The following is a 60,948-nucleotide window of genomic DNA, read 5'->3' on the forward strand; positions in this document are numbered from 1 at the left end:
TTATTTTGAGAGAGAGAGAGAGAAAGAGTGAAGGCAAGTGGGGGAGGGCCAGACAGAGAAGGAGAGAGAGAGAATCCCAAGTAGGCTCCACACTGTCAATGCAGAGCTCGAGGCGGGGCTCAATCTCACAAACCGTGAGATCATGACCTGAGCTGAAATCAAGAGTCGGACGCTTAACCGACTGAGCCACCCAGGCACCCCCTCCATGATTTTCTTAATAACATTTTCTCTAGCTTATTTTATTGTAAGAATACAATATGTAATACATATAACATACAAAATATGTGTTAATCTACTATTTATGTTATTGGTAAGGCTTCCAGTCAACAGTACACTGTTAGCAGTTAAGATTTTGGGGAGTCAAAAGTTGCATGTAGATTTTTGAGTGCAGGGTGCGGGGGTGGGGTCAGTGTCCCTAACCCTGTGTCGTCTAAGGGGCAACTGTAGTCAGAACTCCTTCCAAACAAGGGCAACATTGTTCAATTAGATTTTCAGTGCAGTGTAATTCTCTGGGTTATAGCTCAAGACATAAATAATTTGCATTTCAGATCTGTAGCAATGTCAGATGTGGGTACTAAAACAACACAGTATACTGAAATATCAAAAACGAGTGTTTAAACCACTAGGTAGGATAAGGATTAGATACCTGGTCAAGGTCAGGGAGATGGTTCGCCTCAGAAAGGGCTTAGTGTCCAGGGTGAGGCTGGGATCAGAGATGGGGTGCATCTTAGGAAGGGACTGGGGTGTCAGAGATGCTAGAGAGCCAGGGATGGGGCTAGGTTAGGGTTGAGGGGAACATCAGGATAGAGTGGGGGACAGGGATTGGGATGTGAATGTATGTTCTGCTCGATGCTTGCTAATTTTAAGTTTTGAAAATTTGTCTTGGGGGCACCTGGCTGGCTCAGTGGGAAGAGCATGTGACTCTTGATCTCAGGGTCATGAGTTCAAGTCCCACATTGGGTGTAGAGATTACTAAAAATGAATGAATGAATGAATGAATGAATGAATGAACTTAAATAAATAAAGAATATCAAGTTAAAAAAAAATAAAGAGAATTTGTTTTGTAGGCTTGGTTAAAATTTTCCAGCCTCCATGTAATTATGTTGAAATACGCTATTTTTCCCTACCCTAGTTACACTTCTGACCAACCATGGCCCCATCACCATCCCTTGCCCTCAGTTCAGTGGCCCGTTCTTACCAGTTCCAGCAAAAACATTAATTGGTAGTCTGGGTTTTATTCGAAAGGGGTTTAAGATGACCCCTTTCTGTGCAGCTTTCATTCGAACTAGCGTCTTTCAGAGGCTGAAAATTCTCGTAGATGCAGTCAAAATAAAAGGGCTGCCTCCTCTTTGGTCTAAGAGTCTTTGTGAGATGTGTCTTTTCTTTTTTTTTTTTTTAATTAAAAAAATTTTTTTTAAAGTTTATTTATTTTTGAGAGAGAGAGAGAGAGAGAGAGAGAGAGAGAAAGCATGAGCGGGGGAGGGGCAGAGAATCCGAAACAGGCTCCAGGATCTGAGCTGTCAGCACAGAGCCCGACTCAGGGCTTGAAACCCAAAGCTGTGAGATCATGACCTGAGCTGAAGTTGGACGCTCAACCAACTGAGCTACTCAGGTGCCCCCTGAGATGTGTCTTTTCTGAGGTGACCACTAACCAAGAAATCATGATGGACTACAGCCTTTTGCTGCAGAGGTTGGAGAGGCCAAAGATCTGTGGGTTTGTCCTTTCTAGAAAATCCTAAGTGGCTAACACCTATGTTCTTAACACTGTTGTTTGTATCCATCCTGGTATTCTGAGTTTAAACTCAAGATCCTTCTTCCAACCTTGAGGGTAAACATGAATTAAAGAATTAGAAATATATAAAATAAACAGAACATGTTTCAGACCTTCTAAAATTAGTTTTTTAAGAAATAAAAGTATTTCATGTACATTGTTTCAAAAAAGTGAAATAGCTTTAGAAAGCTTATAATGAACATTAACAGCAACCCTCCTACCCTACTCCTTGCAGGGAAAGGCAACAACTTTCAACTTTCATAGCTGTTTCATTTAATGGTGCTGCACATATTTCTTTTTTAAAAATTTTTATTCATTTATTTTGAGGCAGGGAGGGGCAGAGAGAGAGGGAGAGAGAGGATCCCAAGCAGGCTCTGCTCTGCCAGCACAGAGCCCAACTTGGGGCTCGAACTCACAAACCGTGAGATCATGACCTGAGCCAAAGTCAAGAGTTGGTCACTTAACTGAATGAGCCACTCAGGCACCCCAATAGTGATATCCATGTATCTGAATATCATGCTTATTCAGCTGGTTCTTGATTCCTGTCCCCTGCACCCTCCCCCAGTTTTAGATATCATTTATTGACCTTCTCCTTTGGCTTCTGAGGATTCAACACTTTTTAAAACTCTGTCCAGAATTGACCACTGTCCAAGCAAACATAAATACTGTCTCTCCCATTCTCCCAGGAAAGATAATCACACTTTCCAGTTAAACCAACATTCAGTGTTTTTGCTATAATGACTATGTAAAAAATTATTCATACTTGGGTACAATGTTTACATTTTCTTTCTTTGTACAAGTTCTATTTTCTCTGGAATTAACAATAGGATTTTCCATTACTTTTTATTACATCATTCTCAAATGTCTCCCTCAATACATCAATATTCATCAGATAATCTATATGTATATTTTTCCTTCTTGGAGACTTCATTCATGGGGCCCTTCATAGTCCTGTTTTCGATCTGGACAGGTTAACTCTCCAGGCCTGCCTTTTTTTTTTTTTTTTGCCCCCTAAATGGTTTTAACTACATTTCCAGATAGATTTTAGAGTCTGATAGCCAATTTCTACAAAATTATCCTACTGGGATTTTGATATGGATTATTTTGAATCTGCAGATCAATTTGGAGAAAGTTGATATTTTAACAATATTGAGTTTTCCAATCCATAGCATGGTATCTTTCTCCAGTTTTTTTATGTCTTTTCTTTAAAAAAAATTTTTTTAAATGTTTATTTATTTTTCAGAGAGAGAGAGAGAGAGAGAGAGAGTGTGTGTGTGTGTGTGTGTGAGCAGGGGAGGGGCAGAAAGATATGGAGACACAGAATCCAAAGCACAGAGCTGTCAGCACAGAGCCCAATGCGGGGTTTGAACTCACAAGTGGTGAGATCATGACCTAAGCAGAAGTCAGACGCTTAACTGACTGAGCCACTCAGGTGCCCCCGTTTCTTTCTTTCTTTCTTTCTTTTTTTTTTTTTTAATATTTGTTTGTTTCTTTATTTGAGAGAGACAGAGAGAGTGTGAGCAGGGGAGGGGCAGAGAGAGAGGGAGAGAGAATCCCAAGCAGGCTCCGCTCTTAGTATGGAGCTGGAATCAGGGCTTGATCCCGTGACCCTAGAATCGTGACCTGAGCTGAAATCAAGAGTCAGATGCTTAACTGATCCACCCAGGTGCCCCAACCAGTTTTTTTTTTTTTATGTATTTCCTAATTTATCTATGCAATGCTCTGTAGTTTTCAGTACATAGATCTTGTACCTATTTTGTTAAATTTGTCCCTAGGTATTTTGTGGTTATTTTGATGCTTTTATAAATGGTATTCAAATTTTTTTCCAGTTTCTTTTTCTTACCAGTATATAGAAATATAACTGCATTATGTAACTTGACCTTGTATCCTGGGACTTCAGTAAATTCTCTTATTAGTTTTAGTGGCTTTATTTTTTTAAAGATTCTTTTGGATTTTATAGGCACATAATCATGTCATCTGAGAATAAAGACAGTTTTATTTCTTCGTTTTATTATTTATTTATTTATTTATTTTTAAATTTAAAAAAAAAATTTTTTTTTTCAACGTTTATTTATTTTTGGGACAGAGAGAGACAGAGCATGAACGGGGGAGGGGCAGAGAGAGAGGGAGACACAGAATCGGAAACAGGCTCCAGGCTCTGAGCCATCAGCCCAGAGCCCGACGCGGGGCTCGAACTCACAGACCGCGAGATCGTGACCTGGCTGAAGTCGCACGCTTAACCGACTGCGCCACCCAGGCGCCCCTATTTTTAAATTTTTTTTTTAATGTTTATTTATTTTTGAGATGGAGAGAGACAGAGCATGAACAGGGGAGGGGCAGAGAGAGAGGGAGACACAGAATCTGAAACAGGCTCCAGGCTCTGAGCTGTCAGCACAGAGCCCGATGCGGGGCTCGAACTCACGGACTGCGAGATCATGACCTGAGCCGAAGTCGCACGCTTAACCAACCGAGCCACCCAGGCGCCCCTATTTCTTCGTTTTAAAAATTTCTTTTAGTGGGGCACCTGGGTGGCTCAGTTGGTTGAGCAACCAACATCAGCTCAGGCCATGATCTCATGGTTTGTGAGTTCGAGCCCCTCATCGGGCTTGCTTCTGTCAGTGCAGAGTCCACTTCAGATCTTCTGTTCTTCTCTCTCTCTGTCCCTCCCCCTCTCCTGCTCTCACTCTCAAAAGTAAATAAAGTGTTAAAAAGTTTTAAAATAAACAAATAAAATAAAATGTCTTTTATTCATTTTTCTTGCCTTAATTCATTGTCTAGGACCTCCAATATGTGCCGAAGAGAAGTTGTGAGAGTGGACATTCTTGCCCTGTTCCCAGTCTTAGGGATAAAGCATTCAACCTTTCTCTATTAAATGTGATGTTAAGTGACGATTTTTCACAGAGGATCTTTATCAGGTTGAGGAAGTTCCTTTCATGAATGGGTGTTAAATCTTCCTCTTTCTTTGAGCGCATGGCTCTGGTGCTTTAATGCTTACTATAACTACTGCTTTGTGACCAAGGGCAGATTTCTCAGCTTTCTTCTACTACCTTGTAAAATGTGTATAATAACAATGCTCAGCTAAAATCTATGAGGATTAAATTAAATGAGCACACAGACACCAATATAGCATTTAGAAGAATGCCTAGCATACAATAGGTACTATATAAATGTCATCTATCGTCATTATTTTGGTTTATCCTTTATTTTGCTAGATTAGTGGGTCTTGATAAGGAAGGATATAAGGGAAATGACTTTTTGAAGATCTTGAATTTCCAAAAAAGCTTTTATTCAGCTCCTGCACTCGACTGGTATTTGGGCTGAGTATTGAATTCTAGGTTGCAATTCATTTTCCTTCAGAATTTTTCAGGCTCTTAGTTTCATCTAGCTTCTAGGGTTGCTGTTGACACTGCTCGTGCTATTCTGATTCTTGACCTGTTGTATGAGACTGACTTTTCTCTTAGAAAGTTTTAGAATATTCTCTTTATCTTCTTAGTGTTATTTTAAATTTATTTTTAATTTTTATTTGAGAGAGAGAGCGAGGGAGAGAGAGCATGATGAAGGGAGAGACGTAGAGAGGGGGAGAGAGAGAGAGAGAAAGAGAGAGAGAGAGGGAATCTCAAGCAGGCTTCATGCCCAATGTGGAGCCCAATGTGGGGCTCAATCCCACAATGCTGGGATCATGACCTGAGCTAAATCAAGAGTCAAGCTCAACTGACTGAGCCACCCAGGCACCCCAATCTTAGTTATAGAATGCACAATGATGTGTCTTGGCGGGAGCTCTTTTCTCATTCATTTTGCTGGTGAATCCGTTTAATCTAGAAACTCAGATTCTGTGAAATTTTCTTGTAGTATTTATTTGGTACTTTTCTACCCTTCATTTTCTCTATTCTCTTCTTTCTGGGATTCCTTTTACTTGTGTGTCGAATTCCCCAAGGTTGATTCTCTAATATATATTTTTAAATCACTCTTTGTTTTTCAATGTCTTCATCTTTCCACGTCTCATGAAGTTACCCTTAACTTTATCTTCCAGCCTGTTAATTGGCATTTAAAATTTCTGATCATATTTTAAATTTCTAATAGGCTTTTTTCCTGTTCCTTGAGGTTCCCTTTTAGAGCACCTCTTTCTTGCCTCACTAATGCAATATTTCCTCTTATCTTTCTGAGGTTACTATGGTTTTTGTGAAGATTTCTTTAGCTCCCTTCATTGTCTTTGTGTCTTTTCTTCTGGTCCAATAACATCTACTTTTTGATTTCTATTAAAAAAAATCTCATATATTCTTTCACATTTTCTTTGTTCTTTACCTTGTGGGATTATACCTTTAGTGTCATTTTTAGTGGATTTTTAAAAATATAATTTATTGTCAAATTGGTTTCCATTCAACATCCAGTGCTCATCCCAACAGGTGCCCTCCTCAATGGCCATCACCCACTTTCCCCTCCCCCCCCCATAAACCCTCTGTTTGTTCTCAATATTTAAGAGTCTCTTATGGTTTGGCTCTCTCTCTCTCTGTAACTTTTTTTCCCCCTTCCCCTCCCTCATGGTCTTCTGTTAAGTTTCTCAAGATCCACATATGAGTGAAATTTAGTGGATTTTTGAGAGGGAGAAGAGATAAAAACATTCCTTCAATCTTGCACTTTTTTAGATAAAACTCTCCTGGATTTAAAAAATATACTTATTGTTTTTATTTTATTTTATTAAAAATTTTTTTAATGTTTATTTATTTTTGAGAGAGACAGAGCGTGAGTGGGGGAGGGGCAGAGAGAGAGGGAGACACAGAATCAGAAGCAGGCTCCGGGCTCCGAGCTGTCAACACACAGCTTGACATGGAGCTTGAACCTACGAACTGTGAGATCGTGACCTGAACTGAAGTCGGACGCTTTGCCGACCGACCCACCCAAGCGCCCCCCAAAATATGCTTATTATAAAGGCACATTCAGATGCTCTGTTATCTTCAGTCCCTCAGGTGTAAATTCTCCCAATTGTTATGTTGGCTGAGTGTTGATGGTAGAGGTATTAATTCTATGGAATATTGATTGTGAGCTCATATGTTGAAGAGCATTTTGTTTCATGGGCATCTTGCATATGTTTTGGATTATGAAGAAGTCTACCCAGGGGAAGTGTCATGGCTATCTTTACTGGAGCTCTACTGGGTCACATGGTTCAGAGCATTTGTTGTTGTTGCTGTTGTTTTTCTTAGTCCTGGGTTTCCACACCATTTCAAAGGGCAGATTTGTGTCCTCACCATTTGTCACTCAGGGTTGGGATTTGGGACTGTCCCCCAGGTGGCTCTCTTTTCCCTATGGCCTAGGGAAGGTAGTTCACTTACAGGACACGTCTCAGAGCTAACTGGTATTTTTCTATCTCCAGACAAGCGTGGGCCAACTCTTTCCTGGTTCTTAGCCTTTTTCTGGGAAACCAGTTCCAGTTCCCTGCTGCGGGGTCTGTAAACCTACTGTAGACCTTCTGTTGTCGCTGTTCCCATCATTAAGATACATGACCAGTTCTAGCATCCTTCTGGGTTCCTGTGGTTTTAGGTCCTTCCTAATAAGTCCGAACCTCTTTATGTTCCTCTTCTCTCTCTCTTTCTCTCCTTTTGCTTTTGATCTCAGATATTTACTTAAAAACTTAAAAATACATGTTATCTAACACTTCTCTGTAGATTGTGTGTGTGTGTGTGTGTGTGTGTGTGTGTGTGTGGTTGTTGTTGTTTCCCATGCCTCCTCAGCCCAACATCATGATGATGGGATATCAGTAAAAATTGAAATATCTCATGAAATAAAAACAAAGTTTCCCTTCCTGTACTCTACTTCTTCTTTTCAATGAAGATAAGCATTGTTAAAACCTTCTTCCAATACATTTTAAATGTCAATCTGGAAGACACATTGACCAGATTTCTAGTTAACTCACAGTGTGATGTGTATGTGTGTGTTGGAGGTACATGGCACTGGGTTATCCCAGAATTATCACCCTCTTCTTTCAGCCAGGTTCAGATTGGGGGTGTGGGAGAAGTAAGATATAAAGGTAAGTAGGAAGGTGCTTGTGAAAAAATCCAGTCATTTCCGACATTGTATTGCCCAACAGAAATGTGAGGCCACATCCGTACCTCTTTTGGTTCCCATGTTGTAAACAAGGCTATCTTCCTGAAAGGGTTGGCTTTGCTCCAACTTTGAAAGTGTTGAGGGTGGAGGGAGATTAAGGACGCAGTGCAGGGCTCCCCACTTTGACAGTGTACTGTGCACTCCTCTTAGCTGGGATCCTGATGATACTTAGCATGTACTATGCCCTGTGCACATTGATTGAGGTGTTCTAGAAAACATACGTTCGTAAGTTAGGATCAAATAACCAGTTATTGGATTATGTATCAAATGCCTACTATGCACCCAACTTCGTGTTAGTTCCTTAAGACAAGGGCACATACTATAGAAATGAAACTTAGGGGACAAAGGAAACTTGTGAATGGAGGATATGTGAAGAGTTATGAAATTTCCTGTCGCATCATGGTGGCCAGAACAAAGAGATCTAGCTGGGGGTCCTATTGTACTACAAGCGGACTATGAAGATTTGGGAAAATGCTTCTAATTAAATAAAAGAGAGAGAAAAGAAAGACTTAGCAGCTGTGTGACCTTGAATATTCACTTAAACTTTCTGAACCTCAGTTTCCTCTTCATTGAATAGAAGTTTGATTAGGGAAGCTCCCTTCCAGTTCTAAGAGGTGATCTAAATCTAAGAGTCTACTGAGAAGTACACATGCATCTATATTTGTGCATATGTATAGCTCCATGTAAACTTGATAAGAAACTTTTATCTTTGCTCAGATCATGATCATTAGTGATTAGGTACGTCGCAGAAGGCCACTTTGTGCTTTCCAGGCAGATGCTGACTAGGCCTAACATGAAGGGTTCCAGAGAGGCCTCCCTTCTCTCCCTTGCTCTCCCCTCTTTCCTCCTTTCTCCCTCCTTCCCTTCCAATATCTCCTTTTCTCATCTATCAGCAATTAATTCCTTTGGATTAGGCAGGTCATCTGGAAAAAGGGAAAATGCTCCTGGGTGAGGGAAATATTGTCTTTCAGTCATTAAGCCTAGAACAAAAATGGTTGGAATCGTTCCCTTGCACAGAAGACTCTCTCCTTCTGAGCCTTCGAAGTCATGAGAGACTTGCATGCTGCGATCTGACATGTCAGCTTAGCCTGTCACTAACAGATGTGTCTGCTAATTGAAAACCTACTCAGTGCCAGGCACTGCGAAAAGCACTTCTTACATTCATTATTTCATTTAATGCTCGCCGAGACCTTATGTTAGGAATTATTACTATCCCCACTTTACAGATGAGAGAAATAAGGACCAAGGAGATTAAGTACCTCGCTCAAGGTAACACAGCAACAGAGAAGTGGCAAAACTGGAGGTTAAATCAAGGACTAAGTGCTTTCAGAGTCTGAGCTCTCAACTGCTCATGATAGGTGGAGAAGCACTATGGTAGAGCAAGAGCCATGTGGGGCTTTGAGTCAGGATCGGTCTCGGTCTATCCTGACTTCTTTAATCCTGAGCAAGTAACTTAACTTGTCTGAACTCCTGTCTCCTTGAAGGGATGATAGCATGAGATGCTTGGCAATATATGGCAGACTCTTGGAATAGACCAGGGCCTTGACAAATGGCAGGCATTATTATCATAGCAGAGCCTTGGAAGGGTGACTCAGTTGAAGAACTGGCAAGTATCCTGAAACCTTCTAACTTTAATGGCAGTGTTTCCTGCATGATGTTACAGGGGTTGGGGGCTAATAGGAGAGTTGGTATACATTACTTTCAAAGGCATCAGGCCACTCTGAGATGAAAGGACAGAGCTTGGAAAGGGGATCAATTGTCTTGCTTCATGTTCCTACAACCATTTTTTTTCTCTTCTCCTGAATCATTCCCATTAGCATCTAAGCTCCCTTCTTATAATAACCATCCCTTCACCCCACATCCCTGTCAGCTACGGTCCTATTTCTCTGCTCCACTTTGCATCTAAGATCTGAGTCTTATGGCTCGAGGGATGCTTCAAACCCATGAAGGGAGATGAGGTACATTGAGCAGAGTCTCAGCTGGAACCTGACCTGGGCCATTCTGGGGGTTCATGTAAGCCTGAGCACACCTGAAAGGAACAAGAGGTCAGGGGCTTTTTAGGAAGTGAGCTCATTTCTATAGGACTAAAGTCCATGGGCCTACAGAGGGTAATGAGTCAGAACTGGGGGCAATGGGAGTGGGCGTTGTGGTTAAGACCATGGACTCTGGCCCATGGATTCTCACCTGTCAGGGAGATGGGGCTGGGAGAGAAAATGAAAAACACTGGGAGGTTTTGCCAGTGCAAACAACATGCTCAGGGAGACTGGGCCTGTTCTTTCTAGGTGGCCAGGCTGGAATTGGCAGAGGAATGAGGGCCAGCTTGACGAAAAGGCCAAGGGGCTTCAAAGGGGTGGGTGGGAGGCAGTCCCAGAGAGGTTCCCTGAGGTGACAAATCACAGCTTGCTCACTGGGTGTCTACATACAGGTTGTAAGCAAAGAAAGAGCTCAAGAAGGAAATGGCGGGCAGATTTCCGGGACCACCAGTAGCAGAGGAGGGCATTACTTCTCCACATACCTCACTTCCTCCTTCTTAAAGATCTATTCTCCCTGGTCTCCTGCTTTCCTTCTGCATGTTCGTCTTTTCAGTCTCTTTGGAAGGCTCCTCTTCCTCTCCCAGACTCTTAAATGCTGACATTCTTCCAGATCCAGCTCCCCCTTTCCTGCTCTTTATCTATTATCATCTTTCCCTGGGTGATGAGATCTACCCCTGTGGCTTTAATGATCTGCCACCTCTGTGAAAATGATCTTCAAAAATGTGTTTCTAGGGTAGCCATTTTTCCTGGGCTTCCCGAACTAAATTTTCCAAAGCACACCGACATGCCTACTTGGACCCTCACCATAAATCCAAAATGAAAGCTGGCGTCTTCGCTCCAAAACCTGCTTCCTTCAGGCTGTTTGTCCAAGCTACGGGTGGAAGAAAACTTTTTGACCCATTCCCTCTTTTTCACTTCCTCACTCCTATCCTTGATGGCCGAGTCCTGTTGTCTTGCCCTTAAAGGTCTCTTAAACTCCACCCACATTGTCCTTACTTTGCCCAGACTTTCATCATTTCTGCTATAGCCTACTGACTGGACTCCTGCCTGAGCCTCTAGATCTCTGGGTCCATTCACACACTACTCATGGAACAGTCTGATTTCATTATTTATCAGCCGAAAGCTTTCCCAGAGCTTCTATTTCTTGTGGGATAAAGCTCCAACATTTTGGCACAGCACTCAAGGCCTCCTGAGGTTTGGACTTGCCCAGTCTTATCTCTCTTATCCTCACATCTGTTATGACCTTTGCTTTGGCCAGACTGTTTTCCTTAAATTTCCCCTAATACATAATGCTGTCTGCTTTGGTCTAGATTTCTTTGCTTGTAAGTAACAGAAACTTGCTTTAAAGAGACCGAAGCCTGAAAGGAATTTAGTGGAAGGGTCATCTGATGGAACCCAAGGGTGAGGTGCTTCTAGGAGGGACAAGAACAAGGAGTAGGAAGGTAACTCTTTTCTTGGGCTCTCTTTCTTTGGGGGCTACTGATTTTTCACCTCTACTTCATTTCGCAAGTCTGTTTCACTCCTCTTTCTAGGCATACCAACTTTCTCTGCTTCTTCCTGCTCACAGCTACTCCATAAGTGAATTTATATCACCCTAAATCAATTGAAAATTCCAGGAAACATCCCAGGCTTCCATTTCCAGGCAAGCAACTCTTGTTGGCCCAGCTTTGGTCATGGAGGCAGCTTCTGGGCAGAACATACATAGCTTCATAAGGGAGGCTTGGATGATACCTTCAAAGAAGTCTCTAAACTCTCATTGCTGAGCTTTTGCATATACTATTCCCTTTCACTGGATGCCCTTCCTTGCATCTCCAGCTGTTAAATTCTACTCATATCTCAAAAGTTAGCTCAAAATTTAGACTGTTTTGAAAACCTCCCTACACAGAGTTATGAGTCCCTCCATGTGTTCCCATAAAACTATTGTATATCTTGACTCGAATGCTTATTGCGTTTGGGTTATGTCAATTAATTTTCTCCGTCTTTCCTTTAGACCTTAAGATCTCGGGAGTAGACACTGAATCTTTTCACCTCTTTTTCTTTAGAGTCGGGGGAAGAGTGAGGCCTAAAATGGGGGTAGATCACCTTTTAGACGAATGAAGAGAAAGGTGATTAATCTCCATCTACTGCATGTAGGTATTTTTCAGGGCAGGACTCAGGCATACGGTGGGAAAAGAGAAAATACCACACTGACTTATTCTTTTAAAAAAAATTTTTTTTTTAACGTTTATTTATTTTTGGGACAGAGAGAGACAGAGCACGAACGGGGGAGGGGCAGAGAGAGAGGGAGACACAGAATCGGAAACAGGCTCCAGGCTCTGAGCCATCAGCCCAGAGCCTGACGCGGGGCTCGAACTCCCGGACCGCGAGATCGTGACCTGGCTGAAGTCGGACGCTTAACCGACTGCGCCACCCAGGTGCCCCACACACTGACTTATTCTTTTTTTTTTTTTTTTTTTTTTTTTAATTTTTTTTTCAACGTTTATTTATTTTTGGGACAGAGAGAGACAGAGCACGAACGGGGGAAGGGCAGAGAGAGAGGGAGACACAGAATCGGAAACAGGCTCCAGGCTCTGAGCCATCAGCCCAGAGCCTGACGCGGGGCTCGAACTCCCGGACCGCGAGATCGTGACCTGGCTGAAGTCGGACGCTTAACCGACTGCGCCACCCAGGTGCCCCACACACTGACTTATTCTTTTTTTTTTTTTTTTTTTTTTAATTTTTTTTTCAACGTTTATTTATTTTTGGGACAGAGAGAGACAGAGCATGAACGGGGGAAGGGCAGAGAGAGAGGGAGACACAGAATCGGAAACAGGCTCCAGGCTCTGAGCCATCAGCCCAGAGCCCGACGCGGGGCTCGAACACACGGACCGTGAGATGGTGACCTGGCTGAAGTCGGACGCCTAACCGACTGCGCCACCCAGGCGCCCCCACACTGACTTATTCTAATGGCAGCATGTTCTTTCACTGTTCGTCAGAGTCCTACGAGTGTCAGCCCTGAGGAAGCTGCGTAATTTAGGATTAGTGTTCTGCAGGTTTACAGGGTTCTGACTTCCTGGATAAAAAGGGCCTAATCTGACTTATAAGCTGATACAAGAAAATGAATGGCTAAACGAAGAACAGACTGGGTTGCAAAACACGTTTTAAAAATGTCACCACCTTCCTAGGACAGGCAAGTTGATAGTGGCTGTGTTCAGTTTTTATATTAAAACTATAGCTGGGAACTCATTTGAACTTTATTATCAATGTTGCTGTGCATAAAGTTTAGCCCAAATTATGACTGACCTCTGTAAAGTTGGAACAAAATTAAATATTTGAATAAAGATTAACAGCTAACTTTTATCAGAGTTTACAATGCTCTATTACTGGGCTAAGTGCTTTTTTTAAATATGTTTTTTAAAAAGTTTATTTAGTTTGAGAGAGAGAGAGAGGGAGAGAGAGACAGAGAGAGAGAACACGCGTGCACACATGCACAAGCAGAGGCGAGGCAGAGAGAAGCAGAGAGAGAATCCCAAGTAGGCTCCACGCCTTCAGCACAGAGCCCGATGCAGGGTTCAAACTTAGGAACTGTGAGATCATGACCTCAGCCGAGATCAAGAGTCGGACGCTTAACTGACTGCACCACTCAGGTGCTCCTGAGCTAAGAACTTTAAAAAAAAATTTTTAAATTTTAATTCTAATTAGGTAACATACAGTGTTGTATTAGTTTTGGATGTACAATATAGTGATTTCATACATCATCTGGTGCTTATCATGACACGTGCATTCCTTAACCCCCATCACTAGTTCCCCCATCCCCTCTTGCTCCTCCCTCAGGTAACCATCAGTTTGTTCTCTATAATTAAGAATCTGTTCCCCGAGTGCCTGGGTGGCTTAGTCGGTTACAGCTCAGATCATGATTCCGAGGTTTGTGAGCTCGAGCCCCGCATCGGGCTCTGTGCTGACAGCTTGGAGCCTGGAGCCTGTTTCAGAGTCTGTGGATCCCTGTCTCTCCGCTCCTCCCCCACTCATGCGCTGTCTCTCAAAAATAAACTTAAAAAAAAAAATCTGTTTCCTGGGTTGGTTCTCTCTCTTGTTTTTTTTCCCTTTGCTTGTTTGCTAAGTGCTTTAGATGTGTTCACTAACTACTCTGATCCTTAAAACTACCCTATGAGGCTGGTTTTATAATTAGTCCGTTTTGCAGAAGAGGAAGGCGAGGCACAAGAGTTTAACTAGAGTTGGGATGTGCCTGTAGGGATCTGGCTCTGAAGCTAAACCTACTTACAGGTGGTAGACCCTGGGGCCAGACCCTTAAGTAGCTAAATCTACCACATAAACCAGCTCCAAATGTTTACCTGCTTCTCACAATGGGTGGGAATACATGAAGAAGTGTTTAGAACAGCCCTCTAAGTCTCTAATTTTGGGTTTTCTTATCCCTTGAATCTTTATCTATAGGTGCTGGAAGAAAAAGGTCATGGGCACAATCTCATGAGTCTTGCTGTCAGTCCTATGCGGATTAGTTTCCCCGCCGACTTGACTGGAGGCTTCCTGGTCTAGTGAAGAGGGTAATGGATGGGGAATCTGGAGACCAGGGTCCAGCTCTGCCTCTGTCACTTGTAGTTCAAGACCTTCGGCAAGGGTCCATCTGCTCTCGGTCTTGAGTCACTCACCTGTCAAAAGGGGAGTTCAGACTGGAAGGGGATATTTTTAAGCTCCCTTCCAACCAGTCTAGATTTAGGTAAAGCAGTTCAGGGCCACCACTCGTAGATGGGCAGGTTTGACACTGCACAGCCTACGGGGGGTGCCATTTGCAGAGTATGAGGTGAATAACACACACACACACACACACACACACACACACACACACATACACATATACATGTATGCCCTAAGCTGAATTAGCAGGGCCTCCCCATAACGGAGGGTTTTTGTGCAACCCTGACCCTGGTCCCCGGGAGCTACTATGACGTTGAGAGTCCTGAGCCTTTCAGAAGCTCCCTGGGAGTCACGCTCCTGCATTTTGACAACTGAGTGAGACCTTCGGGCAAGCGTAGACTTATGGGACAGCAGAATTGCCCAAAGTGCCAGCTATGCAGTCTCGTGTAGTAAATCCCGTAGCATAATGCTGGACATCCGACAAAGTCCCCTAGAAATGCTAGTTGGTATTATTACTGTAGTGGAATAGAGAAGAAACATGGGTCAGATCACCTCGTGGGATTCAAGACTTTGACCCAATCTCTGAGGTGGCTTGGCACAGAGCCAGCTTTGATAGGAAGCTGACCCTGCCATTTATGGCCGGGGGAACATGTCTGACATCAGACCTTGCAAGGCTCTGTTGAGAAATCAGTTGTGTGTCTGTCTTCTCCGGGAAGGTGACTTGTGAATGTCTCTGAAGGGCTGGGGGAGGGGCCTTGAGTTGGGAATGTGATCTCTGTTTTCCCCGCTCTCCCTCCCCATCCCCACATCTGTTCTATTTTGAGCGGATGGAATGGTCAGGAGGAGGCTGAAATGCAAGGCCACCTTCCTTTGGGCTAGGGGTCAGCAGGAGTTGGAGGGTCTTAGAAACTGGAAGCATACAGAGAGAGAGAGAGAGAGAGAGAGAGAAAGTAGAATATATACCTTGTGCAAGGGAAAGACTCACCTTCACACACAATTCTAATTGCAACGGGGCATTTCTCATCTCTGGTTTGGGCAGCTCGGCCATCACTGCTTCTGGGTCAGTGGGCTTTACGCTTGAGTCTTGATGATACTCCTCTGGGACTCCAGATTTCCAGGACCCCACCCTCAGCTATTCAGATTCGGTAGGACTGGGACCCTCCCCTTACATCAACCTCGGGTTGGAGCAGTGAGTTGGGTACCTTCCATGTATCCACTCTCTGCCTTTCTTACCCTGCTCTATGCCGTGGGATGCTGACCGATAGGGACTACCTAAATGGATTCCCCTGTCCTCTGGATTCTGAGCTCAGCCAGCGGGAACCCTAGTAGGAGATGGGTGGGCTGAAACTTCAAGTCAGGGCATTTATTCCCCCCCAGCTCTGTCCCTGCTAGTTGCTGGGATTGGCTCCTGCGGGGCGGCCATCATCATACAGCTTCCTCCCTGGGCTCCCGTAATGTCTCCCTTGCTTCACTCCTTAGACCTAGAGGCAGTGACAGCTCCCAACTGTTACTGGCTTTGGGGTGCTGCACCATCACTCATTTTCTTTTCCCCCGAGCCGTTTCCACATGTTATTACGCTCTCACCAGTCTGATAAAACTCTCTCTCCTTGCCCAGCTTCAGTATGCCACCTGGTGCTGCCAGGGCTCTGAGCCATTCAGGGATTGTCCATAAAGATGCCTTTTAAGCAAGGGGCCCATCTTAAACATGGAGAACTTTTAGAAATACTGCTTTATGGCCTTTTATGCTCTCTAGTTCTTTTTCAGTCCCTTGGCGCTTAACTCATTTGAGACCAAGGTGATGTTTTGCAAAGGCAACTTTACCAGAAAATGAAGTTAAAAAAAAAAAAAGACTGTTCAATGGGAAAATATAAAAGCATAGGGGCATATCCATAAAGCCTAGCCTCCTTGTCTGTAAGGAGACTGATATGCGTGCAGCCTGGCATGCCCCCTCCCCAGACAATAGGCCTCCATTCCCCCCCATTTTTGAGAAAATCCCACCCCAATCAAATACGTGAAACAATGCAAAACTGTATGAATTAATCCTAAATATAATTCCACTGTCCAATTCTCTTGAACTCTAACGCCTTTCGATAACTTTGTGTATATCCTCCCAGATATTTTTCTGAACATTTATAGACCCATATATATTATGGTTTTTTTTTTTTTTACAAAAATAAGCCATTTACTGTTCTACTTTCCTTTTTCATTCAGCATGCTTTCTTAAAGATCTTTCTGTGTCCATGCATATAACCACCTCATTATTCTTTAAGGATTTTTAAAACAGCTTTATTGACTATAATTTACTTACAGTAAAATTCACCTGCTTTAAGTATATACCATCCAATGACTTTTGGCAATTTTCCAGAGTCGTATGACTATTACCACAATCCAGATGTACAATATTTCCATTGCCCCTAAAAGTAGTCTTGTGCCTGTCTTCAATCATTCCCTGCTCCCATCCCGAGCCCTACGGCTCACCTGATCTCTGTCTCTGTAGATACGCCTTTTTCAGACATTTTATGTTGATGGAATCATACAATATGTGATTTTCTGTTCTGACTTTTTCCACTGAACAACATGTTTTTACCTTGTGTTTAAACCACTGCATTCAATGTATTCCATGGTGTGGATGTTCCTTCGAACCTTATTGCATCTTTCCCTCCTGTTGAACATTTAGGTTGTCTCGAAGCTTTGAGTTTTAACAGCAATGCAGTGACAAATATCCTTTGTCTACCTATGTGGGTATTTGTATTAGGGTAGATTTCTAGAAGAGTAATTCCTGGGTCAGAAGGTATATACACTAAAATAATACGACCAAATTACCTTCTCTAAAGGGTGTCCCTATTTACCCTGCTACCAAGTATGGGTGATGATATTGACTTCTAATCTGGTGGATTCTGACCCCCAAAACTATAGGATGTGGCAGCCTCCCCTTGACTCCCTGCAGTGGCCGCTCCAAATGACCAGAGTTGTCCTTTGTTCTTCTGGTAACTTTCTTCATATTCTTTCCCTTAATTTTAGTGATTAAAAGCACTTTTATGGTGAATAGAACACATACTACAGGTTGTAGAAAACTAATGTTTTTAGCTTTAAGAATAATGATACATTGGGGGCGCCTGGGTGGCTCAGTTAGTTAAGCGTCCGACTTTGGCTCAGGTTATGCTCTCACAGTTTGTGAGTTCGAGCCCCCGGTGGAACTCAGCACAGAGCTGGCTTCGGATCCTCGGTCTCCCTGGCTTTATGTGCCCCTCCCCCACTCGCACGCACTCTCGTTCTCTCAAATATAAATAAACGTTTTAAAAAAAGAATAGTGAGGGGCGCCTGGGTGGCGCAGTCGGTTAAGCGTCCGACTTCAGCCAGGTCACCATCTCACGGTCCGTGAGTTCGAGCCCCGCGTCAGGCTCTGGGCTGATGGCTCAGAGCCTGGAGCCTGTTTCCGATTCTGTGTCTCCCTCTCTCTCTGCCCCTCCCCCGTTCATGCTCTGTCTCTCTCTGTCCCAAAAATAAATAAACGTTGGAAAAAAAAAAAAAAAGAATAGTGATGCAACAAATCCCAGGTATCCATCACCTAGGTAAAGAAAGGGAATATTACCAGGAATATTACCAGGAAGCCCCTAAGTAAACATTATCCAGATTTCGGTGGTAACCATCCTTCTTCTTTCGAGTCTGCACCTATGTTTGTGTGGAAGATATGTAATGAGTTGATGTAGTTACACTGGAATCACGTTTCCTCAAGCTCCCTTTCTTGCCTAGTTCCGCCTCAGCCGTCGGCCAGGAGAGACTTCTGTGTGAGCTTTACCAGCAGAAGCTGCATTCTTTTTATGCTCTGGAAGGTCAGCGCGAGGCAGCAGATGCTGATCTATGTTGTGCCTCATTTGCTGGCTCCTCTTGTTAGTGTGGGGCGGCTGCTGAATCTGCAGCACTTCCTGCTCCAGAGCCAGGTGTGCTCTGACCTTCATGACGCAGGCATTGGCGTGTCCCGCAGGCCATCACACGTTGAACTTGAAGGCCATGAGAGGCCAGTGCAGGTCTCAGTCTGTCGTTGCACGGTCCAGCTTGTCCTATTCTCTGCTTCACGTGATCTCTCCTTCTCAGCCACCTGTCCTGCCACTTCCGGGTCCCAGCGCCAGAAGCAAAGACCGCAGCCTGACCTAGACTGTCTAGCCAGCTCCCACAACTGCATACAGTCAGATCCCTATAACCTATCTCTCCTCCAAGGGGTCCCGCTTTCCTAATTGAACCCTGCGTGACAGCGCGTGTGTCCTCGATAGAGGGTTTAGGGCTGCCTGTCTTTGCACTTTGTACTGGGTTCCAATTGTCTCTTTAACTGGCTTGCGTACCAGCTCAGAATACGGTAACCCTGTTCTGAGCCTGCTCCCAACCCTGGGCCCCAAGCCTCAGTTGGCCCTTACCTCTATCATATGAGTGTAGGCACTGAAGTAGAGACTGGCCCTACCTGTATGAGCGGAATGCTCTGAGACGTTCATGTATATATTTCCCCCATCTGTTTGTAAGGGGCCTGAAGTCTCACCACTAGAAAAGCAAAATATCTGAAAAAACGAACCACACTAGGAATTTTCATTGCAGCTCTACTCTGACCCAGCCATGAGATTTTGATGAAGTTGCTTTGTTCGGGCCTCAGTTTCCTCATTTATGTACTGCAAGGGTTGGCGGGGAGGGAGGGGGGCTCCGGGTTGCCTCCGGCTCCACTATGGCAGTGGTGGCATGGTTTTCCACGTGGGTCTGCATGCGATGAATTTCAATGTGATATGCAAACTGGAGGTACTTCTTTATGTCACCCAAGAGAGACTGGAGGCTGTCCTGATCTCATGAACAGAGGGAGCCCATCCCACAGAGAGTGGGGAAGGGTTGCTGTGGAGGAAGGCGGTATAAACTTGGGTCACAGAGAAAAAAGGGTGTTCGTGCAAGTAGGGGAATATATCTCCAGAAGCAAGAGCCCCCCTCGTCCCCCTCGCCCCCCTGCTTAGATGGAGCAGGCAGATCTAGACAGAAAGGAGCTGGGCCCTAGGGACGCCTGGGTGGCTCAGTCAGTTAAGCGTCTGACTTCGGCTCAGGTCATGATCTCACGGTTCTGTTTGTTCTGTTTGTGAGTTTGAGCCCCGCGTTGGGCTCTGTGCTGACAGCTCCGAGCCTGGAGCCTGTTTCGGATTCTGTGTCTCCCTCTCTCTCTGCGCCCCGCCCTGCCCCCCCTGCTCGCGCTCTGTCTCTCTCTCTTTCTCTCAAAAATAAATAAACCTTAAAAAAAAAAAAAAAAAAAGGAGCTGGGCCCTGCCAGTGGGACTCGGGCCTGGAAACTTGGGAGGGAAGGAAGAAATCAACAGCTCAAAGGCAGGCCCGGGATTCGCCTCCTCCTAGTGATGGCTTGGTCGGTCAGTCCCTTGTGCCAAGGGAGGAGGGAGGGAGAGAGTGAGAAAGAGAAACATTAACAGACACCTAATTGCAACTGAGTCTCTGCCTGATTGCTCCTGGGCTTGTTTTATCCTCTTATTTTCCTTGGAGAAACATGCTTCCTCGAGCCCTTGTTATAGGAGGAAAGAGCAGAGCCCCGGAACCAGAGTGAAACTTCCCACTGACAATGATCTCAGGGAGCCATCTGGCCCATCCACTGTGCCAGGTCAGAACACCACCGGCCCCTCTGGCAACTCGGGTGTTCCCTCTAGTAAATACATGCTCACCTGCCTTTCCCACCTGCTGAATCAGAAGCTGCTCTGGAGGCTTGGCCAGCGCGGTGGGTCATGCCTGAACCTGAGCTTAGCACAGTGCCTGGCACAGAATGAGCTCAGAACAAGGGATAAATCGTTGCCTGGATTAATCCTGTTTGCACTTTCCTGAGTTGGGAGTGCTAGTGACATGCCCTTCGAACACTCCAGCTCAAGAGATTTGCTCCTGCCTCCCTGGAGAGGCCTGTTTTCAGGCCTCCGATTTAGTGGTCAGAGAGCTGGTAACAGGAAGGGGATCAGAACCTGGTAAAGTTTGGGGACTGCGCACTTCAACTCCCCTTGACGTCTTATTTCCTTAGCAAGCTGCTCAGAGCTCTCTTGTCCCCTGCAGAGACAAGGCCTGTGAACAGGAGGGCTGCCGGGGAAGGCTCTGCCATATTCCAGAGCCCTGGGCTGGCAGGCCCTTAATAAATACTGCTAAAGCAGTGAGTTGAAGCCTTTGTTTTGTGCGGAAATCAGTTCCCCATGCTGCAAGAGTGTGCTTTTGCCAGTCTGAATGATGGGCGTATGTGTGCATGTGTGTGTGTGAGGGTACGTTTTGTGTGAGACTCGAAGTAGGGGTTGCTGACTGGCCTCAGGAGAGCTCTCTGACTTCCTGCTCCCCTGTCTAGCTGATCTGGTCAACACACTTGGCTTTTCTAATCCCATCCTTGACACTCTTGACTATGGTTTCACCCAAAGTCACGAGAAGCACTAGATGACCCCGGGACACATTTCCTTCCATAACACATGACCAGCAACAACAGACTTGGGCTCAGGATGAAGGAGATAGAAAGGCTGGCCTCGATCTCTATTTCAATCCTTCTCTCTGTGTGTCCAATAAACAGCAAAGGGGTTTATTTATTGTAAATAAATTTACACTCAGGACCTCTGCTCACCCTTATCTGACTTTCCAGTTTGGATGCTTTTTGTTGCAAGTAATTAAATACTCGACTAAAAGTGGTTTATATGTAAAAAAAGACATTTAATTATCTCCCTTAACAAGAAATTATTGGTAGATGGTTCCATGGCTGGTTCAGTGGCTACAATTTGTCTTTTGGGACCTAGTTTTTTTTTTTTTTTTCATTGTAGTAAAATACACATGACATAGAATTTATCATTTTTACCATTTTTAAGTGTACAGTTTAGGGGCATTAAGCACATCCACACTGTTGTACAACTATCACCACAAGCCATCTTCAGAACCTTTCATCTTCCTCAGATGAATTCTGTACTCATTAAACAATAACTTCCCATTTTCTCCTCTCCCCATTTCCTGGTAACTGTTATTTTACTTTTCGTCTATGAACTTGACTCTTCTCGGTACTTCCAATAAGTAGAATCATACGCTATTTCTGTCTGGCTTATTTCGCTTAGTGTAATGTTTTCAAGGTTCATCCACGTTGCAGCCTGTATCAGAACTTCATTCCTTTTTAAGACTGAAGACAAAATTCCATTGTACGTATATCCAACATTTTGTTTGTCCATCATCCACTGAAGGACACTTGGGTTGTTTTCCCCTCTTGGCTATCGTGAATAATGCTGCTATGAACACTGGTGTACCAATATCGGAGTCTCTGCTTTCAGTTCTTTTGGGTATACACTTAGACATGGAATTGCCAGATCGTATAGTAATTCTAGGTGTCATCTTTTGAGGCACTGTTTCTCACGGCAACTGCACCATTTCACATTCCCACCAACAGTGCACGAGGGTTCCACCAGTTTTTCCATATCCTTGCCAACACTTGTTATTGTCTGTTGTTGTTGAATTGTAGGAATTCTTTATATATTGTGGAAAGTAACCTGTATAAGATATATGATTTGCAAATATTTTCCTCCATTCCGTGGTTTCCCTTTCCACTCTGCTGATGGTACCCTTTGACGTACATAAGGTTTTACCTTTGATGAAATCTAATTTATCTATTTATTCTTTTGTTGCCTGTGCTTTTGGTGTCATATCCAAGGAATCATTGTCGAATCCAATGTTATAAAATTTTTCCTCTATGTTTCTACTAAGAGTTTTATCATTGAAACTCTCATGTTGAGGTCTTTGATCCATTTTCAGTTAACTTTTGTGTATAGTGTAAGAGAAGAGACCAAGTTCATTCTTGTGCACGTGAATAGTTTTCCCAGCACCATTTGTTGAAAGACTATCCTTTCCCCACTGAAGAGTCTTGACGCCCTTGTTGAAAACAATTTGACCATTTATGCTTAGGTTTCTTTCTGGGCTCTTCATTCTCGGGTCCTTTTTATACTTTGACTCCATCTGCCTAAGTATGTTGGGCATACTTAGTTTTTGCCACTTTGTCACATTATATCCTACAACCATATTTAAAGGCAAGAACCAAGGGGGTGTGTGTGTATGTGTGTGTGTGTGTTTAATCAGGAGTACTTCCCAGGAGTCCTCCGGTCCCAGCAGACTTCCTCTTAAGCAATGGTGCACTGAAGCCAGTTTGTACCTGCTTGTGAAAGCAGATCATTACATTTCCTAGATCTTTGTGAGCTGGTTGCTAAACACCACCACCCGTGACATCGCCACGGTGGAGCATTTACACCAGGCAACTTGGCAAATGCTACAAATCAGGACTTTTTTTTTTCCCCAGGACAGTGGTTGACCAACACACTAATGCCCTTAAATCTTATTAGTCAGAAGTGAATGATAAGGCCACTCCTAGCAAAAAGGAGTCTTAGAAAGGAGTACCTGTCCTTTTTGGCCTCTCTCAAGGGAAGTGGACTTTGCTGACAGGCAAGAAAGAGAGAGTTGGGGCAGCAACCAGTGCTGTTTGCCACTAATGGCTCCCAATGGTGGGAACTTTCTGTAGTCACTTAAAAGAATGTCTGTTAAATGTCTTTAAGTGTCTCAGGGGACAGGGTGCTATGGGCTCAGTGGTAGGATGGACTGAGCTCTAGCAGCTGACATAGCAACTACAGTAAGGGGAGGGGCAGCAGGGCAGGCTTTCTCAACCATACAAGGAGGGCCTGATAAGGACGTGACCCCAGTAACTTCCTGTAACCACAACGGGGGCTGCCTTGACATAGAGACTGTGGACAGCCAGTGGGCGTGAGGCTTAGAATGGGGTGCTGATGGCAAGGGAGGAGCCCCGAGGGGCTGCAACAGGGGCGGGGGCCTAGAAGGTAGTAGAAGTGTTCCCTGAAGAAGAGCCAACAAAGGAAGGCCTGCTGTCCTTGGACAAGTGCTCTTTGCTGATGAGGCCATGGATGGCCATGATCTTGATGAGTCCATGGCGAAACTTCTGGCCAATGAAGGCGTAGATGATGGGATTGAGGCAGCTGTGGAAGAAGCCCAGAATCTCGGTGGCATCCAGGGCCCGGCCAATGTCATTGCGGCGCTCACAGGTCTCTTTGATCGCCCGGAGCCTCATGAGGGTGTCTGCGATCAGGACCAGGTTGTAGGGCAGCCAGCAGAGCAGGAAGATGAGCACGACAGCAAAGATGACCCTCATGGCCCGGTGTTTCTGCCCCATGTGGGCCTCAAAGAGCGTGCGCAGGGTGAGTCCATAGCAAAATAGCATGACCATCAAAGGCAGGAGGAAGCCAAAGGTCTGGGGCAGGACCCGCATCACCATCCGCCATTTTGTAGTATTGGCACCCATGTCCTCATAGCAGACTGGGCTGGAATAGGGGGGATAGATGGCCCTGCGGAAGATGAAGATGGGCAGGGACAGGATCAGGGACAGGGCCCAGATGCCTAAGCATATGAACTTGACCCAGTGCCGCTTCTGAGTCAGTGTGCGTGTGGCATGGACAATGGCCAAGTAGCGGTCCACGCTGATGCAGGCCAGCAGCAGGATGCTGCTGTAGAAGTTGATTTCTTTCAGGAGCGAGACCACCTTGCAAAGGGCTGTGCCAAAGATCCAGCCCTTTGCCTTGGAGGCAGCCCAGATAGGCAAGGTCAGGGCAAAGAGCAAGTCGGCTATGGCCAGATTCAGCAGGTAGACATCAGTGACAGAACGACTCACCCGACTATATAAGACAACCAGTATCACTAAGGAGTTTCCCAGCAGGCTGAGCACGAAGACCAGGGCATAGATGACCACCATGGCATACTGATTGATTTCCAGAGATTCTGGCCTGCATGGGGCAGAGTCTGACAGAATAGTGGGCAGGTCAGTGTTGTAAGTATAATTTTCCATGTCGAAGAGATCTTCCAAGCTGTAATTATCCCAGTCTACTTCCATATTTGAGGCAAACTTAAATACTGGCCTAGAGAAGAGAGGTGAGAGTTACTGCACAGGAACATCTCCCCAGACTCTAGCCTGTTTGCCCATAAACCTCTGACTCTTCGCTTTGGCTTGTATATTACATGCAAGCAAGTTTCATGTTAGGAAATAGTGGCTCTAGGGTTTTGAGACTCATTTACTTAGTGATAAGTGGTACATTGCATGAAGAGTGTAGTTCCCTTCAAAGCCAGAGAGGTTCTGAGCACTTTCCACGACACCACCATCACCCAAAACATTGTTGAAACTTCCCTTCAAATAATCCCTATAGAGCATGTCTTGGATTCTTCAGTGGTGAGCATGTCTGGCTGTTGAGGCTGAATTTAATGTCAGAAACATGAGGTACCATTTAGTTCTTGATCTGGGGGATGAAGCAGGCAATCCAGTTGGGTTTGACCACTAGAAAAAGATCAAAGTTTGACTATAAAGCTGAGGGAGGAAGCCCTTTGTCCAACTTTTTGAAAGTTATTTAAAAGAAGTGTGTGGGGAAACAGATTTAGCGGTAACAGCATACAGTTGCAAGATACTTGAGCTAGAAGAAGGAGAGTTTACTCAGTACAGCCCAGTATTTTCCTTTCAGAATGCAGGAGACCTGCAGTGGGAGTATTTGTGTAGTTTCGAAAAAAATATATTAAAAATCCTAAGCGGTGGCCGATTGATTCTCCAAGTGGGTGGCAATGAAACAGAGTGTCTTGGGAGCTCTAAGGAGCCATATTGTGTCATGCAGAGGTGAGCAGAGAAAGCCAGTGTGCTCCCAGCATGAGGAGCAGAGGCAGCAGGAAGCAGAGAAGACAGGTGGAGACACACTATCCTTGTTTTGGTGGCTTTCCAGTTCTGGTGGGGATACTCTCTGTCCTGCTAGGGAGTGCCTTCATCCATCATTGACTCCCCAGCACCCCCAGACTCTCCCCAGGTAAACCCACTTCTCTTGGCTCTGCCCGTGTTACGGGGATAGCCCAAAGCCTGCCTCTGGAGGAAGCTGCAGTCACTCTGAAATATGAACCCAGTTTTCAAACAGGAAGTAAATTAAAATAGACTAGCTACCAAATTAGTTGCTTTTGAACCACAAAATATGTCACCATTGTGCCATTTCTTTATACCGAGGTATGACCATCCTGTGACCATATGCAAGTCTGTGACCCACCTCAAAATGGAACCAGTGTCAAAGAGAAAAAACATAAAGTAAATGGTTCTGGAATTACTTCAATACTAACTAGGATCACCATAATAAAACAAGATGGACAGCAACGATGTTGACAAGGATGTGGAGAAATTGGACCCCTCATACATTGTAAGTGGGAATGTAACATGGTGCAGCTACCTTGGAAAACAGCCTGGCAGTTGTTCAAAAAGTTAAACACAGTTACCAATGACCCAGCAATTTTACTTCTAGACATGTACCCAAGGGAATTGAAAACATATGTCCACACAAAAAGTTGTACACAGATGTTCATAGCAGCATAATAGCCAAAAAGTGGAAACAATCCAAATGTCCATCATCCAATTAAAGGATAAACAAATTGTGGTCTATACAAACAAGGCAATATTATTCAACCACAAAAAGAAATGAAGTACTGATCTATGCTACAACGTGAGTGAATCTTGAAAACATTATTCCAAGTGAAAAAAGCCAGACATAAAAGGCTTCATACTGGATGAGTCCATGTATGAAGGCATAGGCAAATCAGTAAAGACAGAAAGCAGATCTGTGGTTGCCAGGGGCTGGAGGGAGGGGAATATTAATGAGTACGGGCTCTCTTTTCAAGGTGATGAAAGTGTTCAAGAATCAGACAGTGGTGATGATTGTATAACTTTATGCATATATTAAGAACCACGGGTTGTACATTGGAAGTGGGTGACTTTGACAGTGTGTGAATTATATCTCAACCAGAAAAAAAATAACCAAAGGGCAAATACGTTGAAAAGCAAATACAAATAGTAAAACAATAGCATCAACAACGAAACTCCCAGGGAGCTTTTCTCTTTAACGGAAGAAAGTCTGTTATTGTCAATCACACATAGTAAAGAAGAAAGCTGGGTAGGGATAAGAGACACCAGAAAGGTAATGCCCTTTCCCCTAGAGTGACAGAATTCTTAGCCTTCACTTTCCTGAGAGGTTATTACTTTTTTGCCTAGATGATGGAGGTCAGTTAAGTTAGCCTCTTAGCCCATGGAGACCACGCACAGAGCAGATTCGATCAGTCTGTGCTGGTGGTGGTGCCCTGTCTGGCCAGGAGGAGAAGGTGGTTGTGGGATAGGCAGATGGTACAGCTGGCTCAGCCATGGTTGTTGGCAAGACCTGCAAGTCATTGGCTCCGCAGTCCCATAGTCAAGAGCATGTTTATCCCAGGGTCACATCCAAGGAAGTCACAAGGTCAAGGGTAGGTCGCCTCTGGGAACTGATGATCAAAGGTGCTCTCAAGGGAAACAAGTGACCTAAGAGAAGGCCCATTTTTTAAAGTGGATGCAGAACTTGTGCCCACAGAGGAGACCCCTTCCTCCCCCCAGTTATGAGCATTGGCTGTGAGAAGACAGGGCCACGGTGGCCACAGAAACTTCCCTATCAGGACAGGACAGGCAGCAGTCAAGTATATTTCACAGATATGCCCTCATTCTGGATAATCCAGTGCTCAGCTATACTTCCACAAAGTGTCAGTTGGAGGGTCCAGAGGGAGACCCCGCAAATCAGGATAGAAGGTAGAGGACTCGGGAAAGAGAACCAGGCCAGGGCAATGACCCCCAGCCACTGGGAGATGGGGGGGACGAGGTTTGTTGTTGCCTGTTGGGTTTTCAATTTACCAATCTCTAGGGAGGATGTTTTGACAGTTAAAGGGAGAAACTAAGGGAAGGGAGTTAACATATCTGAGATCTGCTTTGTGCCTCATAGGTACGTGATCTCCCTTGATGGTTACAAATAGATATGATTAGCCCCTGTTTACAGATGAGAAGAGAGGCCCAGAGAGGCACAAAAACCAGCCCAGGGTCACAGAGCCTACAAGTGCTGCAGCCAGGATTCCAAGTAGGTGTGGACATCTCCACATGCTACTTACAGTCTACAGACCTGCTTCATGAAAAAAAAAAACATACCTCATATATTAAATATACTTCTAAGCTAAGTTCTCAAGATCTCATGAAGTCAGACTGTATACAGTTGACTCCCATCATTTGCTGTTTTGTGCAGTGCTTTCTTAGCTATTCTGTAGACCCAGAATGAAATCTACAGCCCTTGCAGGAATGATAAACCAAACGCCTTTGAACTGGCTAGCTGCTACTGACCACCCAGTCCTGTTCTCGGTGAACAAGCAGGAGACTCCCTCATTGAGTGAGATGGCCATACCCTTGATGACTCATGGCCGTTCAGAAACTCCACAGATGAGGGGTGCCTGGGTGGCTCAGTCGGTTGGGCGACCGACTTTGGCTCAGGTCATGATCTCACACTCCGTGAGTTCGAGCCCCGCATCGGGCTCTGTGCTGACAGCTCAGAGCCTGGAGCCTGTTTCAGATTCTGTGTCTCCCTCTCTCTCTGACCCTCCCCTGTTCATGCTCTGTCTCTCTATGTCTCAAAAATAAATAAACGTCAAATAAAAAAAAAAAAGAAACTCCACAGATGGGATGAGTCCAATTTATTTTATGAAAATGTTATAAAACGGAGACATTTATAAGATCCCAAACATTGAAGGCAATCTTTTCAACAGCAATGGAAAATTCAATCATCTCAATACAACTTTAGCATTTTTTCTCTCTATAAATATAATCCACACATATTTGCATTTAATATAGTGGACGGGGTGGGGGGTGGAACTCAGCAATGTCTGTCCCTTCCTCAGACCCAATCCTAGCCAAAGCAGGAGAGCTCACCGAGTTAGGAAGGGAAGGGGGTGTGAAGAGAGTTGCCCTAAGTGGTTGTTGGAGAGAGGTGTAGGGATGAAGGGCAGAAGCTCTCCCTTTGGGGGCAGGGAGGCCTAAAAATGCATAAAGCCCACCCAGGGTGGGGAGAGGTGTCTGGGATAAACAGAGGCTGGGTGTTAAGAAGAATAGAGAACAGAAACATTCTGGAAGGTGAGAGGGTAGGTGTTCCAAGACTTACCAGGAGTCTGGGACTTTCACCTGTACAATGCGATGTGTCCAGGAGGGCAGATGTGCCTGACTGACAGGGCGGCTGTGGTGAGAACACAGTGGAGGAAGTGAGCGGAGGATTTAGATTGCTCAATTCTAGGGTGGAGTCCTCAGGGTGCTGGATACTTTTGATAACTTGAATAATTAATTCCCAGGTCAGCTCTTGGATCACAAGTAATTTTCTGGACCGGTAGAGTCCCATATTGGTAAGGGACATATGGTGTTTTCTAGACAATCTTTTCCATTTCACAGATGAGGCAATTGAGGCCCACACAAAGGCAGCGGTTTGCCCAGGACAGCATGGGTTTATCTCACCTTTGCCCTGGTCTCAGCAGCCCCTGGTTCTTTCAGCTGCCTTGTCTGACTCTCTCCACACTCCAGCTGCCTCGGGCAGCTCCCGGCTCATGAACCTCTTTCACATCTCAAAGGAGAGTGACTCATGAAGACGACAGAGATCGTTTCCTCCTGCCTCCTGTCCCATCCCATTCACCCCAGGAACCCTTAAAGCCTTACAGATTCCTTCTCCATGTCACATCCCTGTGAGAACTCCCACCCCCAAGGGGGGGCCCCACTCTCTTGTCTTTCACCTCCCTGCCCAACCATCTGCCCTGACCAGGGGCTCCTCTAAGGGCATTGCGATTCTTTCTCGGCTTGTACACTTGGGATTGGCTCTGCCGTAGCTACCGTCTTTGGAGCCAAGACCATCGGATTTGGAAAGAAAGCCTTTCGGGGGAAAAATTAACAACGTATCCAAGTCCAAACAGTTTTGAAAGCAGTGTTGCGTGGCACTAGGAATAGGTTTTGTCACATCGGCTATCGATTACAATGGAAAGGATGAACACGGGCAGAGCAGTGAACACGAATTCACGGCTCCCTCCCAAGCCCCCGCCCCAGCAAACGATACCTCCATCCCCTCCACTATGCCTTGCCCTAGCCTGTTAGTCCGTGTGTCCCTGCAGAATATTCTCAAAGCTTGCAGCAGACTCACCCAGGCTGTCTGCCCCTACAAAAGAACCTCTGAGTCCAACTGTTTAGCACACGTTCTTCGTTACCCTTCCCTTTCCCATGCCGGAGAAGAACGCAGTGACTCCTGACCGGGTGATGCCAAAACCAGACAGAAGCTCGTTATACACGGAGGGAGGAACATGAAAGCAGGATAAGGATTCTGCTAGCCGAGCAGCTCTAGGCAAGTGACTTTTCCTTTCCAAGTCGCAGTTTGCTCATCTGTAAGATGAGACCAACGATAGCACCTAACGCGTCAGGTTGTCCTGAGGATTGACTGAAGAATTACCCGTAAAATTCTTAAGACGTACAGAAGCGTGATGTTAGCCTTTGTCCTCGTGATCTTTAAAAAAATTTTTTTTTTCATGTTTATTTATTTTTGAGAGAGAGAGAGACAGAGCGTGAGCAAGGCAGGGGCAGAGAGAGAGGGAGACACAGAATCCGAAGCAGGCTCCAAGCTCTGAGCTGTCAGCACAGAGCACAACGCGGGGCTCGAACTCACAGACTGTGAGATCATGACCTGAGCCGAAGTCGGACGCTTAACCGACTGAGCCACCCAGGCGCCCCTATCATTGTGATCTTTGTTAGTGAAATAGTGTATCAACTATATGATGACGTCTCTCCACTATACCCCCAAGCAAGGAAAAGCAGCGGGTAGGCTTTCCAGGCTGACTCTGATGTACATCTTCACTTTCTCTGACCTGGATAACAATAGTCACATTAGCTATAATGTTGAGTGCCTACCAGGGTCCAGCTCCTGGGAAAAGTGCTTTCCAGAATTTATATTTTAGGGGCGCCTGGCTGGCTCAGACAGTGGAGTAAACAACTCTTGATCTCAGGGTTGTGAGTTTGAACCCCATGTTGGATGTGAAGAGTACTTAAACATAAAATCTTAAAAAAAAAAAAAAAGAATCTGTACATTTAATCCTCTCAACAAACCCATGAAGTACACATTTGGTGAATGAGGAAACTGGACTCTGGGAGTTAAGCAACTTCGTCAGAGTGACGCAGGGAACTGGGTTTTAAACATTTTTTTTAAAAACTGTATTTATTTTTGGGAGAGTGCAAGTGGGGAAGGACAGAGAGAGGGGGACAGAGGATCTGAAGTGGGCTCTGTGCCGACAGGCTGACAGCAGTGAGCCCGATGTGGGGCTTGGACTCACGAACTGCAAGATCATGACCCGAGCTGAAGTCGGACGCTCATCTGACTGAGCCACCCAGGTGCCCCTTAAACAATTTTTAAGCAATGTTTTTTACCGGACCTTAAATCCTGTATTCTTTCCACTGTTAACAAGGGGCCGGATGCTAGCCTCAGGTTTCTGAGCTCTGTTAGGTACCTCTCTGTCCCAGACAACTAAATGAAAAGGTGTCGAAAGGGGAGCCCAGATTAAAAAAAAAATTTTTTTTAATGTTTATTTATTTTTGAGACAGAGAGAGACAAAGCATGAACGGGGGAGGGTCAGAGAAAGAGGGAGACACAGAATCTGAAGCAGGCTCCAGGGTCTGAGCTGTCAGCACAGAGCCCAATGCAGGGCTCAAACTCACGGACCGTGACATCATGACCTGAGCTGAAGTCGGACGCTTAACCGACTGAGCCACCCAGGCGCCCCGTAGGGGGAGCCCAGATTGACATTTCCCCACCTGCTAGCTTCTTGACGTCCACTGGGTTGATTTCATTTCCCCTGAACCCACCACCTGCATATGGATGTTGGGGTGAATCAAGAACAGGCTGGTTCTGCTGCTGATGGTCAGGGTGAACTAAGACAAGTCAATTCTCTCTGGGCCTTGACGTGGCCCGTTGGAAAATGAGGCGATTGTTCTAGATCTGCATTGTCCAGTACGATAGCCACTAGACACATGGAGCTACTTAACATGAGTTAAAGTGAAACAAAACATTTAGTTCCTCAGTCATAGCAGCCATCTTTCAAGGGTTCAAGAGCCACGCGTGGCTATCACGTTGGACGGTGCAGATACAGAGTCTCTCACACTTGCAGTAAGTTCTTTTGTACCATATGCTGTCCGGGTGAAGATTTGGTTAGCTTTAGCTTGAAAGCTCATCACCCCGGTTCTCGGGGACTCCGTGGAGGAGACTGAAGTTTCAAAGTCATGTCCATCAGAAAAATGCCCCCGGCGGCCCTCAGCCTGAACACTCACTTACCTGCTGTCGCCGCTACAGCTGCTGTTGTAATTGGAGTGGTCACTGGTACCTCCTCTGTGACTCAGGGCTGGAAGCAGTCAGGGCTGTCGGACAGGAAAAAGAGTGAAGTGGACTTTATGGGGAAACCTCGAACCTGGAGTTGCCCAGGGTGAATTCCAGGAGGCCCGCCAGGGGGAGAGTTCCCTCGGAGGAATGAGGTCTGTCCGGAGACTCTGACTCCAGGCCCAGGATCCGCCTGGAGATTCTGTGATGAGGGCTGGGGATTTTCATGCCTACCTGAAAGTCTAATGGCTGCTGGAGGAGCCTGCCAGTCTGAAGGTGGAAGTATGCCTAGTCTACCTCTGTCGCCGAGCGAGCGGAAACTGCACCTCCTTCTTTACAAGGAAGATGCGGGCGACCCCGGTCCCCGTGAACAGGCTTGCGTGCCCTTGTTGCACACCTTCTTCCTTCCTTGTAGAGTCAGCGTGAGAAGTGTCCCTCCTTCTCTTTCTGGTAAATTCCTGCACTGTCTGTGGAACACACTGCCTCTCACATCCTCGAGGGTCCTGCCTCCCGGCCTCTCTGCCCCATCCCCCATCCCCCATCCCTTTCCCTGAGCTCACCCTCCCTCTGTCGGAGGACCCCTCCGGCTACCACTCCCCTAGTGCCCTCCTCGCAGGCAGACTTCTGGAGAAAGCGGGGACTGTCTTCACCTCGCCACCTCTCGTTCACCGCTCAGCCTGCTGTAGCTAGCTCCCTTCCCACCGCTCTGCTGACGCAGCTCTTGCCAACATTACCAATGACCTCAGGCCACGGCCTCCAATAAGCCCTTTTCTGAAATCAAGCCACTTTAATATTGGAAAAACAAAGCAGGACTATGGTAAAGAATAAAGGCACCACAGAAGCATCTGAAGTCAAACAGGAAGGACTCTTTCCGTCCTTAGATTCACATATACCTTGTGTCCATCTTTCTAGACTTTTCCCCATGCATATACAAGCATGTTTTCCTTCCTTCCTTCCCTAAAACAAGTGATAGTTAACTACATGTACCATCCTGCACCTTAATAGGCTGTCGCGGACCTATTCACACATCGGTGCATGTAGATCCGTCTTTCTCTTTTCGGTGACAGATACTGGCCCGTGGTGCGGATGTATCACGATTTATTCGATAATTACCTTATGGACGAATATCTAAATTTTGCTACGAGCATCTTTGGGCGCAGGTCTTTGGGAACTTGTATGATTGTATGTGTGACTTAATTATCTGTGCATGTTTCAATTTTGATAAGGCTGTACCAGCTTACGGGGGCTCTACTTACCGTGATGAGCAGGGCGTGATGTACAGACCACTGTGTTGTACGCCTGAAAGTAATATAACATTATATGTCAACCATACTTCAAGAAAAAGACTGTATCAATTTATTCTCCCGTTGTCAGTTTACAAAAGGGCCCCTTACCCCATCTACTCATGTCTGCCAATTATGTTAAAATATCCCCCCCACCCCCGTTGCATGCCCTGTAACTGTATTTACAGTGAAATGGTTATTGTTCAAGTTTTATTTCACCCTGTAGCACTTAATCCCCTTGACCTCATTCTTTTTTTATTTCTCCTGCACCTCTCTTCATCTCACTTTGGGGCATTATTTCTCAATTCATTCCTCAAATCTGGATGTTCCTCCGGGCTCTGCCTGGGTCCTCATTTCTCCCTGCCCTCCCCAGGCCAGCCCACCTGCCCCCGTTGGCTTCAACGGCCACCCAGTAAGGGCCAGGATCTCCCATACCTTTTGCTCCTGACTCGCCTCCTGCACTTCTCGCCTAAGCTCCAACTCCTCACGGGGCCACCTCTTGAAATTTCTGCTGAGGCTCCACAGGTGCTGCAAGCTGAGCAGGTAGAAAACCAGTCTCGTGGAATTCTGACCCCACCCTCCTAGCCGGGCATCTGCCCAACCGGAACGGCCCGCCCCTCGCACACCCCTGTCTCAGAGGCTATCTCTTTAGCATCTCTTGATTATCGCCATCTTCACTGACAGTGTTAGGCAACACCGCAGTCCTCATGCAATAGCTGTGGATTCTGGAGCTGGACTGTAGACCTTGGGGAGGTTATTTAGTCTCACTGGGTCTCAGTCTCATCATCTGGAAAATGGGGCTGTTGAAAACACTTACTGCATGTTAGAGTGTTGTCATGCAGATTAAATGAGTCTATATTTATAAAGCACTTGGAATGGTGCTTGGCACCGTTTGCTACTGCTGTTCCTACTACTACTAATCACCAATGCCACTAGATCACCGTCCCCACCACCACGACAGCTACAACTATTCTCCTAAGTGATCTCGGCCTCAAATCTTTCCCCTTCAAACCCTCCTCTACTCTGCTCTCAGAACCATCTTCCAAAAGTGTGAATTTGATCGTGTTCTTTTCCTTTTAAAACCCTTGGAGGACCCCCATTGACCTCAGGTAGAGCCCATCTCCCGATTATGGGCAACTGGTGCCCCTGCATGTGACCTTGTGTACTTCTCCAGCCTTGTTGCTGGCCACATCCCCCTGACCCCTTAACTACAGCCACAGGGAACTACTTGCAGTTCCCCAAAGAGCTGTTTGGTTCCCCCACAGAGCCTGGCATGCATTTCCCTTCCCCTTGGAAGGTTCTTCCTTACCCTCTTGGTCTGGTCAACTGTCCATTTTCCTTTAAAAAGTTTTTTAAGTTTGGGGTGCCTGGGTGGGCCAGTCAGTTCGGCTCGGGTCATGATCTCGCAGTTTGCGAGTTTGAGCCCCATGTTGGGCTCTGTGCCTACAGCTCAGAGCCTGGAGCCTGCTTCATAATCTGTGTGTCCCTCTCTCTCTCTCTCTCTCTCTCTCTCTGCCCCTCCCCCTCTTACTCTGTCTGTCTCTTTTTCTCTCTCAAAAGTAAACATTACAAAATTAAAATTTTTTTTAAAGTTTACTTATTTTGAGAGAGAGTGCACACAAGTAGGGTGGGGACAGAGGGAGAATCCCAAGCAGGCTCCACACCATCAGCACAGAACCTGACGCAGGGCTCGAACTCACAAACCTCGAGATTGTGACCTGAGTGGAAATCAAGAGTCAGATGCTTAACTAACTGAGCCACCCAGGCACCTCTCCTTTTTCCTTTTAGATTCAGCCCAGTCATGACCTGTATGGAATGCAGCCCTTTCTCTCTGTGTTGTCCACACCCTTAGGCTTACTTCTATCATGGCTTCAGTTAGGGGTTTTGTAATCTCTGGCTGCTCCCTCCTCCCCACTGTGAGGTTCTTCAAAGCAGGGATTTTATATATAATAAGTAATATACATATAAAAATATAAACATAAATATACACAGACTATATATATATACTTGACAAAGTAGGGGGATTGATGTACATTGGAGGATCTGAATGACATCTAATTGAAAGAAATAATTATGTTGCCAAAATTTCCCACCACATCAATAGCAGTAATAGTCAATAGTCACATCAATAGCAGTAAACCCAAATAGCACTGGCTTAAACCCTCTGTGCTCATTCAGGGCTTCATCCCCCGGTAAGGTACTCTCCAGGAATTTTGAGGGGGTCTGTAGGGAATGTCTCCTGGGTGCTCCTGTGCATGCTGCTGCACTAGACATGTGTGCTGGAGTCACTGCTGAAGGACCGGTACCCTTGGTGACCCTTCTGGAACCTTCTGCCAGAGGATTCCCCAAGGTCTAACAAGCTCTTCTAATGTCTTTGTGGAGCTTTTGTGCTCTTCATTGGAGTTGGTGTGGACTCTTTGGGGGGCAGTGTTGAGCTAGAGACTGGTCCTCAGCATAGCCCTTCCATCCCACCCAAACGGGGAGAAGGTCAAGCTGCCCCATTTCCGGCCCCTGATTTCCTTCCGATGAGTTCTTGTCCAGGAGCATCTTGCCTTCTCTTTGAACATTGGCTTCTGCTACCTCTCTTCCCTCCCATCAGTTCATCAGGCAGGCCTGAACTCGACACTGGAGTTCAACTAGAACATGATGTCGTCCACTATAGTAAGAACCTAATAAAAGTATCTGAGCAAATCTAATCCTTAACAAGGGACCGCTGTCCTTTAGGGTAGGGGTGATTCTATTGCCCTGATTGCTCCAGAGCCCCAGCCCTGCCCCCCTCCACTCCCTCCATTCCGTGCCCCTCACCTTGTTGTAGCTTTTGCTAAGGAGAAGTTCTTACCAGCTCTCCAGGGCAGGAACTGCTATTGCAAAACTCTTGCTCCATGCTATGGTAATGGGATGCAACTCTGGGTGTCCCTGACCCCAAGAGGCGGTCCACAGGCGCTGGTCAGAGCCACAAGGTTGCCCAACTGCTGCAGAGGCTCTGGCAGTCTGTGTGAGGCAGAGGGGATGGGGATAATAGCATGCATGCCTATTTGGGGCCACAGAGTCTGCCCTGGAGCCCAGATAGGGCAGCTAATCCCTATCTGGTACAGAGTGGGGCCTGTGCTTCTTCTGAAACAGTATCCTCAGAAGCACCACAATTGGGAGTCCAGGGAATGACACAGAATTTGTGTAAGACTTCTTGGGCAGTCAGGGGATATGATCTTGTACCATGAAGGTACACAAATCTTCATAACTATCTTTACTAAAGTGTAGTTGAGTGAGCACTGCATAGAGAGTTACCTAGTCTCAGCTCTTCCGTCCAGGCACTCACAACTGGGGACTGACCAAGTCACCACAGTGGTTGGAAGGGCAGGACAGAGAGGCCCAAGCCTCATGTCTGAGCCTCCTCTCCTGCCCACTAAACCAGATGCTCTGCGAAGCGGCTGGCCCTCCCACACACTGCTGGTGGGAGGGGCCAAAACACAACTCTTTTGGGAACAACTCAGCAGTTTCTTAAAAGTTAAACATATACTTATCATATGACCTGGCAATTTCATTCCTAGGTACTTACCCAAGAGAAATAAAAGCAAAGGTCTAGGGGCACCTGGCTGGCTCAGTGGATAGAGCATGCAACTCTTGATCTTGGAATTGTGAGTTTAAGCCCCACATTGGGTGTATAGATTACTTTAAAAAACAAAAATCTTAAAAAAAAAGTAAACGTCTATGCAAAGATTTGTACACAGATGGTTATAGGAAATGTATTTGTAACAGTCTCAAACTGGAAATAATCCAAATGTCAGGCAACAGTTGCATGTGTAAACAAATTGTGGTATATCCATGCAGTGGAATACTACTCAATAGTAAAAAGGGACTATTGAAGGCAGACAATAGAGAGTGTATAATTAGGATTCCATTTATGTAAAATTCTGGAAAACTAGTCTCCAGTGATAGAAAGCAAATAAGTGGGTGCCAGGGAGAGAGGAGGAGGAGGGAGAGGTTACAAAGGGCATGAAGAAATTTGGGGAATGATGGGAATGATGTTCATTATTTTGAGTATGGCGATGGTGTCATGGGTATATATTAAAGTGAAAACTCATTAAATTGTACAATTTATGTGAAGTGTGTTAAATGTCAATAGTAACTCAGGAAAGATGTTAAAGACAAAAACACAACAAAAGCAGACCTTCAAAGCAGACAGGATGCTCCTGAGTGTGGTGAGCAGTGGGCTGGGTGAGGTGGGAGTGTGGGAAATGTCAGGGTCCCTGGGTCTTCTTCTTGGTCAAGGACATTCTGAGCCTGGAGGAACTTTAGAGAGGATGGTGCCCAGCTCCCTCACTTACAGAAGAAGCCCAGACAGCTGTGAGCTCTCTCAAGTCGCCTAGCTCATGGATGGTGGATGCAGGGCTTCAACCTGCCTCCTGCCTCCTGCCTGCCAGCCTGGCTCCTTCCACTCCCACACTACAGAATGCGCACACAAGTGCTGTCCGCCTTAGGTCACCAACTTCCGGAAGGCAGGACAGGTCAGACCAGAGGGGTGGGAAGGGCAGAGGGGAGGGAGCTGACGGGATGGGGTGGGTGGCCATTCCTGGGTGATCTCATTGGTCGAACTGAGCTGCTCCCTTCTGGGAGCAGGGTGGGCAGTGGCGCCCTCTCTTCTTGTAATCCACAGAGCAGGCATGGCAAACCAGGCCTCCGCAGAGCCTAGGAGCAGAGGTGGGAAGAGTGGGGAGCTCAGGGATGTGTTTGGGGGAGGGAAGCATGTTTCTCATCTCCCATCAGAGCAGTGTGTCTCAGGAGGCCTCCCCTTTCTTAAAGGGCGTCCCAGTGCCCCACCCCCTCCAGAGTCCTCTAAATGGCAATGACAGGTTCTCCTGCTGGCCCCCCTCCCTCTCTCTCATGGCTGGTCCTGCCACCATGTTCCTGGAGGAAGATGAGGGGAGCAGCTTCCTCTGTACAGGAGATCTCTTCCAGACCAGGAGCCTGTTAATCAGTCTCTTCTTGGAAGGCTGGCACAGTCCCATCTTCCAGACACTGTTGCTTGTCTGACTCCTTTCCACTGTTCTAGCTCATGTCTATGCTAAGTGTTGTGTAAAGTGAATGGCCAGCTTTACATGGCTCTCATGAAAGCCCAGTTCCTATGACACCTCCCTTCCCAGAGAGGGTAGAGTGCTGTGGGCTGGTGGAAGCAGGGCTGTCCCAGAGGAAAAATTCTGTGCTCTCCCATTACCTGCATGGGTACCGCCGAGACAGCCGGCCAAAGACCTTGCTGCAGTCAACACAGCATCCGGGGGCCATGGAAGAGAGATGCTGGACCTTCTGCCACAGGTCATCCTTCTCTCTGACGAGTGGATGGAGGTGGGGACACACACACACACACACACACACACCAGGAGGATGGAGATGACACAGGTAGAGATACCGAGACCGGGAGAAAGAGAAACACAGAGACCAAAGTCATACAGATATACACACACACAGAAACAAGAAAAGGAAGTCAGGGGGTTGGAGAGGGAGACAGAGACAGAGTGGTAGGTAGGGAGATAAATGTAGAGAGAGAGGGAAAGGCCAGGAGAAAAAGATGTGGAGACAGTCAGGGACAGAGACACAGAGAGGGAGAGAAAAATACAGAGAAAGACGGAGAGAGAGACATAGTGACAGAGAAGGAAAGAAATGAAGAGATCATGAGAGACACACACACACATAAGAGGTGAATGAGTCTGCAGTCTTTGGGAAGATGGATGGTGACACCCCAGTCCCCTCCCCCAATACAACCTCGATCCATTATTTAAGAACCTTCATATCCCACCTCCTCCAAGGAGTGTTCCCTGATCATAGAAGCCCTCATAAGTTTCTTACGATGCCCTTATCTTTTATTTGGCACTTGATACAACCCCCCTTGTATTTATGTATGTTATACTACTGCAAAACTATCTTTACTGTTGTTTTTTTTTTAAAGGATGTTTAGGAATGTGGGTTTAAAGTCTTTTTTTTTTTATCAAGATGATATATACACACGATTTAAAAATCCAACAGTGCAGAAGAACTTATATCAAAAGGAAATAGACACCCTCCCTACTCCTTCCATTCTCAATGGCAAACCACCTCTTACACTTGTTGCTTTTCTCTTTGATATTACTTCCACACTTAAGTAATATGCTCATATCCTCTTTTTTTTTGATATATCAAGAGAGAACATCTACAGAGCTCCTTACCTTGATGTCAGAGGACTTAGCTTGTTTATTACCATCCCCACTGAACTCCACCTCCTTCCTCCCCATGCGGTTATATCCCTATTTTTGGTTCCTCTATTACTACTGTAGTTTTACAGAATATACTCACACATTTATTTCTCACTCATTCTGTGGAGCACAGATAGCATCCTGACTGCCATTCTGTAATATGATGATACCAGCATCACTTCCTCTTCGGTTGGCCTCCTTCATCCACCTCCTACTTGTTATCTATTCCTGCTATGTCCAATATGGTAGCCACTAGCCACATGGGGCTACTTAACTTTATATTTCATTTAACTAAAATGAACTAAAATTAGAACTTCAGTTCCTCAGTCACATCAGACACATTTGAGGTACTCGGTCACTACATGTGACTGGTAGCTGGTGTATTGGACAGGGCGAGTATAGAACATTTCCATCTTCACAGAAATTTCTATTGGCTTCTATTTTGTGTACTTAATGTTGTTTAGGTAATAACATTTACATTTGTTCTATAATTAGAATTGTTCACTGTGCTTTGTCTTTAGGTTGATTCTAACATTGAAAAAACCAATAAATAGTATTTATATTATTAGAAAAAAATAAGTATATTGCTTCAAGGAGAGCTAAGATGTGTTCTAAACATCTCCTTGGAAATTTTTTGTTTTTCCAGGACTTTTTAATTGCCTTTCTTTGCTCCTTGCAAAGTCCTTGCATGACTTGCCTTTAACACAGCCTAATTATTCCCTCTCCTCAATAAATTCTTCATCATATCAGGTATGGCATTGATTCTCTTTTTCCCCTGAGACCTTCCTCCTCAGTACTTCTGTTTCAGCCTGGATGTACTGCTCCTTGGCTTTGCCAGCCACTTGTCATCTTGGAAATTCCCTTTTCTTCTCTCCCAGGCTAGAGCTACTGTTTCCTGAATTCCACATCTTCTCCTTTCTTGGTAAGCCAAGCTTACTTCCTTGTTTTTCCGAAGCACATCCTTAATTAACTTCCCAAGAAGGGCCCTGTGGGAGGTAAATTTTCTATAGCCTGTCTTTCTGAAAAATGTCTTTTCCCATATCACCTTCTCTACTTGTTTTATAGTTTGGCTGGATCTAGAATTCTAGGGCAAAAGTTAGCTTTCCTCAGAACTTGAAAGTATTGCACCATTGATTCTTAACATGTTTTTCTGTGTCCTACTTCCTTTATAGGTGACGTGTCTTTGAGTATATTGTCCTCATCTTTGTTTTATGGCGATTTCACAACAGTGTATCTCAATGTGGGTTTTGCTCCCTTTCACTTATTGTGCTGGTCACTCAGTGAAATCTTTACATCTGAAGATCTGCAACCATTAGAGCCTGGAAAGTCTCTCATACTTTTATCTGATATTCTCTCTCTCTCTCTCTCTCTCTCTCTCTCTCTCTCTTTTTGAATTCTTATCAGTTGGAGAAGAGATAGTGAGATAGTGAATCTCCTGGAATGATTCTTTATGTTTCTAACTATCTCTTTCATGTATTCCATCTTTTTATGCCTTTTATTCTACATTTTGAGAGATAGCCTCCTCTTCCTTTTCCCATCCTTGAGTTAAAATTTCAGAGATATTTTTCATTTCCAAGAACATTTCTCATCTTTTGTAGGTCACTTTTCACATTATCCTGTTGCATAAGAGACCAATCTTTTTTGTTTACCTTTGTCTCTGCTTCTATGTTCTAGACTCTTCTCAAACATCTGAGGATCCATGGTCATGATTTCATGTTTAAGCTGCTGGAGCTTCAACAGTGGACAGGGGTGGTTGACTTGTGGCTTCTCTTTAGGAAGGATGGGGCAGGAAGCTAACTGCCACATCAGACTGTCAAATGCCAGAACACACTGTTGTTTATTTGGGGCATTTAACTTTGTTTAGAGAAGGAAGTTTTAATTATTTGCCTGGGAGATAGACCCCTCAGGGTTGATATTCTGAAGTTGGGGAAGTAGGCTGAAAGCAGGGGGTATACACTGATCTTTCCAATGACTTTATCAGTCAATATTCCTGATTGCTGTCCCTTATCTCATTTCTGCCATCTGTGTTCCTAGTGTCTCTGGTCCCTGAAGTTCTAACTTGGGCTAAATCCGGTCTCTACTTCTTCATCCATTTTCTGGCTTCTGGAAATTAGCTGAAATCTCTTATCTGTGGTTGGCTCCTCCACCTTTCTCTCTATTAGAAGATTTATTTATTTATTTATTTATTTATTTATTTATTTATTTATTTTTACAATCATTCTACTGAGATCTCAGGATGGAAAGCAGATGATGTGTTGTCTACCATCTTGATGCAGAAATCAGCCTCTATAGCTTGCCTGCCCACTTTGTGCTTAGGGCCATATTTTCCATGATGCTTCTGCAATACATTATATTATGTATCTTGGGATCTTGTGATGAGTTTCTTTAACACACGAAAAAAAAATTTCTTTCCTGATGAACTGGTATATTTCCTTGGAATGCATAGTGACATTTAGGCAACTTACTGTGTTTCCATTTTTGATTCTGCCAAGATGCTCAGAGCTAAGTTTTAACCCTAATCCTAATCCCTCAAAAGTACGAATGTTTCCTCTTCCATTTCATCTATTTTTCTTAACAATCATATGTATATGTCTTTTATTGTTGGCTACCTTAAATTCTTTTGTGAGATACATGGCTAATTTTTTATATCTCCCTTTCTCCCCATTGACAGCTCTGTAGAGGAGGTCATTCTTAAATTCTTTGTTTGTTCTTTCCAGGTTGACTTCTCCCTTCTCTCATCTTTAATATCACTTGGATTTTTTGCAAGAGGATTTAGTCCTGGATGATCCCTCAGTGACCCTCCAATTCTAATGAAACCCAAGTCCAATGCTGTCCTGCTTCCTGAACTGGGTCAAAGTATAGCATTAGTTCCCTACTAGACTGAAGGGCGGAAACCAGGCTTTACACACCTCCTCCATTGCTCAGTGGTTTAGTGGTTTGGAATCCATCCTGGTGAGCTCTCTGGTGCCTAGGGCAGCTGACCTGGGATGGCCCACAGGCCCAGTGGTCTCAGGAAGTCTATGAGGCAGTCAGGGGTAGCACATATGATTACCTCTTGGTTAACCTCCCTTTTTCTTCTCTCAAATCCTTCTCCATCTATGGGCTCTTTTCCCTTCCCCTAACCTTAGTAGGTATGTGTGTATGTGGGGCTGTGTTGGAGTGGTGGCGTGCCTTAGAGCTAGAGGAATCCATGCAATTTATATGCGGTGTGCCCTTGGTGTCCAAGTCAGCATCTCTGACCCTCAGTTTCCTCATCTGTGATATGAGGAGAACAGCTGGGGCGGCTAAAAGAAGATGAGTTAGCATATATTAAAGTTCTGCTCGATAGTTCTCAGCGGAGTAGAATTTTCATCACCCAGTCTCTACATCTCATATCATCCCCTCCTCTGCAGTCCTGCCCTGCTGTGTCCACCCTTACTGAATCAGTTCCAGCACCCTCATCTTCATGGCATGGACCAGGTCCCGCTGCCCTCCAAGCTCCTTCTCATACATGGCGTCCCTCCTCTCAGCCTCCTGCTGATTCTGCTCCAGCTCTGTCTGCAGCCAGGCCCTCTCTTCCTGACACCTGGGCACAGAAGGAAGACTCAGTTCCCAGCATCTGTGACCAAGCTAGGCTGGGCCTCTACCTGACAGGGAGCTCCTGGGGGGAAGCTGGTGGTACCTCCTACAGCTGATGTGCGCGCGCGCGCACACACACACACACACACACACACTCCCTTCCACACACGCACACTCCATACCCCCGCGCCCTCCCACACCACACATACTCACACACACATAAAACACGCCATACCACACACCAAGCTGAACACCACGGATAGGATGCCATCTATAGGCTGACTCCTTACCAACCGTCCAGAGGAATGAAAACAGGGTATAGTCTCCTGTGTTTCTTTAGAGAAGGTGAGCCAACATCTCCATTGGTTGTATTTCTTTTCTTTCCTTTTTTAACATTTCCATCTTAAAATGTAATTTTCTTGAAAGGCATGCCCACAATTGCAGCAGCTCTCTGGAGGGAAGGGGGGTATCTGGCAACCCAGGCTGGATGGGCTTTGCCCAGCTGAGAACAGCAGTTGGTTTGGGAGTGGGGTAACTGGTGGAGGACTTAGGGGGATATTTTTAGGTTTTAAAGTATTTTGAAAAATTATGGTACATCGTCTTTTCAATTAAGAAAATAATGTTAAACATATGGCTTCCTTAAATTTTTGTTTCAGTTTGGGCTTAGAATCTCCTCAGCTCTATTCTTGCCTCTTTTTTTGGTCTTTGGTGGCTTCTTAGAAGGTTCCAAGAAATCTGCTGCACTAGAAATAAGAAAGTCCCAGCCCCGCCCTCCATCACTCAGATGAGGAGGGTGTTGCAAAGGTGGGTGCACACCCTGTGACCTCAGGGTGTGTGTGTGGGGGGGGTGTGTGCGCACGCATACACACGCACGGCCACACCCCTGGGCTTCAGTGTGTTTGAGGCTCGCAGGAGGCTTGCCAATGAACTGAATTATGAATTTTTACAACACTGCCGTGTAGCACACCTCAGAGAAGAAAGCTGGGTAGGCTGTAAAGTCAAACTGACAACAGAGATCCACCATAATTCCAAAAAGACCAGTCCCTGCAGCTTTAAGGAAGGGTGTTCTTGTGCTTGGGCACTGGACCAGGGCTGTGTTTATTTTAATGAACATCTTGGCCTTCAGTGTCCTTGTTTCTTAATATTGGTATTTGATTTTCCTGAGCTAGTTTACTTGCACACTGATCCCAGGGCCTTTGGTGTGGCCAGTGCAGGTCCCAATGTGAAAACTGTGGTTAGTGTGTGTCTTTGAGGTGGGAGGGAACATTTATTAAGCCCCATCTGTGTGCCAATGGCTGTTTGAGGTGCCAGGAATACAGCAGTGCCTACGGCTCCTGGTGGAGCTTATAGTGTGTTGGGGACAGTGGTCAAAACAAGTGATAAACCAATAGCATAATTAAGCTAAGTGTGTGACGGAGATAAATGAGGGGCGGATAGAGGCTCGAGAGGGTGTTCAGGAAGGGCTTCTTAGACAAGGTGACCTTTAAGCAAATGTAAGAGATGAGAAGTCAGCCAAGCAGAGCCAGCGAAGGTCACATGGAAAGGTCTGCAAGTTGGCAAGAACTTGCTTGTTTGAGGAACTGAAAGAAGACTAGGGAAGCTGGGATACCATGAAGTTGGAGGAGGTGGGGGTAGGCAAGAGATGAGGTGGAAAGGGGCAGGGCTGTCTCCCTCACTGGCCCCAGGAGGAGTGGACTTGAACCTCAGTGCAATGGGAAGCTACTGAAGTATTTCCAGCAGGGGCTGACAGACACTCCTGGTGCAGGAGAGGACACGGGAGGAATTAAAGTCTAGAGCACCTGTTACACGCCAGCCCCCGAGCTTAGTGCTTTATGCCCTATTTCACTTAATTTTCACAAATATGGCAGACAGGTGATATGGTCATAATTTTACAGGAAAGAAAATAGAGCTTCAGAGAGGAAATAACACTTGCCCAGGGTCACACTGTTTGATATGTGGAGGGAGAAGAAATCTGGACGCAGGCCTGTTGGGCCATAAGCTCTATTGGCCTCCCCAACTGGCCTCCCCATACTTTTGTCCGTGCAGGGCCTGGTCGCCAGTGGTTTATGGCACAAGTGCTGAGTGGGAGCAAGGGATAGATCCTCATGAGCCCCTGGTGTGCCCCAAAGGAGCTCAATGGGGGGCGGGGTGGGGAGAAGTGTGATGTCTGCCTAATTCTGTCTGAGGACCTCTTCCACTTATACTTGCCCTAATCACTTTTGCTTTGAGGTCTTATCCAGGGGCAGAGGAAATCTACCTACTTGGAAAGATGGTCCCACAGAGCATCTGAGCTGGAAGGAGGAACTTTAGAGATCCAACTGTCTCCTTTTGCAAATCAAGGATCAGAGGCCAGAGAGGGAAGGCCAATTTCTCAAGGTACCACAGCCAGAAAGCTAGGAAGTGGGTACTAGGTGCCCCACAGCTCAGTTCCAACTGTGTTTTCATAGCCCCTGGTTGGTCTGCTAAGGCCTGAGGCCAGGCTTAGCTGGCCCACTGTGTCTTCCCTATGTGTCCTGCCTGGGGCTCTGTGCCCAAAGGGCTCTAGCCTGCCCACCTTCTGTCTATTCTCCACACCACAGATAAAGTAGTCCTGAAACCCATGGGGCTCTCCACTTCCTGCTCAAGACTCTGTTCCAGCCTTCCATAGCACAGGGAGTCTCTGTCCACTCCAGCCACATGGGCTTGCTTAATTCCAAGTGCACTTCTGGGATTTTGCCTTTGCTGGTGCTCCTGCCTGGAGCACTCCTCCCACGGTCTTTGCACGGTCGTTTTTCCAGTGGCTGGGGTTTCTCCTCAACTGTCACCTCCTCAGAGAGGAACCCCATGACTCTAAATCTAGGTGAATTTGTGTGACTCTAAATCTCCTGTCTCTGTCCCCTTCCCTGGACTGATTTTTTTAACAGCGCCCATGACTACCTGACATCCTACTCCTATTTGTTGATCTAGTGTCTGTGTCCCCAGGTCTGTGAGAGCAGACACTGACTGTTCTATTCACTGCTGTCACCATGCTCATGGCCGCAGGAGAGTCACAATATACTATCTGCTGACCGTGTGGGCTCCCTGGCACTTCAATCCGGCGGTAGTGAAACAGTCGCCCCCAGCTTGATGCCCATGGCCCCTTTTCCCTGGAGTGATGTGTTCCTCCTGAGTGTCTGGATCCCAGGAGGATCCCTCCTGGCCACAGGAGCTTCTGTCCTGCTATCTGCATTCTGACGACTCTCCCGCAGATCCCCAGCCCAGGCTTCTCTGAGCTCCACACTCAGCTGTCTGCTCAACAGCTCCACTGACATGCCTAAGGGGTGTCTCAGACTTGGCATGCTCTCCCCTCAACTCCTGAACTTTCCCCACAAGCGAGCCCTGCCACAGCACACCGTCAGCTGTGACTCTAGCTTTCCAGCTGGTCAGGCTGGAAAATGAGTCATTCCTGACTCTGTCTTTCCTTCTCCCCCCAGGAAGCCCCAGCTCACGGTGAATCCAGAATCTCGCAGCTGCTCTGCACCTCCACGACCAGAGAGCATTCAGAGGCACCCCTGCCCTCCCCTTCCTCATCGCTGTCCCTGCTTCCACCTTGGTTCCTTACAGACTAGCTCCACAGAGCAGCGGGTTTGAGCCCTTGAAAGCACAGATCAGTCCAGAATAGGCACATCTATGGGGACAAATCAGCAGTTGCCTAGGGCTGGGGGGTTGGGAGGAAGTGGGCAGTGGATGCTAATGGTACAGGGTTTCTCTTTGGGCTGATTAAAATGTCCTAAAACTGATTGTGGTGATGGATGCACAGTTTCATGAATACACTAAAACCCACTGAATTGTTAAAAAAAAATGCAAACCTACTTAACCTTAAAGCAAATAGTCACATCTCCCTCTGCTCTGAACTCTCAGTGGCTCCTATCTCACTCTGAGTCAATGGCAAGGTCCTTTTGATGACCTGTGGTCTCCTGTTACCCAGCTGACCTCCCCCTACCTCCTCTCCCTCCTCTACTCCCCTGAACCTCCGTGATATTCCTAGGACCTGCCATGCCCATTCCTGCCTCAGGGCCCTTGCTCTTGCTCTTCCTCTGCCTGGAATGTTCTACCACATGCCCAAACAGCCCATTCCTCATTTGCTTCAAGTTTTTAACTCAAATATCACTTTTTCAGGGAGGCCTTCCCTGGCTGTGTCGCCTCATTTAATATCACCCCGACACTCCCATTAGCTGCTTTATTTTTATCTTCCTAGAACTTGTCACATCTGACATTCTATGTAATTAACCTGCTTATCGTGTTTACAGATTGCTTTCTGCACTAGAAGGTAAGCTCCACAAGGACAGGCATTTGGTCTGTTTTGTCTGCAAGAGGATTTCTGGCACACAGAACAGGCCTGGCGCAGCTCTGAGTATCTGTGGATAATGGACTGGATGACAGGTGGAGAATAGTCGGGGCTCCCCCAGCTGAGGGAGCAGCCTGGGCCTGGTTGTCTCCTTGGAGCCTCCCAGCTGCTTCCTCCAGCCTGTCTTGATTCCCAGAGAAGGCCTCTGGGTGTGCAAGGCCTCTGCATTCACCTAGGGCCTGAATCATGGGAATCCTTGCTGACCAAACCGCCAGGCTCAGCTGAGTGTCTGGTGGGAGGAGCCCCTGGGAGCCTTTATGGGTTGGTTTCTGGGCCTATAGTGTCTCTCAGCCTTTGAAACAGAGAGTCAGTAAACCGCTCCATGATTCAGTCTGAATCACAGCTACCCAGGCTCTGATGGGGTTCAGGCTGGTGCCTCTGGCCCTGGGGCAGGTGTCAGCCATGTGCAAGAGTCAGGGGCAGGTGAACTGACTGGGGCACACAGAGCTAAGGGTGAGAGGGACAGAGAGACCAAGTCAGACCAAGGAAGATCTTTGCATAGCAGAGGTATTTTTTAAAATTATGAAAGAGAAACTCGGACACTGAGAAAGTTGTTCTCTGGGCTCTTGCAGTTAATGTAATGACAGGAAGTTGGAGAAGGTGGAGGTGAGAGTAGCTGAGGGGGAGGCAGAATGAAATAAATACAGGCACTCAAAATATTGGCAGAGGGCCCATCTTTAAGCCCACAGGTTCTGGAATCATCTACCAGGGTGTAGACCTCAGCTCCTCCACTAGTGACACTGGGTGAATTGTGTGGCACCTTTGAGCCTCAGTTTTCCTATCTATACAATGGAAATTCTTAGAGAACTTATCTTATAAGTGTGTTGGGAAGAAACGCTTAGAACAGTGCCAGGGACATAGTAAACGCTCAGTACATGATAGTTATGATGATGATTATGCATTAAGAGAGTGAAAGAAGACTGTGCAACAGGGAACAGGAAAATGAGAGACAGAGGACAAGAGGAAAGGTGGACACTGAAGGGGCAGGAGTGTGGAGGGGCAGAGAGGGAGACTGGGAGAGAGGGGAATGGCAGTGGAAGAGGCAGCAGAGAGATAAAGGTGAGTGTGGGAGGGGAGGGAGGGACAGGAGGCATGCACCCCTCTTGCAGGCTGTTGGGAAGGCCAGTGAGGGAGGGTCTGCCAAGGGGAGGGGAGGGGTTAGTGGGAGCTCCTCCAGGAGCCCCAGGAGTAGTGCCCTGAATGCTTCAGTGTCCCAAAGCTGTGCCCAGCACAGGGCCTGATGTACCAGAGATGCTCAGAAGCCACTTGCTGGTGTGGCCATGAAGGCGAGTGGGCGCCGGGGAGCGCCTCCTGTCCTGCTGGCCTCTGCTGCCCACCTGGCAGCAGTTGCCAAGGTTGCCAAGGTTACCTGCTGAGCCGCTCCTGTAGTGTCCGCAGCTCCCCTTCCTTCTCCTTCAGCAGCTGCTCCTGGTGCTGCGCCCGCTCCTCGGTCTTCCGGAGCCCATGTCTCAGGCTCTTGGGGGTGGGAAGTAAAGGAAAGGAAAGGGAAGCTGAAGGAGGAGGGCAGAGATCCCAGCCCCGGGTGTGACCTGACAAACATCCCCATGAGACCCCAGGGCCATGCGAGATAGCCCTTGGGTGGAGGGCTGGACTGAGGACAGCACTGGGAGCTGAGAAACCCGGCTCTGACTGCCCCTGGGAGAGGATGATGATCACAATTCAAGAGAGTGAGAGGGGACTGTGCAACAGGAACAGGAAAATGAGAGAGGAACAGGTGAAAGATTTCTTCCTTTGCTGAAGGATGAAAGTTACAGAGCTCAAGGATACAAAGAAGGTGGAAGGAAGGCTTGAAATTGATCTTGGGGATCTCCAGGAGAAACATCTACAACCAGAGCTGCTTGGTGGGATGTGCAACAGCAGAACTTAGACATTGGTGGGAAATCCGCCAATAATGAGGGCTACTGAACTTGAGAACCTGTCATTGACCCCAAAGAACTGTTGGGGGAGGGGGGGTCTCAGACTCCAGGGCCTGCAGGAGCCAGGCAGGTAGTACTGGTGAATAAAGTGGGCTTGCCGTGAGGCTGTAGGGAGAGGCAGGGACTGTGGTGACCTGAAGAAGACCTTCTCAGAGAATAATAACCCTGTGCAGACCAGTCAGAATTATCTGTGGGCTGGAACGCACCCCTCCCCCCGCACCACTGAAGACTCCCACCTGGGGGCCAGGTTAGAGAGGGGAAAGGAGACAGGTACAGAGCTCAACTGCTCTCACCTTGACCACATCCTGCAAGGCCACTTCTGCTTGCTCCTTCCTCCTGGTCACACTGGTCTCTCCTGTTTCCTCTTGTGGTTTCTTTGGGGTGAAGTCTTCCTTTGTTCCCAGGCCCCAAAGGACCCCGGGCTCCCCTGGAATGCTAGGCACCTCCCACTCCTGCTGGTTCCCTGACATTGTGTCCTCTATTGTCCCTGTAGGGCCGGAGGCCAGTAGCCTATGGGCATGACCCTGCTCTGCTCCCCCTTCATGAGTCTCCTCTGCACTGGGAAGAATCCTTCTGCCCTTGGCCTCTGTGTCTATCACCTCTTTTGGAGCCCCCTCAGACCCCTCTCCCTGTCTCTGGATGCTGGGTGTTGAAATCTCCAGGCAGATCCCAGTTCTTGGGGCTCCTTTCTCCTGGGCTTGCTGAAGTTCCTCCCCTGCTGGTTCCCACATGCCCTGGGAGGACCCGAGGCTCCTGGGATCTTCTCTTTTCTTTTCCAAAAAGGGAGGAAGGTGCCTTTGTTTCGGGGACCTGGAGAGTCCGGCCAACCAGTCTTCCCTGGGTGCATCTTGCAGACAGCTGGTTTGGCTAGTGTGCAGCTCCTCTGGCTGGACTGCTGTGGGGTTTCCACGTGTGGCTGAGATCTGCAGAGAAGCCCCAAAGCCATCACTGCTCTCAGCACCAATTTGCCAACCAGGTGGGTGGGAGAGGCCACAGACCTAATCCAAGGAACTTACTAAATCTAAAGGAATATTGATTCAGGGCCCAGGAATCAGAATGTTAACATCGCCCCAGGTGGAGGGGAGGCCCCAGCTTTGATCCTGGTCAGGGAGCAGTAGTGCTTCTCAGTGCTCTTTTCTGTCCCCCCCTCCCTGCCTCCCCTGCGTCTTCTGCAGTGATCTGGTTTCTACTTCCCACCCTCTCCTCTGACCCTGCCCCCTGAAATTCTCTGGGTTTCAGTTTTCTTGTCTGTAAAATGGGAATAATAACGCCTGCCTTGCAGAGTTGTGGTGAAAGCTTAAACAGACCGACAGTAGCTAAGGGTCACCTCTCCTGAGAAGCCGTCTCCAGGCTCCCCTGTTCCTCCGTGCATGGCTGCATCACCGCACTTAACAGGTGGCGTTGCAGTGTGTTCCCCCTTCTGGGCACAGGCTGAGTCCTCACGGTATCCGTACCTGGTGCTAGGAAGCTGGTGGAGTGTAGAGTGAGATTGGGAATGACAATGGCCATGAGCTACCACTTACGGAGCACGTGGCCAGGGGCCTTGCTCTGTGCTACACGCAGGCTGTCTCTACACTTCCTCACAATCACCCTGCAAGTCAGGGCAAGTACCTTGCCAAGGGCCTTGGTTATTAGGGGCAGAGCTGGGATTTGAACCCAGAAACCTGACTCTTCAATCTCTCCAACTGAATGAACTGAGACGTTTGCAAATTGTCCAACGGAGGTTGTTTCCTTGATGTGCATCCTACACACTTCCGGTTACCCTCCCCACCGCCTCCTCCTCTCCTGGGCCCCATGGCTCCTGCAGATGGTGCCAGTGGCCCCCTTCTCTCCCCGATATCCTCACCACCTTAGGACTACGAGCCCTTTCTTGTCCTGTGGCTACCCAGTCCCCAGGTCTACATGCCGGCCTCTCTGTCTGTCTATCTGTCTGTCTCCTCAGCTACTGCCCATCCTTTGGGGCCCAGCAGAGACGGAGAAGAGGCAAATCAGAATGAAGTTGGGCAGAGGCACCTGCTTTGGGGAGTCTTTGGTCTTTCTGGGTCTTCTTCCCTGGGTCCGGCTGGGGCAGCAAGACCTGCAAGGGAAGGTGGCAGGGGGACCACGGGCCTCTTTCCAGCAGTGGTCGTGGTGCTCAGCGGCAGGACATCCCATCTTTCCACCCACCCACTCATTTCGCTTCCGCTCCCGCCTTCCTACCTCCCCACCCTTCCATCCTCATGTGTGCATCCCCCTCTCCATCCATCCACGAGCCTTGCCCACCACTCGTCCTAACAGCCACCATGCGCTCGTCCTTCTAACCCTCCACCCCAACCATCCAACGACTCTTTAGTGAGTGTGCAGTCTATGCAGCATCATGTGACAGGACAGATCGTGCCGGGAAAATAGAAGTCTGGGGAGGTGGAGAATCAGAGGCTCAGACGGCAAGGAGGGAAGAACTGATGGGACTGGAGGCTGAGTTTGGAGCTTGCTTGGGATGCGTGGTGGTCAAATGGCAGGAAGGCACTGAAGAGAGGCTTCCCTTCAAGCTAGACGCACTCACTCTGAGAACATGGGCCAGGCTTCATCTAGGTCCGGCCACCGCAGGTTCAAGTCGAAGGTCACTCCATTGAGAGCATAGAGAGAATCCAGGAGCTCTTCCCGGAGTTCAGGGCACACCAGAGGGCTCCGGGGGCCATACCATTCCCTGTGTTATCGGTAATCAGCAGACTTGGCCTTTGGTACTTGGCCTTGGTGCTGTGGCCGCCCCCGCCCCCAGGGGATCTTCCTCTGCTATACACCACCATGGGATGGTTCCCCAAGCAAGGCTGTGGCCCTTGGGGAGCAAGAGGCTTAAGCATCATGGTGCTATGAGGACTCCTGGGTTCTGACGCCCCCTCTGCCCTTTCTTCCTGGACTTTTCCCTCATGAAAAGGGAATTTTAGTTGTCCTTGATATTAATCCATCCGTCTGGGAGGCAAAGAGGCATCTTTCACAAGGGACAGACAGTAGACTCAGAGGGTGTCAGTAGGATCATGTCCCAACAGCCCCACCTGGTGAGCTCGGGGTTCAGAAGGCAGAGCTGCAGGGACTCGGCCAGCTGTCCGTGGGCTAGGCAGAAGCGGATGAAGGCACGGCCTTTTGCTAGAGAAGTCTTCAACTGCAGGGTGCACAGGGGGCAAAATGGTGGGGAAGAGGTGGGGAGGTGGGGGCCTGGTGTGGTATTAGATCAGAGGGAAGTCGGCCAGGACAGAGAGACAGGATGGGGACTTGTGTTGTTTGGGAACGAAAGGGGTGGCTGGAGGGCTGCTGAGGGCAGGGCTAACGAGACACACGAGGGCCAGGTGAGGGGTCTGTGGTCAGTGGAGCGGGCATGGGTGAGAAAGGGGCTCCCGGAGGCCATCCCCATCAAGGGCCTGGTGGCAGGACCCCCTCATGCTGAGGCCAGTCTCCCTGCCAGCTGGCTCCGGATACCTTGTCCTGTGAGCAGACGAAGCGGGCCGGCTCCGTGCTGCCCCGCTGTTGCCGTAGGCCAGAGCAGAGGAAGTCCCAGTAATCCTTCCGAGGCCTCAGGAGGCTCTTCTGCTCTTTCTGGTCAAACTGGGAGCAAGGCCAGGGAAAGGAAGGCATGGAAATGTTTCCTCCCGGAACCCACCTTGCATTCCAGCACGCTGAGAATGGAGGGGAAAGGGCTACTGCAGACAGACCTGGCTTCAGGGGCTGGCTCTGCCCTCAAAGGCTGTGTGACCACGCTCAAGGTGCAGGACCTCTCTGAGCCTTTGGTATTCTCATTCATTCATTCCAGTAATACTTACTGAGCACTTACTATGCGTCAGGCTTTGCTCTGTGCCCTGGGAATATACAGCAGTGAGCAAACTGACCTCATGAGCTTATACCTTGGTAGTGGAGACAGACAACGTGCAGAGTAAGTAGAACATATAGGATGTTAGATGGTGCTGACTGCTAAGGAGAAAAATAAAGCAGGGAAAGAGAATAGAAAGTACGTGGTATGTGCACACGTGTGTGTATGTGGTGTGTGTGTGAGATGTGTGCGGGGTGTGTGATGTTTGTGAGCGTGTGGTGTGTATGTGTGTGTATGTTTTAAAAAATTGTATTAGGGTGGCTAGAGAGAGCCTCACTGAGGCGATACTATTCAAAGTCCAGATCCAAAGGAAATGAGAAATTGTGCCATTCAGATTTCTGGGGGAGAGCATTCCAGGCAGAGGGCAAGTGCAAAGGCCCTGGGGTAGGTGTATGCTTTCGGAAGATCAAGGAGGTCAGTGTGAATGGAATGCAGCAAATGAGGGGGGTAGACTGGCAGAAGATTCACACATGCATCCTACCAACCTCACATGTACACTCACACCACACACATGTGCATAACACGCAGAGAAGTAGGAAGGGTATGTGCGCCTATGTGGGGCTGGTAAGGTCATCCAGCACCTCAGGGGGTTAGAATGAGAATTTAAGGGGCACCTGGGTGGCTCAGTCGGTTAAGCATCCTCCTTCGGCTCAGGTCATGATCTCACGGTTTGTGGGTTCAAGCCCCGCGTCGGGCTCTGCACTGACAGCTCGGAGCCTGGAGCCTGCTTGGGATTCTGTGTCTCCTACTCTCTCTCTCTGCCCCTCCCCTACTTGTGTGCATGTGCTCTCTCTCCCTCTCTTTCTCTCAAAAATAAGTAAATAAACATTTAAAAAGAAAAGAATGAGAATTTAATAAGGTGGGGCAACAGAAGGGCTTTGCCTGGCCCTTGGTAAGTGCTCAACAAAAGCGCCAGCAGCAGAAAGGTCCAGCCCTAGGACATCTCAGCTCTGAGACTTCAGTCCTCAGAAAAGGTGGCTGCCCTACTCCACCCCACTCCGCCCTGCCCCAGCCTCCTGTCCACCTCGTGCCCCAGGCTGCAATGTCAACCTCCAAGGGTGAGGTTAGATGTCGGGATTAGATGTTGGGAAGGGCTTGCTGACTCTGAGGGTGCTGAGGCGGCCAGGGGCTCTTCCTGAGTATCTGGGAAATCCCTGCTGGTGACCTGGGCCTGGAGAGAGCGGGGTGGGAAAGGGGCGGGGCGGGGGGGGGTCACCTGTAGCAGCAGCTCCAGGCAGCCACAGAGTCTGTGCAGCTCAGCGCTGGCATCTGTCACTGGAGGCTGCCCGCCAGGGTAGCCCTGGAGGATGGCGGAGACGGCAGCTGCAGGGGCGGGGGCAGGGGGATGGTGGACATCAGGCAGTAAGTAGTGAGGGCTCTGACGGAGGGGCTCCCGAGAGCCCTCACCTCTCTCCCAACTCAATCCCAGAAAATCTCTCAGGACACACTCACCTTTCAGGTTCCTGGTGAGGATGGCCCCTTCCTCTGCCATGAGTATTTCAAAATGATGTGATTCTTTGTGGCTCTGCAGGGTCAGTCCAGGAAGGAGCCTCCGGGCTCAGCTGCCCAGTGGTCTCCTTATACAGAGGAAGAATCAGCGCCTAGGCCAGGAATGGGAAATATCTTGAGTCACACGGTGAGTCAACTGGTAGGATAGACACTTGGGCTCTTCCTCATAGGCCAGCATGGGAAGGGGATGGTATGGGCCCCACAACACCAGGGGAGCAGTTCCTGGGTGCTAGGCCCTATGTTCTGTGCCTGACATCTTTGTCTTGTTCAGTCCCCATAATAACCTAGGAGGTCATTAACTCCATGAAAATTTTTTTTTTAATGTTTATTTTGAGAGAGAGAGAGAGAGAGAGAGAGAGAGAGAGAGAGAGAGAGAAAGCATGAGTGGAGGAGGGGCAGAGGGAGAGAATCTCAAGCTGCCTCTATGCCCAGCTCGGAGCTGGACTCGGGGCTCGATCTCATGACTGTGAGATCACAACTGCGAGATCATGACCTGAGCCGCTATCAAGAGTTGGAAGCTTAACTGACTGAGCTACCCAGGCCCTAAGTGGAGAAGCTAGAGCTTGAACTCAGGTCTGGGTGTCCACACACAGGGCAACCTGATGTGAGCGGCCCTGTGAGGGCTCACGCCATGAGGACACTGGGCTGAGGGACGGTCACCCCTCTCTGCCACAGGGAGCCTTGCCAGAGCAGTCATCATCCTTGAGGCGCACATTCATCCTTTCCTGGCCCCCAGCTGAGCGGAAAATGTGTGCTGTTTGAGGAAAGGGAGGCAGAAGTAAAATGAAGCCCTAGAGCTGGGACTGGGCCAGAATGCTGGGTGTGTGTGGGGGGCAGGGCACCTGGTCTTAATCCTGTGGTTCTCCCCCGCCAGGGGATCACAGCCTTTCTTCCCCCGTGGGTCCTGGGGCTCAGAGAGGAATACTGTGGCCGCTGGGGGCCAGTGGCTTATCCTGATGTCACCTGGAATAAAGACCAGTCATGGGAAACCCCAGGGGTCCTGTGTCTCAGACCATAGTTGCTGGAATTCGGGGGTGTGGGTAAGAGTAAAGAAACAGGGGACACAGTGGAGGGAGAAGGGGAGGGAAACAAAGGTAGACGAGGGTGGAGGGTGGAGATGGTGCTCAGGAAACACTGCGCTGGACGTTGAGAGCCCTGGGTCTTCATCCTGACCCTGCTACTAACTCACTGTGTGGCCTTAGGCTCATCATTTGCTTTCCCTGGGCCTCAGTTTCCCCATATATAGACCAAGGGGGTGGACTGAGGGTTTCTGCACCCCCTTCCAGTCCAGATCCACTTTGAACTCCATGAACACCTAGATGTGCCTCATCGTCTCTCATTTCTATCCAAGTGTCCCTGCCTCTCGCTCCCAGCATTGCCCCATTTCTCCAGCCACCCCTAGACCCCTTCCCTGCTACTCACCTGGGAAGGCCTGGCTGGCTGGGAGACAGAGAGCCGGCACTGCAGCCCGAGCCTGTCACTTGTGACCGTGGGTCCCGTGCAGCCTTTCCCAGAGTGCGGCCTGGGAAGTGACTCAGGCCCAGCCCAGCAGGAGCAGGAGGAGCAGAAAATCATGGGGGACATGTGGGAGAGGCGGGATCCAAGGCACCAGGGCAGAATGGGTGAGCTGGGGGATGGTACCCTTCGGGCAGATGGGGTGGCAGATTCACTTGTTGGCCAGACACCAACTCACCCAGAGCCACAGCGGCAATTGCCCCTATATGCGAGGTTCCTTCCCTTTCCCAACAGGGTCACTGGCTCTTGCGTTTCTTCCTTGTCGCCACCAGGCGGCACAGAGAGGCTGTGATTGCTGCTCTACCAGATATTCTGTCTTTTCGAGCCTCGGTTGAACTGCGGAGCAGGTGGGGAGGAGGAGGACAGGGTCCCACCACGTATCTCCCTCCCCTTCCCCACCTCAGTCTCCGGGTCACCAGCGCCATCCTGCTCCGCCCCGCACTCACCCCTAGAAGAATGGAAGTGAAGCCACTGTGAACCCGGGTTCACAGCTGGGTTGCCCGGGTGGGCCGTGTTCTCCCACCCTGGCTGTGCCCCGCCTCCTCAAGCCGGGGTCTTTCCACCTCCGGGTCCTCATTTTTCCAGGCTGGGATGCCCCGAGGGCTAGTATTGGGGGCCGAGAACAGAGGGGCAGGCACCTGCGAAGACTACTGTTTCACAGACCTCAGGAACCGCCTGGAAACCGTGGCACTCGAGGTGGCCGAGCCCGGGTCCGCCGTTCCGCCGCGGACTTCCTGCCCGTCTCTCCCTCTCTGGGACTCGGTCTCCCCGCGCAGAGGCTCCGGCCCCCCTCTCTGTCCCCCGTCTCCCCGTGTCCCCGGTCTCTCCCTCACTGCTTCCTGCCTCCCCTTCGCGCCGTCGGTCTTCTCGCCATCCCCAGACTCGGCCGGCCGCCGCCCGGGCCCCCGAGACCCCGCCGCCGCCCCTCCCCGCGCCCCCGCGTCCCCCTCCGCCCCTGGCTGCGTCCGGGCGCCCGTGTCGCCGCCCCTCTCCCGGCCCGCACTCCCCGGCCGCTAGGCGGTGCGGGCCCAGAAGGCTCCGGGCGGGGACGCACCGCCCCCCCCACCTCCCGACGTGCGAGGCTCCCCGGGCGGCGCGGTCGCCAGGGCGGGGGGAGGGGGCCCGGCTGCCCCCGCGCCCGCGTCCCCGCCCCCTCCCCCCAGCCGGGCGCCCAGCCGGATGGGCTGCACCGTGAGCCTGGTGTGCTGCGAGGCGCTGGAGCCCGGGCCCCCCTGCGGCCCCCAGCCCCCGGGGAGCCCCCCGGCCCCGGCGCGGGCCGAGGGCTGGGAGCCGGGGGCCTCCGGCCGCGCCGAGAGCCGACGGCTGCTGCTTCAGGTAGGGAGCTGCGGGGCGGCTGCGGGGGAGCGGGTGGCGGTGGCGGGCAGAGCCCCGCTCACCTGACACAGGTAGGGAGCCACGCCAGGGGAGCGCCTGTCAGGCGCCTGCCAGAGCCGGCTGCCCCCGGGGGCGCCGGTCCGGGCCGGGACCGGGTGAAGGGGCCGCGAGCCGGCCTGAGGCCCCTCCTGGGTCTGTTGTGTCCTTGGGAGGAGGCGGATGTCGGACGTGACCCCCTTAAAAGGGCAAATGGTTCAGGTGAGGTTTAGGAGCCACCCAAGTTGGGCAGGGCTGGGAGTGCTGGGGAAGGGCACCGAAAGAGTTTGATTTCCCCTGAGCCGGTGCAGAGTTGACTGTGTCCCGGGGTAGCTGTGGCTGTTGTCCCTGACTTCTGTAGGCAGGAGGGAGGGGGCCTTCTGAACCAGGGAAGGCCCCGCCAGAGCAAGGACTGACCTGAAGATGATATGGGCAGCTGGACCCTCACCCCTGCGTTCTCTGTTTCTGGTAAGTCTTGGAGCCTCTCAAGTGGGCAGCTGACCCAGAGGGATGGGGATAGGCTGGTGCGGGAGGCAGCTGTTTGTTCTGGAGGAGGCGTCTGTCTGGGAACCACCAGGCCCCCCTAGGTGTGGGCGCTAGATTTCTCCAAGGAGGAAGTGAAGGACAAGGAGATATTTGGGGTCACTAGGGACTAGATAACCCTGCTCTAGGCTCCCTGCTTAAGCCCAGCCTACTTCCCTGTTTGGGAAAGGTTGCAGCCTCCTAAGATTTGTTTACTGGGCAGGGTTTGGCTGGTGTCTTATCTCCCCCCACCTGGGGCACATGGTGTTTGGGCAACTCAAAATGTACGCTGTGGCCATATCCCAGCCCTTCTTCCCCTTCACTGAGGCAGCCAGTGAAGTCCAGTGTGTGTGTGTGTGTGTGTGTGTGTGTGTGTGTGCGCGCGCGCACGCACGCACGCATGTGCTGGTGACCTTTCTGTCTCGCTTGACCGGATGTCCCTCCAAGGCAGGATTATAGCATATTCGTGGTTATACTCCACTGTGCAAAACATGGGGCTGCATTTACCGACTGAACTCTGTCTTCCCCAAGCCCTAGCCCTGACCATCCCCGTGATGACCCATCATGGTGAGGAACAGGCTTGGTAGGGCAGAGTGTTGCCCTAGCCCTTATAGTGGCTGGTGGCCCAGGTGTGATTCCAATGGGAGCCTTAGTGCCCCGGGGTAGGGTGAGGCCTCAGTGTGTCAGCTCGGCATCCCATACTATTGCTTCTCAGTCCTGGCAAAAGGGCAGAGGGTCTGGAGAGTGGAAATGACATGGCACAACCCCTGGACTGTTGGGCCCTTCTAGAGGTCATCAGGACTCCTCTCTGCCTCAGAGCCTCATGAACTCTCCTCTCTCCTCGAAGGTTTCAGGGGGAAGTGCGCTCACAGTGCTTCCCCTTTATCTGTTCTGTCTCAGACCCTTCTGGACTTCACTTTCTCTGTTGGTGCTTCTTCTTGACTCCCCCTGTCTCCCTCCATTCTGCACTTGCAATGCAGGCAGCTGTGGGGTGGCTTCCAGGGGGGCCACCTGAGGGTGGGCAGGGACAGGGACAGGCAGTTGGTGCTGAGAAGGAAGAAGAAGCCAGGGGCACTGGAGGTAGGTGATCAAGGAGAAGGAGGGGGAAGGGAGTGAGTGCGTGGGTGTGTGACAGCCACAGGGACAGGGATGGGGACAAGTGTCTGTCTGCATTCGGATGAGCTGGTTTCTGAGCGGCCTCTTGAGAGTGCCTGGCGCTCGCTCATGACTCACCGGCTCCTTTATCTGCGGGACAAAACTCCATCCCAGTCCCAGCCCCTGCCCATTGCTACCCTAGCCCTGGCTCCAGCGGGGCATGCTGTTGCCCGCTGCTCTCTCCTCTCACCAGCACCCCTCCCCCCCATTTATACTGCAACTCTCAGGAGACCGGTGACCCAGGAAAGAACAGCCAGGCTGCTTATCGCTTCACTAGAGGGGGCGTTTACCACGTTCTTGCAGTGGATAAACATCTCTTGGGCTCTGAGCTCCCCTCCGGAGTCAGGGCTTAGAAGTTACTCAGGCATCTGGGCTCCCAGCCAGGGCTCTCCCACTGACAGACCTGCCACTGACATGCCACCATTGCTGCCACTGACCACGTTCCCCCTGTCCCCCTCCAATACATATGCTAAGCTTCTTTCCTTGGGCCACAGGCTCCTATCACTTCCTCCACCCACAGCCTTGCTCTCCTCCTCTCCCCTCTGGGCAGCCCCCTCCCACCCAGGCCATATTGCCCTCTCCCCCACTGCATGCTGCCCCCAACTCGTTCCCCTAAGCAGGCTGTCCTCTGCTTACACCACACTGCCCTCCTCCCTCTGGTGGCCTGCTTTGTCCACCCCTCCCCCCCCCGCCCCCACCAGGCCCCATTATCCACAGCACTCTCCTCCTCCCTCCCGAATTTGTGGCCTGCTCCTCTTCTTTGCTCTGGGGAGGTCTGTCCACTTTGGTTCCCAGGCCTCAGAGCCCTAAGCCTGGGTTTTTGGAGCCTGGAGGTGTAGGCCCTCTACCCCTTAGGTGGTCTTCTGAGGGTCCCACGATTACCCTATGCTCTAAGCTCTCCTTTGGTTCCACATGTCAGCCTGCCAACTTCAGGAGAAGGGAAGGTGGGATTTGGCACCCCTCCTGAGCATTCCCGCCAAACCTTCTCTGACCTGGGTGCCAAGGGGCCTGGAGGGCATCTCCAGGTGCCAACCTCGCCTCCTCGCTTTCTGCTGTATCCCAAGGCAAGTGGGTGCTTGTCAGATGGTGGCAGGAGCAGAGGGAGGAGACTCTGGATCGTTTCGGCCTCCTCTCTCAAAAAACCAGCCCCTCGGGTCAGTTGGTCTGGCTTTTGCCCAACTGCCCAGAGCTCTGCTGAGTTTAGGAGTTCCCCAGGAGGCCAAGTCCTACAGCCTCCCCTGTGTTCCTGTTGTGCGGTCCTCACCCCTGATGGGAGTTCTTTAGCTCTGTCTACTGTAGGCTGGATTATTTCCTCTTTCTCTCTAGTTATATATAATCATAACCACCACCCGCCACCACTGCCCCGAGCTGAAAAGGATCTTGGTTAGTGGATCTGAACTTCTTGAGGCCACAGATGCCTTTAAGAATCTGGTAAAAGCTATGGATGTTCTTGCTAGGAAAATGTGCACGGGCATGTGTAGACACGCGTATATACACACATCATATACCCCTTCCCGTATACCCACCACCACCACCACCACCGTCTGTGGTCCTGATACAGCTAACCCCTGCATTTCACAGAGGAGCACGCTTAAGCCCAGAGAGGAGACATGACTTGCCCAAGGCCATAAAACAAGTGGGTGGCAAAGTCAGGACCACAGCCCAGGCGTCCTGACCCCCAACGAGTGGAAGTTTTGTTCCCAGAGGCAACTTTGCCTTCCCCAAAGGCTGTCTTCAATGGCCTGGCCATTCATTTATTCAACAAGAGGGTTTTTGGTGGGGAGTTTTAGGGTATTTATTAGCTTAGCTTTTAATAGGGTTTATTTCACTGTATGTTGATGTATTTTAAAAAACGT

General features: G+C 48.4%; 2 protein-coding genes across 17 annotated transcripts; both read right to left on the reverse strand.

Annotated features, from left to right (window-relative positions):
* Window positions 1-21,219: 21,219 nt before the first annotated feature.
* On the reverse strand, window positions 21,220-36,673 carry LOC125172745 (C-X-C chemokine receptor type 2). 9 transcript variants are annotated; one of them, XM_047871218.1, is made up of 6 exons: window positions 35,934-36,673; window positions 33,530-33,629; window positions 33,068-33,110; window positions 31,770-31,852; window positions 28,581-28,652; window positions 21,220-24,479 (listed from the first exon to the last, which is right to left on the reverse strand). In XM_047871218.1, the coding sequence occupies exon 6, from the start codon at window positions 24,452-24,454 to the stop codon at window positions 23,384-23,386; it is 1,071 nt and encodes a 356-aa protein (XP_047727174.1). In that variant the 5' UTR covers window positions 24,455-24,479; window positions 28,581-28,652; window positions 31,770-31,852; window positions 33,068-33,110; window positions 33,530-33,629; window positions 35,934-36,673; the 3' UTR covers window positions 21,220-23,383. The 9 variants fall into 9 exon arrangements, with proteins under 9 accessions (XP_047727174.1, XP_047727175.1, XP_047727176.1 ...); XM_047871219.1 differs by having other exon boundaries at window positions 35,900-35,943; XM_047871220.1 differs by lacking the exon at window positions 28,581-28,652.
* Window positions 36,057-60,276, reverse strand: RUFY4 (RUN and FYVE domain containing 4). 8 transcript variants are annotated; one of them, XR_007154821.1, is made up of 14 exons: window positions 55,952-56,808; window positions 54,473-54,621; window positions 54,237-54,343; window positions 52,633-52,758; window positions 52,212-52,318; window positions 51,722-51,865; window positions 51,193-51,256; window positions 50,507-50,647; window positions 49,473-50,102; window positions 48,612-48,718; window positions 42,737-42,883; window positions 42,228-42,336; window positions 38,307-38,417; window positions 36,057-36,085 (listed from the first exon to the last, which is right to left on the reverse strand). XR_007154821.1 is itself a non-coding variant. In XM_047871212.1 (14 exons), the coding sequence occupies exons 3-14, from the start codon at window positions 54,510-54,512 to the stop codon at window positions 37,675-37,677; spliced, it is 1,830 nt and encodes a 609-aa protein (XP_047727168.1). In that variant the 5' UTR covers window positions 54,513-54,621; window positions 55,952-56,171; window positions 60,085-60,276; the 3' UTR covers window positions 36,812-37,674. The 8 variants fall into 8 exon arrangements, 7 of the variants coding, with proteins under 7 accessions (XP_047727168.1, XP_047727167.1, XP_047727166.1 ...); XM_047871212.1 differs by lacking the exons at window positions 36,057-36,085; window positions 42,228-42,336 and adding exons at window positions 36,812-37,780; window positions 60,085-60,276 and having other exon boundaries at window positions 55,952-56,171; XM_047871211.1 differs by lacking the exons at window positions 36,057-36,085; window positions 42,228-42,336 and adding exons at window positions 36,812-37,780; window positions 57,833-58,066 and having other exon boundaries at window positions 55,952-56,171.
* Between the last annotated feature and the right edge of the window lie 672 nt (window positions 60,277-60,948).

The sequence above is a fragment of the Prionailurus viverrinus genome, chromosome C1 (genome assembly GCF_022837055.1).
Source record: "Prionailurus viverrinus isolate Anna chromosome C1, UM_Priviv_1.0, whole genome shotgun sequence".
Lineage (NCBI taxonomy): Eukaryota > Metazoa > Chordata > Mammalia > Carnivora > Felidae > Prionailurus > Prionailurus viverrinus.

Excerpts from the sequence above, each read along its gene's own strand:
- RUFY4 (XM_047871212.1), bottom strand. The coding sequence starts at position 54,512 with ATGGCAGAGGAAGGGGCCATCCTCACCAGGAACCTGAAAG. Across the intron at positions 51,257-51,721 it reads GCCTGGCCCATGTTCTCAGA|GTCTTGCTGCCCCAGCCGGA; the intron begins GTGAGTGCGTCT and ends CTTCCCTTGCAG. Across the intron at positions 38,418-42,736 it reads AGGGTGCTGGAACTGATTCA|AGAGAAGGATGACCTGTGGC; the intron begins GTAAGGGTGGAC and ends TCCACTCGTCAG.
- LOC125172745 (XM_047871220.1), bottom strand. The coding sequence starts at position 24,454 with ATGGAAGTAGACTGGGATAATTACAGCTTGGAAGATCTCTTCGACATG.